Raw genomic sequence first — 72,089 nt, 5'->3', positions numbered from 1 at the left:
TATAATAATAGTTTTTATTTTTCAAAATACATGCAAAACTAGTTTTCAACATATGCCCTTGCAAAACCTTGTGTTCCAAAATTTTCTCTCTTTTCCCCTCCTTTCTAAACAGAAAATTAATCCAGTATGGGTTAAACATGTGCCAATTCTTCTAAACATATATTTCCACATTTATCACGCTGCACAAGAAAAATCAGATCAAAAGGAAAAAAAAATAAGAAAAAAATAAGCAAACAAAAGAATAAAAAAGGTAAAAATGCTCAAGTATTTTAAGTATTTTAAGGGACAGGGCCAAATTCTCACCCTAAATTGTTTCAATTCATTTCATGACTTAGTTTATCTAAATCACTTCAAACATGTTAAATATCACAGAACTTAGGACAGATCAGCAAGTAAATTCACCAGAGGCCTTCCAAGCTGGCTTTGGCCATTCAATGTATTTTGAATCTACCTAATTGTATTAGTGTTTACTTAACTTTTTCACAAGAGGAAGATAGGGAATCTATCTGCTTTGACTGTGACTAGTTTTCTTCCTCTCTGATGGGATTGAGAAGCTATGGAGGCCAAATCCTAAAACTGGCCAAGATTAACATGGCACATTGGTTGGGTTTTTTTTTTTTTTAATTGTTTTTGTTATGAAAAACCTGTGAAGAAATTGTTGTAGTGTAAAAAATAAAAAACAATTGTGTAGTACAAAGAACAAAAACATTCAAAAATCTTAAAAATATAATAAAGCCAAGTTAACTTCACATTTCTCTGGTCTGCCCATCTAGGAATCTTTCCTAATTGATGACACCTTACTGATTCTATGGGATCACTACTTTCCTTTATAGATATTCACTTACCATCCCTATAATACTATCTAGAATTTTCAAGTTTGTATTTATTTATCTGTCTGTAGTCCTATAAAACCATTTTTAAAATTAAATCCTTTTATTATTTATTTAATATTATAGCTTTTTATTTATAAGATATATGCATGGGTATTTTTTCAGCATTGACAATTGCAAAACCTGTTCAAACTTTTCTCCTCCCCCCACCCCTTCCCCCAGATGGCAGGTTGACCAATACTGTTGGAATCTTTACAAACTGTTAAGCCATTGGAGTTGATAGAGACAATAATTATCTAATTTGGCATGGTTCAATATGATTGATTTGAACTTAGAAGGAGATATTTTGGGCCAGAACTTGAAACAAGGTACTAAGTACAACTGATAGAAATGATGCTTATGTTCACACCTTTAGAGAGCTCATAAGTATCTAAGTACTCAATGGAGTTCACCCGTTTGGGAGATTTCAGGGTTTAGAAAGAGATATCTGAATTCACACCTCCCTTAGGGCCAGAGAGCATGCTGGGAGATATCCCACAATCCCACTCTCGGGAGAAGTAGCATAAATACAGCTCCAGTGAGCCACTGGAGAGAGTTTTCTTGGGAACATTGACTGGGGTCTGAGAGGAGCACTCTGGGAGGAAGCCCACAAGCCCTATCTTCGAGGCAAGAGAGATTTCATTGCCTCTTCCATCTTGGTGCTGGCTGGAAGCTGAAGAAAGCAGAGGCAGAAGCCGAGGACAAAGCTGTGCAAGAGCTTTGCAGAGAGATAGGTCTCTGAACTAACCGGGCTATACTGAAGGACACAATAAAAGATCTGAACTTTTATCACCTGGCTGTGTTTTGGAAAAAGAACACCAACACAATTCATGTTAAATATGTTGAAATATAAGTTAAATACAATATATGTATATATGTCCAAACAGTCATTTTGCTGTATAAAAAGAGTTGGACTTTGAAATAGTGTACAATTCGCCTGTGAAGGAAATCAAAAATGCAGGTGGATAAAAATAGAGGGATTGGGAATTCTATGTAGTGGTTCATAGTCATCTCCCAGAGTTCTTTCAAAAATAGAGGGATTGGGAATTCTGTGTAGTGGTTCACACTCATTTCCCTGAGTTTCCACCCCCCCCCGGGTGTAGCTGGTTCAGTTCATTACTGCTCTGTTGGAACTGATTTGGTTCATCTCATTGTTGAAGAGGGCCACGTCCATCAGAATTGATCATCATATAGTATTGTTGTTGAAGTATATAATGATCTCCTGGTCCTGCTCATTGTTGAAGAGGGCCACGTCCATCAGAATTGATCATCATATAGTATTGTTGTTGAAGTATATAATGATCTCCTGTAAAGCCTTTTATTTTCAAAACACATGCATAGATAATTTTCAATATTCACCTTTTGCAAAACCTTGTGTTCCAAATTTATTTTTTCCTCTCTTCTTCCTCACTCTCTCCCCTAGACAGCAAGTGATCCAATATAAGCCATTTCTCTTTTGGCACTTTGGGATGTGCGTCATCTGAGACATGTGATTTGAACTCAGCAAGGGGAACCAGCTGCTTCTTTAAAAAACACAGATCTACCTTCTGAATCCAATTCTCCCTGTGCAACAAGAAAACTGTTTGGATCTGCACACATACATTGTATCTAGGATATACTAGGACATATTCAACATATATAGGACTGCTTGCCATCTAGGGGAGGGGGTGGAGAGTGGGAGGGAAAAATCGGAACAGAAGTGAGTGCAAGGGATAATGTTGTAAAAAAATTACCCTGGCATGGATTCTGTCAATAAAAAGTTACTATAATAATAATAGAAAAAACACAGATCTATTTACTTAGGTTGGAGATCAAATCTCCCATCTTTTTCTTTTTTATTTACTTACTTTGAGTATTAAATTCCTATGCTCTCACCAGGAAACACCCTTCTCTCTTATGAGGTAGGGTTCAGCTGTTAATTGCAAGATACTCTTGTAACAAAGGGAACTAAAACAAATTCTCATATTTTTTATGTCTGAAAATGTATGTCTTATTCTGCATATTGAATCCATCATCTTTCTATCAAATGACTAGTGTGTTTATTATTCTAGAATTTCTTGATCAGATTTTTTCAAAGTTTTTCTTTGTTGTAGCTATTATTCTCATGGTTCTGTTCCTTTTGCATCAGTTCATACAAATCTTCCAGGTTTTTCTTTCCCTTTCATCATTTGCTACATTACAGTAATATTCCTTTGCATTCACTCACCTTAACTTGTTTAGCCATTCTTCAACTGGTTGATACCTCTTAAGTTTCCAGTTCTTTATTATAACAAAGAGAGCTACTCTAGGTATTTTTGTAAACATGAACCATATTTTTCTTAAAGGTCACTCTCTCCTCAAGTTATTTGGTATTTATTTTTCTTACTGTGTCTTGGTTCTGATCACTTCACTCAGCATCAGTTCATCTAAGTCTTTCTAGGCTTTTATGAAATCAAGCCTGTGATAAGTTGGCATTGTTACTAGAGCTCAGCAATGAATTCTTTGTCTCTGTCTCTGTTTCTATCCTTTTCTGTGTCTGTCTCCCTTTAAATGGCTCGTCTCATGTTAATGCTTTCAAAGCCTGCTAACTGCAAGGTTAATATTCCCATGAAAGATGCGAGTCAGGTTTTGATATTCCCAATGGAGATTTCGGAATAGTAGCAACAAATCACAGAGGTTCTCGTTAAGAGAGATTGAAAGACTGAATGTTAAAACCCTAAGACTGAAACCTTCCAATCTTCAGAAGAGAGAGGACTGGGGAATCCATGAAACATGGGATTGTTGTTGTTCATTTTCAAGCATTTCCCACTCTTCATAACTCCATTTGAGTTTTTCTTGGCAAAAATACTGAAATGGTTTGCCATTCCTTTCTCCAACTAATTTTACAGATGAAGAAATTTGAGTCAAATAGAGTTAAGGGACTTGCTTAGATCACATAGCTAGCAAGTGTCTGAGGTCTGATTTGAACTCAGAAAGATGAGTTGCTCTTGACTTCAGGCTTCGTTCTCTGTTCACTGCAGGACTCTAGCTATCATGAAATATGGGTTATAATGACTTAATGCTGATTGCGCTGAGCTTCAGAATACTACAGGGCCTCTTTGATAAAATCTATGACTACTCCGAAGAGACAATTCACACACAACACTTTGTTCCATCTCACCTCCATTTCCTGACAACTCAGGAAAAATGCAAAAGTACAAAAAAAGTGCAAGAAATGAAGATGTGTGGATGGGTTCAGAAGAGTACCCAAACTGATGAGCTCACAGATCTATTGATTTATTGGTGTATATTTGGATGCTTAACTCATCATTCTAACACTGCTTTTCTCAGAAGTCCCTGAGCCTAGATGAGATGTCCTCGGTTCACTGGCAAAATCCACATGGCGTATTGCAAGACTGGGGAGCTAATGTCTTCAGTGGAATGGAAGATATACAAAAGAAATAAGACCTTGAATAAGCATGGTGGCACTCTGGTAGAGATCTCCATCTAAACATGAGTGCGATGGATTGTAATCTACACTTCTGGAAATCATCGTCAAGAGGTCATGAATTCACTGAAGTAAACATAAGAACATATTTTCTCCTAGTACCAGCTCCATAAAAAGATTTATTTTTCAGGGACTAAATCATATAAATCTCTTTATATAGTTTATATATTTCTGTTATTGGTACTACCATCCCCCAGTTACCTAGAATTGAAACCTTAGAATCATTTTTGACTCTTCCTTGTCTCTCATTCTGCAGATACAAGATTTGTGGACTTTTTTTTTTCTCTTTTTCACCATCTTTTAATGGACTCCCTCTTTTTCTCACTCTAAACAGGCTCTTTTAATTTCTCACTTGGGTTATTGCAATATTGCAAGGCTATTGCAATAACCTAATAACAGGTCCTCTGATCTAATCTTTACTCAATATCACTTGGAATGTGTCTAGAGGAATCTTCCTAATGTGCTGCTGTGATGTTAATTGTTACTCTTCTACTCAAAAACCACCAACAGCTCAGCAGTGAGTGCGTAGGAGAGACCAGGCAGCGATGGATTACTGAAGGAAGTGTTTTACAAAGGTTTACAATCTTTCACCTTCTCCCAGCCAGTACATGTACTGCTCTTTGTAGACAATAGATAATTAAGTGAAGTTAAAACTGTTTCTTTAGCACAGTCATTCCATCTCTTGTCCATTTGAGGACTCAACTAATAAACACTTATAAAATAGCTACTATTTGACTCTTACAGTTGGCTGTGAGATACAAAGTTAATCCCTACTCTCAAGGAGCTTCTTATAGTCTTAGTGAGAGAGACAACATATATATTCACATATAGGATAAATGCAAAATGAATATAGTTTCCTCTTTTCCTCCTTTGTCAATTTTGTCTTCTAGCTATTGATGTGTGCCATTAGTCTTTTTAGGTTGTGGCCTCTTGAGGGAAGATGTCTGCAGCCTTAATGTTTCTCCAGGTCCTGTACATGGAAGGTGCTTAATAAACATTTGTTGAATGTATGTAAGCTGCACTTTGAAGACTGTCTTTTAGTTGCAAACATTCTAGTAACCCAGCTTAGCCACCATTTGAGGGTATCACAAATAGGCCAGCAGAAAGATTCTTGGGGGCATCAGGGGAGATTCCCAGTGGCAATTTTTGGCTTGCTTTCTTTCTTTAAAGAACAAATTGTCTGCAAGCTTTGTGATGAGATAATTGTGATGAGGAGGCTAAACTTCCTTATTTTTATTTAAAAAAAATTTTTTTTGATGTTGGGACCCTCTACAGAGGCAGTCTTGAGGCCTGACAAGCTTGGGTGACTGAATTACAGAGATTCACGAAATTTTTGGATTGTAGCTCATGCATTTCAACATATCCCTAAGCCACGAGTCTTTTTGTAAATATCCCTGACAAGGGACAAGTATCCCAGATAGACTTTGCTTGAAGACTTCCAGAAATTCACACACATAAGTACATAACAGTATAGTATTAACAAGCCAGGTAGTGTTGGGTGGGATGTCAGGACCCTGGCTCCATACCCCTCTATGAATGGTGTTACTTAACTTCTTTCCTCATCTGTCAAATGAGCATAATAAGGAAGTTGTTGTAAAGATCAAATGAGATAACATCTATTCGAAACTTTTTTGAACCTTAAAAGGCTACATAAATGCTAGCTTACTTGATACTAGTGTGCTTATGAGTGTTTGTTCCATCCCCTTACAGGGATTCAGGCCAAAATATCCAAAATTTCAGGATAAGAAAGGACCTCACAAACCACACCTTCTCTGAAGCAGCCTTTTTGGGACAACTGTTAATTTGGGGCGAAGTTTTTCCTTCCATTGAGACCAAATCCATTTCCTCTTGCTTCCCTTCAGTGCTCCAATCTTTCTGCATCCTAGTAGAACAAATTTCTTTCTTTCCCCTCAAGCCAATCCGCTGAATGAAGACAGTTGTTATGGATTATTAGAAATGGAAGAGGCTAAAGGGTCATTTTTACAGATAAGAAAGCTTAAGTCTGGAGACATCTATGGGTCTCAGCAAGGTCATAGAGATATTGATTGAGTGCTAAACCTCCTATTTAAGTCTGGCTTCTTTCTTTTCAGAAGAGAACAGTGTTATGAAAAAACCCATGGAAGAGCAGACACGTAGGAAGAAGAGGGGTGGGCAGGAATGTCAAATGTAGCAGAGAGATCAAGGAGCAAAAAGACCGAGAAAAGGCCATCGGATTTGGCAAGAAAGAGGTTACTGCTAATCTTGCAGAAAGCAATTTCAAGTGAGATAAAGCTAGAAACCAAATTACAAGAGTTTGAAAGGGAAAAGGAAGAAAAAAAGTGGAAGCAAGAAATGTAGATTTGGTTTTTGTAGTTTTTCTGCATAAGAGAGGAGAGATAGTAGCTTAAGAAGCAGGTAGAATAAAATGAATTGTGAACGTTTAAGGAGATTTGACCATGTTTGTAAGCAGGCAGGAAGGAGCTAGTAAATCAGAGGAAATGGATAATTAAGAGAGAATGGATGATGAAAGGGACAGGCTCCCAGGACAGAGGGAAGTAACAAAGAGTATTTGCAAGAATACCCTTTCTTTGTGATTCTAGAACAATGAGGGGCGAATGGGCAAGTGATTTGGTGTGGAGAGTGGTGCTGAGTTGAGAGATCTCATGATGGATTGCCTCTTTTTTTTTTTTTAAAGCATTTGGTGAAATCATCTGCTAAACGAGAGAGGGGGAAATGTGTCTGGGGCATGAGAAAATCAGAGATTTGGGACAATCATTGTGGGGAGCAGGATATGGAGTTGATTAGGTAAGAATAAGCATGGGCTGGCAGCATTGATTGCATTATAAAACACAGTTGTTTGCATTGATTGCATTTTAAAACACAGTTGTTTGGATCTCTTCCATCTATGGTCAACAGCACAGGTATAAAGTGCAAAAGGCAGATGATGGCAGGATAGTCCAGGACAAGGGTTTGGAAAGCAAAAGGACAAGGGGACAGGGTTCACAAAGTTAGAAGTCAGTGTAAACTTGGACTAGTTAATTACCCAGTCACTTAATGATTAGCATTTTAAAGGGAAGAAAGATCAGAGTAGGTGGAATAGCCTTGGAAAACAGGGAGTGATCAGAGGCTACCGTGATAAAGAAGATAAATTATATCCTGAAATGATTTGAAGTGAAATGAAGAAAACATGATTTCAAAGTCTACCCCTAATAATTACATGCCATGTGCTCATAGGTCCAGGACTTTCTGTGCATCAGCACTCCTCCAGTCTTCTACCAAGTTCTAGATGGATAATGATCTGAATGGATACTAAAAAAAAAAAAAAGACCAATCTCTGACAGTATGTTGGGCACAGCTGCATTAGTCCCATATTATTCCAAGCTTCTGACACTAGGCTCTTAGGGGTTACATTAACTAACTCACACACATATACATAATAAAGTTAGCATTTCTATCACTCTTTAGGATTTGAAAAGTACTTTATGGCTATTATTCATTTGATCCCCAGAACAAGCATATGAAGTAGATGCTATTATCCCCACTTTACAGATGAGGAAACTGAAGCAGATAGAGGTCAGTTCCAAGGGTGTCTGAGAAAGGATTTCAGCTCAGCTCTTTCTGATTTCAATTCAGCACATTCTACCATATCATCCTGCTGTCATATGAACATCCTGAAACCTGTAATAATTAATAATAATATATTTATGTAGCTCTATAAATATTTCAAAGTATTTCAAATATCATTAGTTCATATAATCAACTTAAAATTAAAAGGAATTTTCAACTATATTTTGAGCATTGGAGGACTTTATAGACCATCTGTTCCAATTGGTACCTGACCAAGAAAACAATTTCTAAGAACAAGTATCTAAAAGTCCCTAAAGTGGTCCTCCAGCTTTTCCTTGAAGATGTCCAATGACAGAGCTTCCCAACCCAGTTCATTGTAGTTTGGAATATAATTGATAGAACTGTTTACCTTACTACCTGCTTCTGACTCTGTAATGTCACCTTTGCTGGTTCTGTTTTATGGGGCCAATCTGAAAACAAATCTCTCCTTTCCTTCATATAACATGTAATTCCCATAAAAGCAGATAGGTGGTACAATGGATAGAACATTGCATCTAGAATGAGGAGGACCTGAGTTCAAATTCAACCTCAAGAACCAAGACTCTGGGCAAGTCATTTCACTTCTATCTCCTTCAGTTTCTTCTGTAAAAATGGGATAATAATAGCACCCACCCTCCAAAGCTTTTATAAGGAACTATGATGTTTGTAAAGCACTTTGCGAATTAATTTACAAATAAAATAAAACTAAGGAAGTCTATAAAGCCAATGTATATCCTCAAAACTTAATATAAATGTTTTATAAACATGTAATATATATGACAGTTTTGAGGGGTCTAACCTCTCAATAAGCTGCATTACAGCTTTTGACCACTAGGTAGAGCCAAAAGACTGATCGTTGAGGTTCATATTGGGTGCCCAAAGCCTTGTAAATGCCTTCTCAGAATACCATTTCTAGATTACTAATCTAGGAAATAAAGATCATAATGTTAAAAACGTGAGAATTACTGCAATTATCTTGACTCTGTTTCCTGCTCTTTGCAAGAATTTATTTCCTTATAGCCATTGCTTAAGCAGATAACATGAAGCTCACTGCTGATTTCACATTAACGAAATGCAGAAAAATTCTCTTCAGGGGATAAAGGCGGTCATTTTATTATTTATATTTTCCCCTTTCCCTTCACTCTTCAGTTTGGAGGAAGCTCTGTGAGGATGGGGGAAGGGAAAGGATTTTCACAACATCACCCAGGAGCAAAGGGATGAGAAGAACATGGAAAGCCTCTTTGGCTCACCAGTCTGATCATTAAATAGCATTCTGTTTCTGCAAATCTGTTCTGCAGATTTTGGGGTCTTGGCTTGGTGTGTGTGTATATGTATGTGTGTGTGTGTGTGTGTATGTGTGTGTATGCGCTCATGCACCTCCCTCTTACCTTCCTCACTGGCTTTTGTCTTTTCTTTTGTACATCATTTCATTCTGAGATCTTTTGATCCCTCTTGGGCTGAATGTATCTCGAAAATTTAAGATGACAGAATGATATTTATTCTTTTTATTATCCTTTCTATGTGTCTTTTCCCTCCCCCCATCATAGTTGTTTGTTGACCTATAATCAGATCCCTCCTCCATCACAAATTCTAAGATGCCATAGTCAATTCTCCAAGTGTCCTTTCATTTTCACCTGAGTCAGCAGTTTATTTTTGGTGAGAATGAGATCCAGAATTGACACACACATTTTTGAAACATGAAATCTTCACTTAGCTAAGTCAAGACATTATGACTTTTTTAGGGGGGAGTAGAGACAGAGACAGAGAAAAGAGAGAGAGAGTCAAGGATATAAAAAGAAGACAAAGGGAAGTATAAAGACAGAAAAAGATGTTAGAGAGAAAACAGAGAGACAGCAAAATACAATGACAGAGCAGAATGAGATAATCCTAACTTTTTTATAGTGCTTATTATGTAGTAGGCATTGTGCTTAGTATTTTATAATTATTATTTTATTTGAACTTCACAACAGCCCTAGGAGGTAGGTATTATTCCCATTTTACAGAAGAGAAAAGTGAGACAAATAGAAGTTAAATAAATTGGCCAGGGCCACAAGCTAGTAAGTGATTAAAGCTACATTTGGACACAGATCTGATTTTGAAGTCTCCAATCACTTTTATTTCATACCTCATCTTCCCAAATTCCTTGATTGTTTGTTTCCTCTTTCCTTCTAGGTAACTCAAGTGATAATATTATTTCTCTTTTCCCCTCTGTTGATCTTCCTTCCATTTTTCCCTTTCTGTAATTCCCCCTCACACTGCTGTTCTTCCCTTTCTCCCCCTTACCTGACTCTGTCTCTTTCCTTTTGAATATTGCATACTCATTCCTTTTGGATCTCACCCCACCTTGTTTCTCTATTACCAAAAACATCAAATTTCCTTCCTTGCAAGAGAATCTATAGTTCCTTTGCTTGACTTTCATGCTTTGTGAACAAGTCTTTAGAGCTCTGAGACCACAGGTTTTTATTTGGGGATTTTTCCATAGATAACAGCCTTATATCCATTTCTATTTCAAAGTATATTTTGCTACTACTCTTTGTAGCTACACTCTGTGATAAAGATATAGATTAAAAACTACATAGTTTTCTTTCCCCTTTTTCCTTTTTAAACTTAAAACCTTTTTAATGATAAGTTGAATGCTCTAGATAACCTAATTTTACTAGCCAAATCTGTAGATCTTGCCTTGGTCACTAACTTCTGGCTAGAAAAAAAATGACAATTTTAGTGTCCTCTTGGGTTTCTTCTTCACTACTTAATCTGACTATTGTTATAAAATTTTGTTACAGTATTTGTGGGAGATAATTTCGCTCTATGTCTTATTGCTCCTCCACCAAATTTAAATATGCCTATTTCTGAATTTTAAAAAAAATGATAATAGCTTACATTTCAAAATATTTGGATAGTTTTCAACAGTCATCCATGCAAAACCTTGTGTTCCAAACTCTTCTCTCTCCCTCCCCACAGACAGCAAGTAATCCAACATATATTAAATATGTGTAATTCTTCAAACATATTTCCACATTTGTCATAGGTGAGCAAGAAAAATCACATAAAAAGGGGAAAATGAGAAAGGGAAAAAAAAGCAAACAACAGCCAAAAAAGGTGAAAATACTATACTTTTATCTGCATTCAGTCACCATAGTTCTCCTTCTGGATGCATCTGCCATCTTCAGATGACTTTTTCCATTCAGAAGTATCCTGGAATTGCCTTGAATCACCTCATTGTTGAAAAGAGCCAAGTCCGTGACAGTTGATCATTTTGCAGTCTTCTGCTGTACAATATTCTTTTAGTTATACTTACTTCACTTAGCATCAGTTAATATAAGTCTTTCCAGGCTTCTTTGAAATCAGCCTGCTCATCATTTCTTATGGAACAATAATATTCCGTAACATACATATACCATAACTTATTCAGCCATTCCCCAACTTATGGGCATCCACTCAGTTTCCAGTTCCTTGCTACCACAAAAAGAACTGTTACAAACATTTTTGCATATGTGGGTTTTTCCTTTTTTTTATGATCTCTTTGGGATATAGATCCACAACTCTACCAGCAATGATTTGGTGTCTCAGTTTTCCCACATCCCCTCCAACATTTATCATTATCTTTACCTGCCTTCATAACCAATATGAGGAATGAGGTGCTATCTCAGAGTTGTCTTAATTTTCATTTCTCTGATCAACATTGATTTAGAATATTTTTTTGTATATATAGAAATAGTTTTAATTTCTTCACCTGAAAATTGTCTGTTTATATCCTTTGACCACTTATCAATTAGGAAATGTTTTGTATTCTTATAAAATTGAGTCAATTCTCTATCTATCTTAGAAATAGTCTGGTAGAACCAGAAACTGAATAGATGCCCATCAATTGGGGAGTGACTGAATAAATTATACACAACAACAACAAGATTATGTGACGATCAACTGACTTGGCTCTTTTCAAAATGAGGTGAGTTAAGCCAATTCCAATAGACTTGTGATGGAGAAAGCCATCTGCATCCTCAAAGAGGATTATGGGGACTGAATGTGTATCAACATAGTATTTTCACAATTTTGGTTGTTGTTTGCTTGCTTGTTTTTTATCTTTCTCATTTTTTTTTACCCTCTTTATATGATTTTTTTCTTGTGTGGCATGATGGTGGAAATATGTTTAGAAGAACTGCACACGTTTAACTTATATTGGATTACTTGTTGTCTAGAGAAGGGGGAAGAAAAGGAGAAGAAAAATTTGTTTTTTTTTATTTTTATTTTTTTATTTAATAGCTTTTTATTTACAGGTTATATGCATGGGTAACTTTACAGCGTTAACAATTGCCAAACCTCTTGTTCCAATTTTTCACCTCTTACCCCCTACTTCCTCCCCCCGATGGCAGGATGACCAGTAGATGTTAAATATATTAAAATATAAATTAGATACACAATAAGTATACATGACCAAACCGTTATTTTGCCATACAAAAAGAATCAGACTCTGGAATATTGTACAATTAGCTTGTGAAGGAAATAAAAAATGCAGGTGGGCCTAAATATAGGGATTGGGAGTTCAATGTAATGGTTTTTAGTCATCTCCCAGAGTTCTTTCTCTGGGCGTAGCTGGTTCAGTTCATTACTGCTCCATTGGAAATGATTTGGTTGATCTCCTTGCTGAGGATGGCCAGGTCCATCAGAACTGGTCATCATATAGGATTGTTGTTGAAGTATATAATGATCTCCTGGTCCTGCTCATTTCACTCAGCATCAGTTCGTGTAAGTCTCTCCAGGCCTGAGAAGAAAAATTTGGACACAAGGTTTTGAAAGGGTGAATGATGAAAATCAATTTTTGCCTGTATTTTGAAAAATAAAAAGCTAGAGGTATTAAAGAAATAAGGCTTTCATCCGAAACATTAGATGTCAAATTCCTGGCCCCATATTCTGCTTCTCTTTTAATCTTGGCTGCATTGGTTTTGTTTGCACAAAACTATTTTATATGATATAATAAAAATTGTCTTGTTTTGCATTTCATAATGTTGTCTAGTTTTTCTTTGGCCATGAATTTCTTCCTTCTCCATAGATCTGAATGATAGACAATCTCTTGTTCTCCTAATTTGTTTTTTTAAATCACTCTTTATGTCTAAATCATGAAGCCATTTTGAACTTATCTTATATAGTGTTAGGTACTGATCAATGCCTAGTTTCTGTCATACTGTTTTCAAATTTTTGTCATATAATGAGTTCTTATCCCAGAAACTGGAGTCTTTGAGTTTATCAAATATTAGATAACTGTAGTCATTGACTATTGTGTCTTGTGAACCTAACCTATAACACCTTTTGCTTTTCCAAATGAATTTTTTTTTTAGTTCGATAAAGTAGTTTCTTAGCAATTTGATATGACACTGAACAAGTAGACTAATTTAGGTAAAATTGCCATTTTTATTATATCAGCTCAGCCTACTCATTAGCACCTTATAGTCTTCCAATTATTTAGATCTAACTTTATTTGTGTGAAAAGGGCTTTGTAATTATGTACATATAGTTCCTGTCTTTGTCTTGGTAGGTAGACTCCCAAATATTTTATATTATCTACAGTTATTTTAAATGGAATTTCTCTTTCCATCTCTTGCTGCTGGACTTTGTTGGTATCATATAATAAGGCCAATGATTTATGGTTCATTTTATATCTGGCAACTTTGCTGAAGTTATTGTTTCTAGTATTTTTGTAGTTGATTCTCTAGGTTTCTTTAAGTATACCATCATATCGTATGCAAAGAGTGATAATTTTATTTCCTTATTACCTGCTCTACTCCCTTCAGTTCCTTTTACTTCTCTTATTGCTAAAGCTAATTTTCTAGTACATTATGAATAGTAGTGGTGATAGTAGGCAATCTTGTTTCACCCCTGAACTTAGTGGGAATACTTTGTTTATCTCCATTACATATAATGCTTGTTGATGGGTTTTGGATCTACTTATTATTTTAAGGAAAACTCCATTTGTTCATATGCTCTCTAGTGTTTTAATGGGCATTGTATTTTTTCAAATGCTTTTTTCTGCATCTATTGATATAATCACATGATTTCTATAAGGTTGGTTATTGACATAGTCAGTTATGCTAATAGTTTTTCTGATATTGAACCAGCCCTGCATTCCTGGTATAAATCCTACTTGTTCATAGTGTATTCTCCTAATAGTAAGTTGCTGTAATTTCTTTGCTAATGTTTTATTTAATATTTTTGCATCAATATTCATTAGGGAAATTGGCCTGTAATTTCCTTTCTCAGTTTGGCTCTTCCTGGTTTAGATATCAGCACCCTATCTGTGGTATAAAAACAATTGGGTGGACTCCTTCTTCCCGTAGTTTTAAAAATAGTTTCTATAGTATTGGAATTAATTGTTCTTTAAATGTTTGGTAGAATTCGCTTGTACATCCATCTGACCCTGGAAATTTTTTTTCTTAGGGGGTTCATTAATAGCTTGTTCATTATCTTTTTTTCTAAAATGGGACTATTTAAGTAATTCATTTTCTCATCTGTTAATCTGGGCAATATTTATTTTTATAAGAATTCATTCATTTCACTTAGATTATCAGATTTTTTTGTCGGATTATCAATTATTGGGCAAAATAACTCCTAATTATTACTTTAACTTCCTCTTCATTGGTGCTAAGTTTACCCTTTTCATTTTTAATGCTGGTAATTCAGTTTTCTTCTTTTTTTTTTTTAACTGATCAAATTAACCAAAGGTTTATCTATTTTGTTGTTTTTTTTTAACTCTTAGTTTTGCTTATCACATCAATAATTTTGTTACTTTCAGTTTTATTAATCTCTTTGTTAATTTTCAGAATTTCTAGTTTGACATTTAATTGGGGTTTTAAAATTTTTTCTTTTTATAGCTTTTTAATTGTAAGCCCAATTCATAGATTTCCTCTTTTTTATTTTATTCATGTAAGCATCTAGAGATATACAATTTCCTATTAAAACTGCTTTGGCTGCATCCCATACGTTTTCTATGTTGTCTCATTAGTGTCATTCTCTTGAATGAAATTATCAATTGTTTCTATAATTTGATGTCTGACCCACTATTCTTTAGAATTATGTTATTTAATTTCCAATTAGTTTTTGGTCTGTTTTTCCATGTCCCTTTATTACATGTAATTTTATTTGCATCATGATCTGAAATGGATGTATTTACTATTTCTGCATTTGATTGTGAGATTTGTATGCCCTAATACATAGTCAATTTTGTGTAGATGCCATGTACTACTGAACTATCCCCATTTAATTTTCTTCAAAGGTCAATCATATTTAACCTTTCTAAAATTCTACTCACTTCCTTACATTCTTTCTTGTTTATTTTGTGGTTAGATTTATCTAGTTTTGATAGAGGGAAGTTTAGCTCCCCTACTAATATAGTTTTGTTTTGTCTATTTCTTCTTGCAGCTCATTTACCTTCTTTTTTGGAAATTTGGATGCTATACCACTTGATACATATATGTTTAGCATTTATATTGCTTTATTATTTATGGTATCCTTTAGGAAGATGTAGTTTCCTTTCTTATCTCTTTTAATTACATTTATTTTTGCTTTTGCTTGATCTGAAATCAGGATTGCTACTCCTGCTTTTTTTTTTTTTTAAATTTCAGCTGAAGTATAATATATTCTGCTCCAGCTTTTTATTTTTATTCTCTATGTATCTCTCTGCTTCAAATGTGTTTCTTGTAAACAACATATTGTAGGATTCTGGCTTTTAATCCAGTCTGACATCTGCATCCATTTTTATGGGAGAGCTCATGTCATTCACATTCACAGTTGTAATTCACAATGTAATCAGTCATTTACATTTTCTGCCATTCTATTTTTCCCAAGTCACACTTTTCTTTCCTCTTTCACTTTTCACCTTCTCACCAGTGTTTTGTTTCTGACCACCACACCCCTCAATCTGCCCTCCCTTTTTTTCAGTATTACCCTTTCTTATCCCTTCTCTTTCTACTTCTGCCCTTCTTTCTATTAGCCTCTCCTTTCCCTTCCCCCCCCACCACTTCCCTATAAGGTGAGACAAATTTCTATACCAAACTATGTATTATATTCCCTTTTTCAGCCAAATCAGATGAGATTAAGTTTTGAACAGTGCTCATCCTCTTCCCTTCTTTCCCTCTACTCTAATAGATCTTCTGTACCTCTTTACATGCATGATTTACCACATTTACCTCTCCTTTCCTCTTATTCCAGCACTATACTTTTTCCACCTTTAATTTCTTTTTTTTTAATCATCCCATTAAAGTCAACTTATACCTACACCCTCTAATTATACCTCTTCTAACAGCCTGGAAAAAGGTACAGTTTTTTTTAAATAGCTTTTTATTTACATATGAAAAATATGTTGTATACAACATATACAGTTATATGTATGGGTAACTTTACAGCATTGACAATTGCCAAACCTCTTGTTCCAATTTTTCCCCTCCTTCCCCCCACCCACTCCCCCAGATGGCAGGATGACCACTAGATGTTAAATATATTAAAATATAAATTAGATACACAATAAGTATACATGACCAAACCATTATTTTGGTGTACAAAAAGAATCGGACTCTGAAATATTGTACAATTAGCCTGTGAAGGAAATAAAAAATGCAGGTGGGCAAAAATATAGGGATCAGGAATTCAATGTAATGATTTTTAGTCATCTCCCAGAGTTCTTTCGCTGGGCGTAGCTGGTTCAGTTCATTACTGCTCCATTGGAACTGATTTGGTTCATCTCATTGCTAAGGATGGCCAGGTCCATCAGAATTGGTCATCATACAGTATTGTTGAAGTATATAATGATTTCCTGGTCCTGCTCGTTTTACTCAGCATCAGTTTGTGTAAGGCTCTCTAGGCCTTTCTGAAATCATCCTGTTGGTCATTTCTTACCTAACAATAATATTCCATAATATTCATATACCACAATTTATTCAGCCATTCTCCAATTGATGGGCATCCACTCAGTTTCCAGTTTCTGGTCACTACAAAGAGGGCTGCCACAAACATTCTTGCCCATACAGGTCCTTTTCCCTTCTTTATGATGTCTTTGGATATAAGCCCAGTAGTAACACTGCTGGATCAAAGGGTATGCACAGTTTGATAACTTTTTGAGCATAGTTCCAAACTACTCTCCAGAATGGTTGGATGTATTCACAATTCCACCAACAATGTATTAGTGTCCCTGTTTCCCCACATCCCCTCCAAATCCCTCCAACATTCTACATTATCTTTTCCTGTCATTCTAGCCAGTCTGAGAGGTGTGTAGTGGTATCTCAGAGTTGTCTTAATTTGCATTTCTCTGACCAATAATGACTTGGAGCATCTTTTTATATGGCTAGAAATAGTTTCAACCTCTTCATCTGAGAATTGTCTGTTCATATCCTTTGACCATTTATCAATTGGAGAATGGCTTGATTTCTTATAAATTAGAGTCAGTTCTCTCTATATTTTAGAAATGAGTCAAAAGGTACAGTTCTTAAGTTACATGTATCATCTTTCCATGCAGTGATGTAAAATTTTAACTTTTTTAAAAGTTTTTACAGTTTTAACTGTAGTTTTTCTTCTCTTTTTACCTTTTTTATGCTTCTCTTGAGTCTTGTATTTTAAGATCAGCTCTGATCCTTTTATCAAAAATGATTGAAAATCTCCTATTTTATTGTATGTCCACCTTTTTCCCTGAAAGACAATGCTTAATTTTTATTGTTTGCTTTTTTACTTCCCATTTTTCCCTTGTTGATCTGATTTTTCTTGTGCAGCATGATAAATGTGGAAATACATAAATATAGAAGAATTACAAATGATATATATATATATATATATATATATATATATATATATATATATATATATATATATATTTTTTTTTTTTTTGTTGAAAACTTTATCTTTTCATCTATTTTGAAAATGAAGGGCTACTTTTAAAAAATTAATCTATATGACCCTGAAAAAAATAAAATTGGGCTCTGTTACCAGAGTAGAACAGGCACTGTAAAGCTTCAGGTTTTTATTACAGAACTAGTTCTAAGTGTCTGTTAGTGGTATGACTTAAGGAGACCTCTGGTCACTACTTTATTTGTCTTTATTCTGGTCTGTGAACAATTATAAGCACTATTTTCTTTCTGGAAATGTGACAGTCCCGGCTCCCCTATGTCTCTGAGTTCTAGTGTACTACTTCTTTTTCCTACCCTAGGATTGGGATATTTACATGGGCAATGCAATAGAGTTTTGTACCTAATGCCAAATAAGGGTCCCCCTAGAATCTTTTTTTGATCCAAAGTTATCCCCTGTGGCTGAGTGCTCCAGAAATCACTATTGCATTGTTCCAGGACTCCAGATCTCACTGCTGCCTTCTTGATTCCAGCCTCATTGTGGAGTCAGGGCTCCTCTGCTGGTTTATTCCAGGATGGTGGCTTGTTCTACAGCTTGGGACTTTGCTGCTAGCTTGCCTGATACAGTGTGTTGTGGACTGGAATCCTCTCTTACCCCAGTGAGACTGATCTTTTGGGTCTGTTACGTTTGAGTCTTTAGGACTCTGAAATTGTCTTGGGCTGGAATATTATATCACGTGGTCATTTTGTTTGTTTTATTGCCCTTGATTTCTCTTAATTTTTCTTAAGTTCTCAATAGATGGAAAAAATAACCTCTGACAAAGCAGTAGGATTTTATGCTAAAAGTTCTATAAACTTTAGGCATAGAGACTTTTTTTTTTCAACTTTAAAAGGAGCTATCTAAAACCAAAATCAATCATCATATACAATGAAAATATGATAGAATGATTCTTAATAAAAACACAAGTGAACCAAAAATGTCACTCTTCCCCACTATTGTTTGATATTGTTCTGAAAATGCTAGCAACAGCAGCAAGAGAAGAAATAAAAACAATATCTCCTTTCTTATGATATGATGGTATACTTAAAAAATTCTAAGATATTCTGCAAAGTTAATGATTCAGAGAACATTAGAAATAAGTCAGCTCTGAAAGTCAGGCAACAAAGAAATTTTATTGAGAAATAAAGCTCAGAGATAATTGGATGTTTCTGGCCAGAAGCAGGATTTGCCTGGGAAGAGGGAACATTAGGTATAGAAGCAGACAAGCTTTATGCTGTTAGTTTTGCGCAGTTCCCTCCCCCCAAGAATGGATTGGTTAGTTCTTAGGGTTACAAAATTTCTTACATCCTACCTCCCTCACCATATATCCTATGTTCTATTAATGAGATTCTAATTCCACGTGGGGTATGTCAGCTTAGATGCATGAGGCTTATTAAGCAAGCTCAATAAAGAAAAGCTTTTTCCAGGTCCTTGAACCTGATCAGTCCCTAGCTTAGATATCTTTATCAAAAATTTGGAGCCAAGTGCATCTCTTCTTCTGAAAGCTCATTGGTTAGAGATACATATTATCTTACATTACCTTGCATTTTACAATATTCTGTGGAAACTTAGCTTTTCAATATTTCTCATTGTCTGCACAAAGTTTCTGAGGAATTTAATTTGAACTATTCTTTTTTCCCCTTAAGGCAATTGTGGTTAAGTGAATTGCCCAGGGTCACATAGCTAGGGAATGTTAAGTGTCTAAGGTCAAATTTGAACTCAGATCTTCCTGACTTTCCGGGCTGGTGCTCTATCCACTGTGTCACCTAACTGCCCCGAATTTTAACTATTCTGTGGAAATTTAACCCCAGTTTGTCTCTCACAATAGTTAATAGCTTTAGCAAAATTGCAGATAACAAGACAAATGGTCAAAAATTAACTTCATTTCCATGTAATAACAATAAAACCTGAGAAGCAAAAATAGGGAAATCCCATTTTAAACAAATATAAAATGTATAAAATATCTAAGGATCAACCTATCAAACCACACAAAAATTTGAATAAATTTAATTATAAATAAGAACAATTTGAATAGCCAGATGAATGTTCAGTATACATGAATGAGCCATGCCTAAATGATAAAAAAAATCACATTTTCAAAGTTAATTTGAACTTTTAATGTTATAGGAAGTATATCACCAAGAGAATATTTTATAAAACCTGATACTATAACATCAAAATTCATTTGGAAAAAACAAATGATAAGGAATATCAAAGGAAATGATGAAAAATGGAGAGATGAAGGGAGAATAGCACCTCCAGATCTCAAACTGTATTATAAAGAAGCAATCATCAAAACCATCAGTATTAGTTTAAACAAGAGAGCCAGATCAAAGGAATAGACTAGAGGGGGGGAGAAACAGACATAATGAAGCTCAATTGCTCAGAGGCTGATAATATAGAAAAAATATAAAACAGGGAAAAAACCTCATTTGGTTTTTTAATTTTTTAAAATTAAATCTTTTTATTTGAAAAACTATGCATATATCATTTTCAACATTAATGTTTGCAAAACCTTGTGTTCCAATTTTTTTTCCTTTCCTTTCCCATACTCCTTTCCCTAGATGGCAAGTAATCCAATATGTTAAACATGTAAATCTTCTATATATATTTCCACAATTATCATGATGCACAAGAAAAATCAGATAAAAAAGAAGAAAAAACGAAAAAGAAAACAAAATACAAGTAAATAACAATAAAACAAGGTGAAAATGTTATGTTGTGATTCATACTCAGTCCCCATAATCCTGTCTCTGGATGCAAATGGCTCTCTCCATCACAAAACCATTGGGATTGGCCTGAATCACTTCACTGATGAAAAAGGCCACATCCATCAGAATTGATCATTATATAATTCTGCTGTTACTGTGTACAATGTTCTCATGGTTCTATTCACTTCACTTAGCATCAGTTCATGTAAGTCTCTCCAGGACTCTCTTAAATCATTCTACTGATCAAAACCTTTTTATTTGAAATAAGCTATTGGGAAAGCTATTCAGCAATCTAGTAGAAATTAAGCTTGCAACGACACTTTATACACTATTTCATAATGCATTCTTAATGGATATGTGACCTCAATAGATATAAGAATGGGAATAAAACCAGATCATATATCTCTCATAGATATGGGTAGGAGATGTCTTCTTAACCAAACAAGGGACAGAGGCAATTACTAAATATAAAATAGATCATTTTGATTAATTGAAATTGTAAGGCTTCTGCCCAGCCTCTAAAAATGTACATGTTTTCAGGATTTTTCTTTTTCTTTCCTTCTTCCATTCATCTGTTCCTCCCTTCCTTTCCTTCCTTCCTTTCCTTCTTTCCTTTCTTTCCTTCCTTCCTTCCTATTTCTTAATGGCATAACATGTTTATAAGTACAGCTTATATACATATCATAAACTGTACATAATAGTACAAAGTATTAATAACTAAATAAATGAGGAATGCAGAATCACTTTACCTCAGTTAATTCTGATAATTTCATCAAATGATTCAATTTCTGGAAAGAATCTGAATGGTGTTGTGTGACCCTGGGCAAGTCACTTAACCCCAATTGCCTCAGGGGGAAAAAATCTGAATGGTGGTCTTCAATGTTTTATTTTCCCCACAAAGTTAATGCTTTATTACAGCAAGCTAACTTGCTCCATTTTTCACTGTACAAATTTATGCATTTTTGTTCTTGATCCTGTTTACAAATATTTTAAGCCAGTTCTCATTAAACATAAGAAAAACGAAGCCTACTTTTATTTTCAAAATTGTAAACAGGCATAAAGATTTTAATTTTTCAAAGTAATGATCAATTGTGTTGATTTTTTTTCCTCTTCACAATTTTTTTATTTGTTATGTGGAATGATTCTTGAAACTAGGAAGGGGAAGCATACTGGGGACAATTATGATAAAGTAAGAAACAGAAGATATCAGTTGAAATATTAAAAATTGAATTCTCTTTCCAATGGCTCTCTATTAAATAGAAATCTTGTTCCATGGTGATTAGTAAAGGATGTGCTTAATATTTCTTCTTTTCTGCATTTCTCTTCACATATTATCAATTTTAGTACATTGATATGCAGTACTGAGAAATTACTATGCCATTTAGTGGATATTTGTTATTGATATTATTTCAATGTTCATGTTGTTTTCAGGAAAATATAGTTTTTCTATTTTAATTCTGTTTTTGCTTTTGACATTTCTAAGATCATGATTGCTACTTTTACTTTTTTGTTTTAATTGAGGCATAATAGATTTTGCTCTAGTTTCTTATTTTAATCCATGAATCCCTTGTTTTAGGTGGGTTTCTTGTAAACAACATAATATTGTATTCTGCTTTTTAATTTTTTCTGCTGTCCTCAGTTTTATGTATGAGTTTATTACATTTATGACTATTAATTGTGTGTAATTACCTCCTCCCATCCTCTTACACTTTTTTTGGTTTTGTCCCCTTCACTCTCCACGAATAAGAAAATGGTAAAAATTGAATGTGCTCAGCATTGGTGCTCCATGATTCATGAACTATGCTTCTATCCAGCCTGCCACAATCACAGATTTTTAAACCTTCTCCTTTTTATTTTATAAGCCTCACTTCAAATCCCGTCACTCAATTTAGAATATGTTTTACTTATAAATAATTGTTCACTGTCTCTAGTGTCCCTCTTGGTTGATACAAGTTGTGTGATCTCTGATTAATCTCTATCTCAGTTTCTTAATTTTAAAATGGGGATAATAGGAACACCTACCTCCCAATGTTGTTGTGAAGATCAAATGGGATAACATTTGTAAAGTACTTAGTATAGTATTGGAAACATGTTTGGATATTTAATAAATACTTGTTTGCTGCTTCATCTATTCTTCTGTGTTTCTATAGTGATTTCATCTTTCTTCTCCCTTTCTTCCAAAATATATCTTTTTCTCTTTCTTTTAGTTTTTCTCATGAAGTTACCAAAACAAAATAAAAAACCTGTAGCCAAACTCTATCTTATATCTTGACAACTAAGGACTTCAGTGGACACTTGCCTTTTCTCTTTTTCATATATAAACAATCCATTCTTGTATAGTCCCATCTGATTGTTCATTCATACTTGCCTCTGAGAGCAACAGGACAACTCAAGACACTTAAACACTATAATTCAAGTTAGAAGAATGAGAAAATGACTTCAACTCTGGAATACATAAAACAAAGCATGAATTAAATGAATTCACAGAGATTATCTCAAGATGGAAAAACCACTGTATAAGTCATAAACTTAAAGGAACATGGTAGTTAACATTTACAATTGCAATTATAAAAGCAACAAATTCTGCCAGTGACTAGAAATTCAAGTATAGATGAAAGGAAGTTGAAATAACATAAAACTATACTTTCCTCACCAGAAACTATAGAAGCAAGTAGAATAATATATTCTGAAAAGCAATAGAGCTCAAGATGCTACCCAAAATGACATATCCTATTAACCTGGGATTGATCAGTAATAAAAAACAATAAAAGAGAAAGGATTTCAGCCTCTCCAACAAAAAATTAAAATACAAATGCATAAAAATTCTTCAATTTTCAAACATCTTGGACAAGAGAAACACAAGTTATCAAGAAAAGCATAAATAATGAAGTACATTACCTGATCTGATCTCCAGAAAATATTAAAAAGAAGAAAAAAATTAGAGAATGAAGGATAATCCAGAGATTCCTTCCTAAAAATATACAAGGGGATGAGGGGAAGCATAATTTAGAGAAATAGAGCTCATAGTGGAGGAAAAGGCCTGAAATACCATGGGCTAACATACACCTTTGCCCTACAAATGAATAAATATTGGTAGGACAAAACAGCAGAGTAGATGTGTGCATAAAAAAGGCGGAGAGAAATTAAGAGATAGAGGAGTAGGTATGACATACCTTAATTAAGTCAATGGTAAATGAAGAGTAATAAATCCTGTCATATTTCAAGAATAAGCGGGACCTTGAGAGAAGTAGCAAGGTGGTGAAGAAAAGGATAGAGAAGGGAGTGGTCTCACGAAAAACACCAATGTGGGGAGAGATATGTTACAGGGATTTGGGGGAACCTTACAATGGGTGTAATCTCAAAAAGATTTGAGAGAGAAGTGGGATTCTGTGGATAGCATCTTTTTAAAAGACAAAGGGAACCAGAGTTCTTGGGGGGAAATAGAATCCAGAAAAAGTCCCAGAGAGGAGAATACATTAACAAGAAAGAAAATTATCATGGTGAAGGCATATGGTAGAACTGGACCATTAGACTGTGAGTTTCTTGAGAACAAGAATTGTTTTTTGTATTCCTATATCACTGAACACAGTATCTGGCACATAGTAGACTGACTGACATGATCAGGGACATAGGAAAACTAACATTGGATAATATTTTATCCTCTCATATAGAAGTTGATATATTTAGGAGCGAGTCACAATAGAAAAAGTAATTTGCAGGAAATCATTTTAGGGAATAAAATATAGAAATTCTTTAGAAAATGGAACTCAAAATTTTGATCTATTAGATGCTTTAATTCCAAGAATAATATAAAATTAAAGAAGGAATGAATAAATAACAGGATTATCAATCAAAGAATAAAATTTTAAGATACACAGAACTGAAAAAAAGATGTAGAAAATCAAAAAGACCAAAAAGTTGAAAGGGAAAAGAAAAAAGGGGATTTTAATTTTCTTTCGCAATGTGAGAAAAAAAGAGGAGAAGATTTAGATTAACAGATAAAATAAATATAGAAAAAAACAAGTAAAACTTTGAAATAGGAAAAGGAGTGACAAATGGGAAGGGCCAAGGGATTTGAGGACACGAAGAGAGACTGTGGGACTGGTGTTATCTCAAAAGATATCAAGCAAAAATAGCTAAAAAGATGTACTGCTTATAGAAAAGAACCAGTTCTCTTCCCCAAATGGAGAGAAAAAGCAATATTGTTAACCCCTGTTTATGCTTTTCTCCCTTCTTTCCCCCTAACTCCCATCCCCAATATTAATCTTGTGAGCACCACTTGCTTCTCACAGCCCTCCCTTTTTAGTATCCCTCCCCCCGCCTTAGAGTTTCTCCCCCTATCTTATTCCTTTTCCTCATAGTTTCCATATTCCCTTCCACTTAACTAATTCCTTCCTTTTTCACTTTTCCCTTCCCACTTTTCAATGAGGTGGGAGAAGTTTCACTATAAATTGAATTTGTCTAAAATTTTTCTCTTAAAGCCAGTTCTGATGGCAGTAAGATACCCACTATATTCATCCCTCTCCATTCTTTCTTGCAGATATAATAAGTTTCCTTTGCCTCTTTGTGAGATGTAGTATCCCCATTTTACCCTTTTCCAGGTACAAAGTCCTTTCCACCTCTAGTAGTATTCTTTATACATCTTTATAGCAGAAATGTAGTTCCCAAGATTTCTTTTTACCTTTTTAGGTTTCTCTTGAGTTCTATATTTGTAGATCAAACTCTTTGTTAAGTTCTGGTTTTTTCATCAAAAATAGGTGAAAATCGCTTATTTCGTTGAATGTCTATCTTCTTCCCTGGAAAAAAGATGCTCATTCTGGCTGGGTAAGTTATTTTTGGTTGCATACCAAGTTCCTTAGTCTTTTGGAATATCGTATTCCAGGCCCTTTGATCTTTTAATGTGGATGCTGTTAGATCCTGGGTGATCCTTATTGTGACTCCTCTATATCTGAATTCGGTTTTTCTAGCCACTTGCAGTATTTTTTCTTTCATCTGAGAGTTCTGGCATTTGGCCACTATATATTTCTTGGTGTTTTGATTTTAGGATCCCTTTCAGTAGGTGATCGATGAATTCTTTTAATGTCTTTTACCCTCTGTTTCTATGACTTCTGGGCAGTTCTCTTTGATAATTTCCTGGAAAATAGTGTCCAGGCTCTTTTTTTTAAATTATATTTTTCTGGGAGTCCAATAATTCTCAGTTTGTCTCTCCTGGATCTATTTTCCAAGTCTGTTATTTTCCCAAGAAGGTATTTCACATTTTTTCCATTGTTTGATTCTTTTGGGTCTTGCTTGACTGATTCTTGTTGTCTCCTCGAGTCATTCAATTCCATTTGTTTAATTCTGATTTTCAATGAAGTGTTTTATTCACTCACTTTTAAAATATCTTTTTCTAATTGTCCAATTGGGTTGTTTTGTTCTATGGACTTTTTTCCATTTCACCAATTTTATTTTTTAGAGAGCTATTTTCTGTTTCCAGTTCACTAATACTATTTTTCAAGGATTTGATTTCTTTGTCCATTCTGTCTTTAAGTGAGTGGGATGACTTCTCCAGACTCTCTTGCCAAGTCTCCCTCTCCTTTTCCCATTTTTCTTCTAGCTGTCTTGTGAGAGCCTTTTTAATTTCTTCTATGAGATTCATCTGTGCTGAGGAACAGGTGATCTCCTCCTTTGGGGATTCACCTGGAGACAGTCTGTTTTTAGTCTCCTCAGGATTTAGAGTCTGCTCTCTATCCGTGTAGAAGCTGTCAATGGTTAAGGTCCACTTAAATTTTTTGCTCATTTTGTCAGAGAAGAATCAAAGACAAATTAGCAAAGAAAAAAAAAAAAACAAAAGGAATCTGCTTTTTTTGGCCTGGGTGGTGTTACTGAGCTTCCTCTACAGACTGGGGGTGGGGGGGGAAGGGCAGTACCGAGGCACTAGCAGGACAGCAGTGGCTGTGCTGCACCTGCGCTCTGAGACTCTGAGAGCGTGCTGAGACACTATAGGGGAGGGGTGGCCAGGTCCCGAGAGACTCCAGCTGTTTGGGGTTGTATTCTTCATCCCCCCCTCCCCCGGTGTTTTTAGCTTCTCTGCTTGGCTGCTGTCTTGCTGCCAGGGCAAAGTATCCAATCCTGTAGCAAAGCTCTCCCCAAAGAGACAGCTGAGTTCACACCCCACCCCACTCCGGTCTGCTTGGTTGTGAGCTGCCTGCCTGCCACTGCCTGCCCTCAGCCTGTGCCCAATCTAAAACTATCCCCACCCTTGAACAAAAACAGACCTTTCCTGGCAAATGTCAAGGATGTCTTCTTTTGGTAACTATTTATGTGTTTTTTTTCAGTCAAGCATTAATTCAGAGGCTTGTCATGAAATGAACTCTGAGAGAAAATGTGGAGCTTACACAGCTGTATGCCTCCTCTCCGCCATCTTGGCCCAAAGTCAGAAAAAGCAATATTAAGGAGAAATAGAGGAAATACAAAACTAACTCTCAAAACTTTAAAAAAAATTATTTTTTTTCAAAATACACACAAAATTAGTTTTCATCATTCAACCTTGAATCTTATGTTCTAAATTTTTCTCCCTCCTTTCCCATTTCTCACCTCCACTGGACAGCAAGTAATCCAATATAGGTTAAACATGTGAAATTATTGTAAACATATTTCCACATTTATCATGTTGCACAAGGAAAATCAAATCAAAAGGGGGGAAATGAGAAAGAAAAAATAAGCAAACAAAACCAAAAAAGATAAAAATGCTGCGTTGTGATCCATATTCAGTCTTTATAGTCTTCTGCATCCCAATGGCTCTTTTCATCACAAGTCAATTGAATTGTCTTGAATCATTTCATTGTAGAAAAGAACCAAGTCCATCACTAACTCTCAAAATATAAACATGAATCGATCAAATAATCTGATAAAATGAAAGCACAAATTGACCAAGAAAATAAAATGTTACAATCTATTGCCATCAACAAAATAAAACTAAAGGGCTTCAACAATATCGCCTACATATTAATTAAAAATAACAGAAATTTCAATTGTTATCTGATAAAGCAAAAAGAAAATGTAAAAATGTAAATATAAATAAGGAGATGACATTATCTTCAGTGGACCATAGAAGATAAGTCAATATCAATATTTGACAGATATTTTGCAAAAATCATAGCATCTAAATAAAAGAAAATTAGCTGAATTATTAAGAAGAAATTGACTTCTCTGCAACTCTAACTCAGATGGAGTACTGGATCTCATAGTTATGACACTTTGATTTAAATCCATTCATTTAATTTCAATTCAGTACAACACTAGAACCTGGAAACTGTGGAAATACCAAGCTTACATGCCATCTCTGACCTGTGAGGTGCCATGTATATAAAAACATTCTGAAATTGCTCTTTTAGTTCTTTTCTCTTTCAAATATATAGTAGCCACATCCCATCATTATTGTCAGAGAACTGACACAAAACACTCAGGAGTAAGGAACTGATGCATTGGTCATGATTGGCAGGCTAATCCTGCCCAACAGGCTAACTAAGGCTATTCGTTCTTTCCTTCTCCTGCTATACTTCCAATCCCCTACTCCATTCCAGAGTAGATAAAGTGTCAGTACTGGAGTCAGGAAAAATTGGTTTCACCTAGTGACTGTGTAACTTTAGGCAAGACTGTGTAACTTTAGTGTCCTTGGAAAACTTCAGCAGAATTTTTCAGGGAAAGTGCCAATGAACATTAATACAGGATATGTATCAACAGGAGCATATGCCATAATGGAATCACATCTAATCTTTCAGACTGATATATTTGGCCTGATCACAGGAGGGTTTTGTAGTGGAAAAAGCTTTATATGGAGTTAAAATGCATGGATTCAAATCCTGCCTTGCTACTTTCTGATTGTACATATTTGTATAACTCACCAAACTACTCAAAATCTAGATTTTTGCATTTCAAAATTGAAGTAAGTTATGCTTGCTTAATCACACAACATAATTCTCATGAGAATTAAAGAAAATAATCTCTGTAATAAACTTTGTAAACCATAAAGTGCTAAAGAGAGTCTGAGGATCATAGATCTAGAGCTGGAGGGGAACTGGAAGTCATTGGGCCTAATGGCTTTATTTTATTTGTGAATAACTGAAACCTTAGTTGGGTCATATGTAGTCATCATAAGAGTTTGGGTTTGAAAGTGATCCCCTGACTCCAAGTCTATGGAATCCTTTCCCAGGATTCCAAGCCACCTAACTATGTGCACTGCTCCTTCACAGGAGACTTGTGATGGGAGCTGGTGCTCCCAAATTGCATTTTGCACTATGAAGTGCTATCATTATGGTTATGTGTGAGTTTAAAAGCTATACAAAGATATGATAATGATGTAGCTCTTTTCATTATTGCCTCCAAACCAGACCTCAACATAGAAAGTGGAATGAGTAGAATTCCATTTTTTGTCCAGTAGAGTCTACAAGGTTTGGGAGTGTAATAAACCCAGGGCCATTTTATTCTCACATGGGAACTTCTAGAATACCTCATCACCCAAATGGAATCCTTCTGGCTTCCTCTCATGACAGTACTAAAAACTGGTCACTGATAACAATGATCAGAAGGTTGATTCGAAGTGAGCTCTTTCTAGAATTCACATAACTTGTGTCCTTGCATCTTTCATCTGTGTGAGACCAATTAGCAGGAATTAAATAATAACGGTAAAGGGGTTAGGTACACAGATAAGTTTAAAGAAAATATAAACCTGAACAGAAGTTTATACTAAGCTCAAGAGTCCATGAATGGTCACCAGGGTCCATGTATTCCATAAACAAAAAAAGTTCATTTCAGCCCAATTTAGGCAGGATTCCAGCTGTGCCTACCACTCACTAGGTAGATGACCTTGTGTAAATCCCTTCAGATCTCTATATTCAAATTTCCAAATATTTAAATTGCATGGTTTCAGATAGGGAGAAGTAATTACAGGATCACAAGGTTTCATTGTTGGATAACTAGGTCTTCTAGTCTAACTATCAGTAATCAGAAAAGGACATTGAAATCTAGATATAGAAAGGGGCTTGACCAAAGTCAGCATGGTAACAGAGATAGAGCTAAGATGGTATTTCTATTATTCTCAACTCAGTTAACCACCATTTAGCTCAGTTTCCATGTCTGTAAAATGGAAATAATATGATCTATTCAGGAAGCTGTGACAATTAAATGAGAATACTTATAAAACTTGAAGAACAGTGTCTGGGACATAGAAAGAGTCATATAAATATTATTACATACATCAAGGGATATGTGATTGTATCAATGAAGCAATTCCATAACAGTGGAAAAGATGGTGGGGAGGGCCCCAAGAGCACTGGGCCACTACTCAAAGAGACAGAAAGAGACAGGTCATGTTAATGCCATCTTCTCTTTCAAGAAGAATGTTCCTCAAAGTGGAGAAAAACAATATTGTGAAGAAGTCAATTAAGCTTAATGTAACTTAGGAGATAAAAAGACAGCACCTCACCTCTTTAATGTGAAGTCAAGACTGCAGGATCTTAGGGAAAAGGCTATGTTGTAACCCACACTCAGTTCCCAAAGTCCTCTCTCTGCTTGTAAATGTCTCTCTTCATCACAAGACCTTTGGAACTGGCCTGAATCACCTCATTGTTGAAAAGAGCCAAGTCTATCACATTTGATCATCATACAGTTTTGTTGTTGCCATGTACAATGATCTTCTGGTTCTGCTCATTTCACTCAACATCAGTTCATGTAAGTCTTTCCAGGCCTCTCTGAAATCATTCTCCTGATTGTTTCTTATAGAATTTTCTAGTTCCTTGCCACTATAAAAAGGACTGCTACAAACATTTTTACACATGTGGGTCCTTTTCCCTTTTTTATGTTCTCTCTGGGACACAGACCCAGGAGAGATCAAAGGGTATGCACAGTTTAATAACTTTTTGAGCATAGTTCCAAACTGTTCTCCAGAATGGTTGGATCCATTCACAGTTCCACCAACAATGTATTAGTTTCCCAGTTTTCCCACATCCCCTCCAATATTCATCATTATCTTTTCCCTATCTCTTTGCCAATCTGAGAAGTGTGTAGTGGTATCTGAGTTGTCTTCATTTGCATTTCTTTGGTCAATAGTGATTTAGAGAAGGAAGAGAAAAATTGGAAACAATAAATGTAGATTTCTTTTTCTACTTTTGCTTCATAAGGTAGGAGAAATAATGGCATGCAGCTTGAGAAGCAGGTAGAATAAAGTGAAGACTTGTGAAGGTTAAGGTACATTTGGCCATGTCTGCAAGCAGTCAAAAGGGAGCTAATGGATCAGGGGAAATAGATAATTAGTTAGAATAGAAGATAAATGGGGCAAAATCCCAGAAGAAAGGAAGGGGTTGGAATCATGGGTACAAGTAAAAGAGTTAATATTTGCAGGAAAGGACACTTCTGATTATGGAATAGAAGGGACTAATGGGGAAGTGATTTGGAGGTAGAGTTGAGTTGAGTTGAGAGATCTCATGATGAATTGCCTCATTTTTTTAGGAAAGCATTTGGTGGTTATCTGTTGAACTGGAAAGAGAAATGTATGAGACTTGGGGAGAGCAGAGGTTTGGAATAATAGTATCCATCTCCCAGGACTTTAATGAGGATAGAATATGATAATGTTTGTAAAGCACTTGCTAAACAAATATATAAATAAAATATAAGTAAAATTTATAGAACCAATATATAAATTAATAACAATATATATTTTCATAAAAATATAATATATAAATGAATGATAGCTTTCATATGAGAAGTGCTAACTTCTCAATAAGCTGCATTATTCCCTTTAACTACTAGAGAGCACCAAAAGGCTGAATTTGAGATTAGTATTTCTCACTTTCATGTTTGGTGCCCAAAATATTATCAATCCCTTCTCAAGCTACCATTTCCAGAGTCCTAATCTGTGTAATAAAGATTATAAAATTAAGAATATAGAAATTGTTGCAATTATCTTGACTTTGGCTCCTATTCCTTTGGAAAATTCACTCTCTATATCCATTGTTTTCGTAGCTAATATGAAGATTACTGCTGTTTGTAATGAAATGCAGAAAAACTCTCTAAAAGTGGTAAAGCAGACATTTGAATATCTATCTTTCTCTCTTTTTTGCTTTTCTCTTTTTCTTCCCCTCTTCAAATTTGGGGAAGTTCTAGGAGAATTGAAGAAGGGAAAAGATTTTCACAATATCCCCCAGGAACAAAAAGATGAGAAGAATATGGAAAGCTCTTTGGCTCACATTCATTAAGAATGTCTGATCATTAAAAAGCATTCCAAACTGTTCTGCATTTTGGGGTCTTTGCATGATGTGTGTGTATGTGTGTGTGTGTGTGTTTCCCTCCTTCTTATCTTCCTTACTGACTCTGAATTTCTTAGCAAAATTTCATTCTGAGAGTTTTCTATCCCTTGTGGACTGAATGCACCTGTAAAATCCAAGTTGACAGAACGTTACCACTTTATTCTTTCTTCAAACTCCATGGAATGTGTTCTCCCCTTATCCCAGCTGTTTGTTAGCTTATAACCAGCTCTCTTCTCCTCTGTCACAAATTCTAAGATGTCAACTCTCCATGGTCCTTTCATTTCCAACCGAGTAATCAGTTTATTTGGTGAGCATGAGGTCCAGACCATTGTAGCTTCTTTTTCACAACTCAATTTGTTGTATGAATGTTTTTAAATCTTTGCTAAAATGACAGTTTGCTTGTATGACTTCTTACTACTCAACTACTTATGGCTATCGCTAATGTTTTTGTTTCTCTAAACAGAAATGTACTTGGATTGCAATAATTCTTAATTAATACGATTGTTTCTGGCAAGCTCACATCTAAAATGCAGAGTAATAACATTTTCTTCCACAGTAATATTGTATGATATCCCATGAAACCTATTATAATAGAAATTAGTTTTTTAAAATTTAACAATCATAATGATAATAAAAATATAAATATGGTACATTAAGGTGTACAAAGCATCTTAAAAAATTATTTTTTTTGATACTTAACCTGTGGAGCTACATAAGCTGAAAATGAGTAAAAGAGGGACATTCTGAAAAGATATTTCTGGAAAATGTCCTTGCTTTACTTGATAAGTAAATAAACTTTCTAAAAACTAAATAAAGCTATTGGCTGATAATCTTTGCCAAGAATATCAGTGGGGAGCTCATAAGTAACAATATAATTGGACCCCAACCACTTAGATTATGCCCTTAGAATAATGAGAAGAAAAATATTCAGCTGCCTTTTGGAGAATTAACCTACCAGCATTTGTGGGATTTGGAAAGGCAAGCCCTAGAGATGGTTGAATATTATTTTATATAAGCCTAACGTCAACTAACTAAATTTGTAATAAAGTTAAATAATACCTTATCCAGGAATTCTTGTAAGAGCTCAAGTCTTGATGCAACTTCAAAATAGTTAAATAGTTGGATAACGCACAAACAGGAGGGATTCCTTCTGGCTCTCTTCCATGAAAAGTTTAAGTAGTTTTGATGAGCATGGATCTCTCCTAAAGGTTATCTCAGTTGTTATGGATTTGAAAGAATCTGACATAATTTGGAAGATGTATGCATGGGGTACACTATGTTGGGAATGAGCTTTTTTGGCAATATTTTGTGGCACTCCTTCAAAAGATTTCTTTTCCTCAGCAAATAAACATTTATTAAATGCCAACAATGTGTAGGGAATTGTGGGAAGCATCAAGGATACAAAATAAAAACATGATCAGTGCCTCTAAGAGCTTTCCATTATGATGGGTAATACTACCCTTAGACATGGACAGGAAATTCCAATCAACTGGTTGTCCTGGATCATGTGGTTTGAGGATGATACCAAGATAGAGGAAGTATGGTAGGACCACTCATAATGGAATACAGGAAGATGGAAAAATCTTGTGAAAGAAACTCAGTGAGCAGAGGTGGGTTTCTATTCCCACTTCTGTCAAGAGAAGCTGTTGGATTTTAAACTATCAAGTTTAATTTGCTTCCTCCTGCAGTCTCTATCTTGCATCACACAAGCTAATATAAGGGTATGTGGGAAGAAAAGTCTTCACATTACTCCAGATCCTCACACAGAACTTATAGCATTGAGTGGTACTAGGACAAAGGACTGAGCCTGGGCATGAGAACACACACTGGAGCTTGGTCATGGGCCTACTGCCTAGCATGATTTTCTGGTTGTCTCAGGAGCCCTCTATATAGTTCAAGGGTGATTGCAATACCACTCCCTTCTGAGTAATCACTCTTAACATAGAGACTGAATCTGTGAGTTCATCGGTATAAGGAACTCCAAGGGAAGGAAATGTCCTTTATCAATGTAATCCAGACTCTCTGCAATTTATAGATTTAGGGAGTTAGCTGAGGAGTTCTGAGAGCCTTTGATTCTGTCTGGAATCATATGACCTGAATATTTGAGAGACAGGAGCTAAATCCTTCTGATTCCAACCCTGCCTCTTGTAATTTTTGCTGCTTTTAATTTTGTTTCTTTGATGGTGTTATTTCATTGTATACTTTATTTAAAACTATGTCACTAATCTTACATTTTGTTTCAATGTTTACTTTTGTACAATTATATTTCAGTTGTACAGAACTAGGATCTCTTTCCCAAACTCTTTCTGTAATCTCCACCCTATGGGTATTTGGGTCACCTGCCCCCCAGACCTGGAATGCCCTCCCTTTTTATCTCAAGCTTGTCAAAAGCTTCCCCCCCCCTCCCATCAAGGTTTGATGCAGGTTACATCTATCTCTGATTCTCCCAGCTATAAGTTCTTTTCTGCCTAATTTTTTTCTAGAGCTTTTTGCATCTCAAGCTTATACTCATAAACTACTCAGCATTATACATATTGGCATTGTAATACCAGAGAAACTGTGGCAAGACAGAGATTGGTTTTTAATCTTTTAATGCAGAGAGTTTTAGGCTAGCAGACTGGATGGGACTCATGTCCAAATCATTCTGGCCCCAAAGTATTGAGGCAGAGAACTTATATAGGGTTTTAGCTAACTAGGGTTTGCAAACAGAATACATAACCCGAGTATACAATCTTATCGGGGAAACAAAAGCAGATAAGGGGGAGTGAGGGCACTGGGTGGGAGAACAAGCCATAATTCTGGGAAAGGATCATACATTAATCTTGACAGAATAGGGGTCAAGATAAGAAGGTCGAGGTCAGGAGACAGTGAGAGGGAGGTCAATATTCAAACAATACCAAACAGAGGGGGAATTATCCTAGCAAGGATCAAGATAATGCACCTGGATTTTATGACACAATGGTATGTAAAGGTGATCCAAGCTCCAAGGTTTTTCCTGACTCAATTCTCCCAGTCCTAATGGCAAGGAAGGGTGTGTGTGGCCATAATAATTTTTTTTAAAATTCAGGACATAACAGTGTCTATGTCAAAACTTGTAAGCAATGTGAGGGCAGTGATTTTATCTTCATCTTTGTAGTTAATAAGCCTATATAAAGAGTCTTTTATGTGTCAGGTGCTGTCCTTGGTGCTGGAGATACTGATAACAAAAGTGAGACTTCCCTATACTCAAGCAGCTCATAAATTCACTGGCAGAGTTAATGTATTCACAGATGAGTTATATTATGTTGTATATGCAATAAATACATAATGACTTGGAGTGGGACTATCAATTACAGGAATCAAGAAAGATCACTTGAATGACGATATTCTCTAACTGAAACTTGAAGGATCATATGCACTCAAGATATAAATATGGAGCAGCTAAATGATATAGTGGATAAAACACTGGCCCTGGAGGATCTGAATCAAAATCCACCCTCAGACACTGTGTGTTCCTGGCTGTGTGACCCTGGGCAAGTCACTTAATCCCAATTGTTTTACATACCCCCTCCCCAAGAAAACAAATTAAATCAAGATATAAATAAAGGTAAGGAAGGAGATCATTCCAGACATGGAGGGCAATCTTTGCAAAGAACCACAGAAAAGAGATGGGATCTTATAAATGACATTGCAGTCTGAGAATATTGGTCTTTAGATATTGATATTGGTAGTACCCTCTCTATATTCTGAGCAATTAACTGATTTTTATGTATTTGCTTCTTAGAATTTCTAATATATCCCATATTGGGTGCTCAAAAATTCTAGGTGCTTTACCTAATTTTTTAGTAATTCACAAAAAACTGCTATTTCTTCAAACATGTTTTTAAAATGTCCTAATCATTAATATTATGATTACAATCATAATACACTTAAATTTTAAAAAATTCTCCCACCTAAAAGGACAGATTGATAGTTGGCCATCAAAATGTGTGCACATATGATTGTTCATCATATTATTTAGGACTGAGTCTTCTGATATATAACATTACATTAGAGGCTGAATGGTTTGTGTGCAATTTGTATTTTAATTTTGTTTTTTCTATTTTTGTGTAAATTTAAACTGTTGTAAAAAAATAGTGACAGTTCTGGTAATAATAGCTAACATCTGAATATTATTATATGTCACACACTATGCTAAGTGCTTTACAATTGTTATCTATTTTGATCCATAGGACAACTCTGGGAGGTAGGTGTATTGTTATTCTAATTTTGTGGAAGAGAAAACTGAGGCAAATTGAAGGTAAGTGATTTGCTCAGGATTACTGATCTAATAAATGTCTGAGGTGAAATTTGAACTGAGATCTTCTTGACTCCAGGCTCAATGCTCTATCCATTCATTACTCCACAGCAGAAAAAACAAAGTACACTGTAATTTTTAATTTGACAACATTTTTCCAAATTTGTGCCACAATTGAAATGTAAGTTCCAATTCATCTCATTTGCTTAAATTATAATTTGATGTGTATTGTATAGTTAACACAAAATGACTTCAACAAAAAGTAATTACACCTCAAGATTTAAAAAAAAAACATGACACTTTGAAATGTAAAGGCAGTATCAACATTCCATCCCTTGTTTTGTTTATATTGTCAACACAACAAATAATATTCAATAGTTACAATTAAAGCATGAGTGCAAGATATAAAAATTTATCCATGAAATTACTTCTTTGAAAGAAAACATTATTGAGACTGCACATTAAGGGATTCACACACACACACACACACACACACACGCACAGTGCATGATCCAATTCCAATATATGATAAAGTTTTTATTCACCATGTTTTATTCTTGGAGACATGCTATGGCAAAAGGCACAACATATTTGATTTTTTTCCTTAAAATATATATTGAGGAGTGATGGCTGGATGATCAGTGTATTCTAACTTCAGGATCAGATGGTTTGGAAAACATTTTCTAAAAATGAAGCTATTGACCTTCATGGCATGTTGAAGGACCACATAAGATCAAGGGGTTCATCAGAGTGTAACCATTTTCCCTAAAATATCTGAGAAATGGTGAGAGCTGCGAATAATATGGAGGATAAATGGAAGGATTCACTCTTTTTCTGTCAATGGGTCATGTACCCTGAACAGAATTGCAATTCAGATGATAGCATGGACTAAAACAGGAATCTAAATGCAGAAAATTATTTCAGCTCCATGCTCTTTGGTGTTTTAAATCACAATGCTTCTTATGAAAAGGTTAATGTGATAAGCTTAGTATTTTGTAGTTTCACTGATAAATCAGAGTATTTCACATGAGTCCATTAAATTTATAATACATTTTTGATGATTTTTTTCTGGTTATACATGTACATTCTTTTAAAAAACACATTTTTTTATGAATCATGTTGGGAAAGAAAAATCAGAACAAAAGGGAAAACTATGAAGAAAAAAATAGAAGAAAGAAAAATTAAACAGAGCATGTATTGATTTACATTCAATTTCCATTTGTACCACATTTTTAACCAAATTGTGTACACAAACAGGATATATGTGTATATATATTGGTAGTAGCTTTAGATATGTGTGTATATTTTCATAACTTAGGAGTGGTTTTGGTAATGGGGAAGCAAAAAGGAAAAAAAAATTACAAAATCTAAGAGGTAAGGTACTAGTGAAAGGATAGGAAAGGGGGTGTAGAGAGGGTACAGAGAAAGCTCCTGCAGAAAAAATTTGACCTGAGTCTTGAAGAAAGCCAGAAAAATCTAGAGCAAAGGCAAGTTTGGAGAATATTCCAGGCATGGGGTGAAGTTCATAAAAATATGTGAAATCTTGATGTCTCTGGATTATGGAGTTTAAAAAGAAAGATGAAAAGTAAGAAGTTGGGAAAGGTAGGAAGGGACTAGGTTGTGAAGGTCCTTCAAATCCAAATAGAAAATTTTATTTTTGATCCTGAAGGTCATAGGCTGTCCCAGGGGAAATGAATAGAAAGAAAATTAACTGAATTATAGGAAAATATAAACTTCCCTGCAACTCTAACTCAGATGGGCTACTGGACTTCATAGTTTTGGTACTTTGATTTCAACCCATCAATTCATTTCAATTCAATCCAACACTAGCAAGTGGGAGCTATGGAAATACCAAGCTTACAGACTGTCTATGATTTATAGAGTGTAGTGTATATAAAAATCATCCTCAAACTGATTAGTACTTTTCTCTTTCAGATTCATAATAGCCATTTCTTATTATTTGCCATCAGAAAACTGCCATAAAATACTCAGCAGTAAGGAGCTGATGCATGGTCATGATTGGCAGGATGCCAGGTATGCTAGCTAAAGTTGTCTATTCTTTTTTTCTTTTATGCTTCCAATTCCAATTCCATACTCCATTCCTATGTGGGAATACAGTAAGTAGAGTCAGGAAGACCTGATTTCCTAACTGTCTGTAGGAGAAGTTATTTACCATTTTAGTGTCCCCAGAAAAGTCTCCAGTGAAATGTTTCAGGAAAAGTGCCAATGTACATTAGGAGAGGACGTGTGTATCAGTGGGAGTGTGGGCCATGGTGGAATCACAATTAATCTTTCAGACTGTCATTGCACAAAATTGGCATGAAGCTTTATGTGGAGTTAAAAGGCATGGGTACAAATCCTGTTTTGCCATGTCCTGTTTATACATTTGTCTAAGTCACCGAATCATTCAGGACCTGGGTTTTTGCACCTGGACAATGAAGTGAGTGATGATTGCCCTAAATCATCTCAGAATTCTCATGAGAATTAAAAAAAAAACAAAGTCTGGTAAACTTTGGTTTTACCATAAAGAGCTTGGTAAACCATAAAGTACAAAAGAGAGTCAGAGGATTATAGATCTAGAGCTGCAGGGAAGCTTGGAAGTTAGAGTCTAATGGCTTCATTTGACATGTGAGAAACTGAAGTCATAGATGGGCCAACGTCACATAAATAGTATCAGCAAAGCTTGGATTTGAAATCAGATCTCCTGACTCTAAGTCTAGGTCCATTCTAGGATTCCAAGCTACCTCATTTATGCTCGCTGCTGCCCTCACAGGAGACTTGTGATGATCAAAGGAGCTGGTGCACCCAAATTGCATTTTATACTATCAAGTGCTATCGTTACGGCGAGGAGTGACTTTAAAAGTCATACAAAGATCTTATAATGATGTAGCTTTTCTCATTATTGCTTCCAAACTGAACCTCAGCATAGAAATTGGAATGAAATAAAATTGTCCAGAATGCTTTGCAAGATTTGGGTGTATAATGCCCCTAGTGCCATTTTATCCACAAATGGGAACCCCTGGAAGATCTCATCACCCAAATGGAAACCTTTCCTACCATCCACTATGACAGTGCTAAAAACTATTCATGAACATGTGTCTCTTTGATAATAATGATTAGATTGAATCAAAGTGTGTTCTCTCCAGAATTCACATGACTTTTGTCTTGCACCATACATCTTCCATCTGTATGAAACCTATTAGCAGTAATTAAATAATAGCTGTGCTGTATTAGGTACACAGATAAGTTTTAAAGAAATTGAAATTTATACTTTCTCAGAAGTTCAGGTCAAGTTCAAAAGAGTTCAGGAACAGTCACCAGAGTCCATGTCTCTTATAAACAAAGAAAGAAATTTGTTTCCGTTCATAGTTCAGTTAGGATTCCAGCTTTGCCTGCCGCTCATTGAGTAATTGGCTTTCAGATCTTTGTGCCCAAATTTCCAAATCTTTAAACTAGTGGGAGGAGTATGTGTTAGGATGAAGGACACAAAGGTTTAGGGATGGTAACAGTGGATAGAGCCAGGATGATATTTCTGCTATTATTCTCAAGTCACGTAATCACTATTTAGTTCAGTTTCCACATTTGTAAAGAGGTAATATTAGCATCTAATTATTCAAGTTGTTGTGAATATTAAAGTAGATAATACTTATTAAGCTTTTAGCCCAGAGTCTGGGACCTAGAAAGTGTCATGTAAATGTTACTGTTATTAAGAGTTCTGTGATTGTATCAATGATAGAACTCTCACCTACAGTGGAAAAGATAAATAAGTCATACCTTTGCAGGATAGGCACTTGTCTCCCTGATCACAATGATAATGACCATCTGAAGGGTGATTCAAAGTGAGCTCCCTCCCTTCCATCTGTGTGAAACCAATTAGTAGGAATTAAATAACAGCACTGTCAGATTGGATACACAAATTTAAAGCTGATCAGAAGTTTGTGCCAAGTTCAGAAAAGTCCATGAGACATCACCAGGTCCACGTCTCCTATAAACATGGAAAGAAGTTCATCTTGGTTTGAGTCCATAGTTCAGGTAGGATTTCAACTCAGCTTGCTGGTCATTGGGTATGTGACCTTGTATCAGTACCTTCAGATCTTTGAATTTTCAAATCTTTGGAATGGTAGGAGGGAGGATTTGTTAAGGACGGAGGTGGGGAATCACAGGGTCAGTAGGGTTTATCATTTGAGAACAAGGTCTTTTAGTACTACACTCCCAAGTAATCAGGGAAGGAAACCAAGATTTAGGGATAGGAAGATATTTGACCAAGATCAGAATGGTAACAGGAGGTAGAGCCAGGATGACATTTCTGCTATTATTCTTAAGTCTCTTAATCACCATTTAGCTCAGTTTCCACATCTATAAAATGGGAGTAATAACAGCACCTACTTATTTGGGTGGTTGTGAGAATTAAGTGAGATAATGTCTATAAAGCTTTTAGCACAGTGCCTGAACATTGTGTCTGTCATATAAATGTTATCATAATTATTATTTGTCTGTTTTTGCATTTTGCTGAGGTAATTAGGGTTAAATGACTTACCGAGGGTCACACAGCTAAGAACCTGAGGCTAGATTTGTATTCAGGTTCTCTTGACTTCAGGACGGGTGCTCTATCTACTGCACCATCTAGCTGCCTCAAAACTTTGTTCATTTCTTGTGAGGGTATTGGGGCTAAGGGACTTATCTAAGATCACCTAACTGGGAAGTGTTAAGTATCTGAGATCAGATTTGAACTCAGGTCCTCCTAACTCAAGCACAATATACTATCCATTGTGCCATCTAACTGCGCTGGCTATCATCATTTTTAACACATGCATCAAGGATTCTGTGATTATATCAATGAGGGGATTCTCTCCATCAATGAAAAAGGTAAACCAGTTATATTTTTACAGGATAGACAGCTGTTGTGTAATTACTCGTAAAAATCCTCCACAAGAACATAATACAGGATTATACTGTTAAATGTTTAACAGTAAACTTTCCAGAAAAAATATACCTATCACTCTTTTCGATTGAATCCATACTATTAAAATTTTCTCCCTCACCTTTTAAAGCCTAAAGATAAAAGGATAAATCAAGCAGTGATTTGTGGAATTTGTCAGATGTACAAGGTGTCAATGGTTACATTTAGAATTAGAACAATTAGTTCTCTTGAGATGAATTGAGTTGACTTTAGAATACTCCGAGCAGGAATCTTATTTCTTTATCTTTTTATTTTTCTGAAATTCTCAAAATTTCCTGTTTCAACAGAGCAAGAGGCTCTAGTAGAATAGTACCTTTAGACAAACTTCGCAGATGATAGGCTTTCTATGAGGAAGAGAAGGTGATAAATGAATAGTGACTAGCTGAGATCCTACACAAATGCATACGGCCCTTTTTGATGTGTTCTCCATGTGCTGATCATTGATGGCACATTATGTTACCTTTGGAACTTTAATGATCACAAGTTAAACGTGGGGCAATGTTGTGATACAGGGACCACTTGCCAGTGGCTGCTGGAGGTCTAACTCAGACCCGTAGAATGGATCTCTTCACGTGAGAGGAGGGTGATGATTCAAGGAGACTAAGAGGCAGTTGCGTTGTCTGACCTCTCCCCTTTTCCCTCTTGCCTCCAGTTTATTTCATTCCCAATCCACAAGAACACTTGTGTCAAAGGCTGCTTTGCAAGTCCTTCAAGTGTTATGATCTACAGCTGTGGAGACTCTCAGAGAATTGACCTGCCCCTTAGGCATGGTCCTTAACAGGGCAATGCATACATTCTAAGGAGATGCTCAGAGTCTTGTACCCAATATGAAAGCAGGGGTCATTAGAAACAGAGAAATATGTTTCATATCAATCCAAGGGGGAAGACTGTAAAGAATGCTAATATCTATCATCACAGTCTCAATCTAAGATTTGTAGTTATTCCAAAGAGATCACTGGGAGAAGTGGGCTCATGCTCCGCTTGAAGTGTCATTAATAGATGAGTAGCAAGGATGATTGGATGGTGAGTATTATCAGGGACCAATATTAGCTTAGAAAAGGCAAAATATGAAAAACCATGGGATGGAAGACTAAAGCTCAGAAGACATTTGGCAATGCAGAAATGTTGGGGACACCAAAGGTGATCAAGAAGAATATGAAAGAGCTTTGTTCTTTTGTGTAGAACATTCTTCAAGGTGGAGAAGAAAGAACAATCATGGTTAAGAAGTCACTTAAACTCCATGTAGCTTAGGAGATAAGAAGACAGCCCCTTTGATGTGAGGTCAAGTCTGCAGCATCTTGGTATCTGGACTCCATAACCAAGCTGAATTTGGATAGTTGCTCTCTCCTCAGCTCAAAATAGGCCAACTGAGATTTTATTGTTAACAGTTCATGACTCTTCCCTTCCCCAACTTTCCCTATTCAATTTAGGGTCAGGAACAGATTCCAAAGCAACAAATCTGCCTATATTTCTTTAATCACTTCTTGTTTGCTGGGTTAATAGAAAACTAATTCTGTTTGTCTAAAAGAACTATCAAATTATTGGCTGGGCATCCCCACCCCTTGGTTTTTTTTTAACCAATGGTTATAAAAGACTGACATCTGCTGCAGTACCTCTGAGAGTTGTAGATGACTATCTTTCAGCACAATGGATCTTTGGGGACTCAACACTACTGCCCTCCTGACTTGTGTCCTTTTCCTGATCTTTTTTTTCCTATGGAACCAAGGATTCAAAAGGGAAAAGCTCCCACCAGGTCCTATTCCTCTTCCCTTTCTTGGCAATATCATGCAATTGAATTTAAAGAACATCACTGAATCATTCTCACAGGTAAAGGGACTGGATTTGGGGTTTGGATCCTAGATGATTGGGTTGTGAGGGGAGATACAAAAGCTTCAAATGAATAATTGAATCAGGGCTCATGATGATTCACAGAGGGTGTGAATTAAGGGTTCTATGAATTATATCTCAATTGACAATGATGTTAGACATGCATTGATTGTAGCAGAAGAAGAAATTCAACAAGACTAAATGTTTAGCATGTGTAACACACCATAATAGGCTTTGGGGATACAAAGGCAAAAATAAATCATTCAATTAATGAGAAATTCTTTAATACCTACTATGTTCTGGGCACAGGAGAAAAACCTATAGTGAATAAAACAATCTCTCCTTGAAAGGAAATTGTTCTTGTCCTTCAAGAGCTTATGTTCTACTAGAGGGATTCAACAACTTCATAGATAAGGTAGTGGAAGATAATTAGAGGATAGAGAAAACACTTGTAATTGGGGAATCCCAAACAAGTTTCAAATAGATGAGAACACCTGAGCTGGACATAAGAGGAAATAACAGATTTGGACTGGAAGAGAGAGTGGGAATAAATTTGAGGCATGGGAGACAGTCAAGGGCATGTGTAGTTGGACAAGAAGGTGAAGGTTGTGATGTAATACAAACTAAATCTGCAGTTAGGTTGGATTTAGCTATAGAGACATTTTAGTACCAAGTGAGGGAGACAGTAGGAAGCCCCTGCAGACTTTTGAGTAGAGGAATGAAGTGGTCACAGCTGTGTCACAGGGATATTGAGTTGTTAGATGTGCCGATTTTTCATTGCAAAGAAGAAATACTAGAAGCAGGGGATTGGACTTGGAGGTCATTGAAAGAATGGATAAAAATAGAATTTATTACATACCTACTATATGCTCAGTATTTTGGAGATAACACAGAGGAAGAGCTTTCAGCAACATGTCAGTTGGAAATGCATTTGTGGTTTTGAGGGCAAATTAGCAAAACAGATGTTAATGGAGCACATTTAATGTCAATTCCACTGATAAAAATCATCTTTTCTGATATTGAACCATAGAACAGTGCCCTGGACTTTGATAAGTTAACTTTTCTTTTTTACTGTTCAGTAACTAAGGCTTCAGAACCTAACAAAGAAGTTGGCAAGAGGCTCCTGATAGGGTTGATGTTGAGGGAGACTGGCACTGAAGTAGGAGCAATGGTCTGAAGGGCTGGGTTGCCAATCCCAGGAATCTTGAGCTTATTTACCTGCTAGAGTCAATTGTTTAGTATTTATTAATGGTGGTGGTGTAGAAGGTGGGTCCTTTCTCCACAATGATTGCTACTCATTTTAAAGATAACTATTTGAACTGGACTGAAAGTAGATTCAATGGTCTTGGGAGAGGAGTCATTGCCATGAAAGGATCTTGAATAACAGTTCTGTACCGTTTCTTTTATTTTCCAAGGGAAATTGGTGGCAGTTTGATTTGCCTGTCACATTTCATCATTTTCTCCCCTTAGGATGACTTATTAAGTTAACTAGTTTGGGTGCCTTTCTCATAAGTCTATTACACTATTCTATTACACTAGTCTAAGTAAAGAGAGAGGGTGAAGATCTTAATTGGGTCAATAATCATCTGAGGAGGTAAGATGGAATAGAAGTGAGAGACATGAAGATATAATCTACTAGGCCTGACCACAGCTAATTATTAGTACATATAACATATAAGTAATAATGAAAAGTAAAATATGCATTCATGGCTATAAATCAGTGTTGATGGAGGTGTGTTCAAGAAATCCATGCGAGGAAGCAAAAATGGCAGAGTAAAGGCAGGGTTTCACCCAAGTTCTCTCCTGAACTCATCCAAATATCTTTAAATAATGACTAAACAAATTCTAGACATCAGAACATGCAAAAATATAGTGTGAAGTAAATTTCCATTTGAAGAGAACTTAAAAGGTCAGGAGGAAAGGTCTCTTTCTCCAGGGTGGGAGTGGAGTGCTGCCCAGTACAGGATGGGTCAGCACAGCCCTGTATCCAGAAAATCATCAATAGCCCTCAGGGTGATTAGTGGCAGCAGAGGTGGTTTCCAGCTCTCTCAGCCCACAGGCACCAAAGATGACTTAGGTCGTCAGGAAATATTTGTTGCACTTGGATGAGAGAGTAGTACAGTCTTGTGCAGGAAGAATCAGCACACTACTGCTCCCAACAAACTTGGAGAAGGTCTTGGAGCCTCTGAATCAGTAATGGATTTACAGCCCACAGATGAGAAGGGAATTGAATAACTGATCAGGAGATTACAAGAATTTCTTTACTAGCACTGAGGTAAGACTCTGTTGCTTAGCCCATACTTACACCCAGGATCCAGTACTGGTTCACAATGCCAAGGCAAAGAGCAACACTAATAAACTAGAGTTTGCAATCACAGTGGATTAGGGACACTCCTCACAGTTCCAGGGCAGAAAAGAATAATTTTGGTTGCTCACAGATGAGAGCACAGGCAGAAGAATAATAAAAAAAACAATTCTTCTTAGGCCATACCACTTTGGAAGAACTTAAAGCTTACAGGTCCTTAGAAGGATTTCTGAAAATGGGTGCACAAAACCTGATGAAGCTTGGGATGTTGAACCCTCCAACAAAGTCAAGTGGTAGGCTGGGAAAATGAGCAAACAACAGAAAAAGATCCTGTCCATAAAAAGTTACTATGATGACATGGGAGATCAATACTCACCTTCAGAAGGAACAAAGTCAAAGAATCTATTTACAAAATCTCCAAGAAAAGTAAGAATCTGTCTCGGGCCATAGAAAAGCTCAAAAAGAATTTTGTAAATCAAATAAGAGAGGTAGGGGAAAAATTGGGAAGAAAAACAAGAATGATGCAAAACAAAGTTTAAAGAGCCAATAAAGAGAAAGATGTCTTAAAAGGCAAAATTGACCAAATGAAAAAGAAGGTATAAAAATGGACTGAGGAAAATAATTCCTTAAAAATTAGAATTGAGCAAATGAAAACTAATGGCTTTATGGAAAATCAAAAAGAATAAAACAAAACTAAAAGAAAGAAAAAAGAGAACAATGTGAAATATCTCACTGGAAAAACAATTGACCTCGAAAAAAAGATTCAGGAGATATAATTTAAAAATTATTGGACTACCTGAAAGCCATGATTAAAAAAAGCCTAGACATCATCTTTCAAAAAATTTATCCAAGAAAGCTGTCCTGATATTCTAGAACCAGAGGGTAAAATAGAAGTTGAAAGAATCCACTAATCACCTCCTGAAAAAGATCCCAAAATGAAAACTCCCAGGAATATTATAGCCAAATTCTGGAATTCCCAGTTTAAAGAGAAAATATTGGAGCATCCAGAAAGTTCCAGTTCAAGTATGGAGGAGTCACAGACAGGACAATATGAGATATAGCAATTTCTATTTGTGTTGAAAGTGTTTTGTAATTGTATTCATATAGTTTCTGACTTTACCTCAGCAGGTAGACTCCCAAATATTTTATATTGTCTACAGTTATTTTAAATTGGATTTCTCTTTCTATCTCTTCCTGGTGGGCTTTGTTGGTAATATATAGAAATGTGTATGTTTTATATAGGTTTATTTTATATCCTGCAACTTTGCTAAAGTTTTTAATTACTTCAAGTAATTTTATAGTTGATCTTCTAGGATTCTTTAAATATACCATCTTATCATTTGCAAAGAATTATAGTTTTGTTTCCTTATTGTCTACTCTAATTGCTTCAATTTCTTTTCCCCCCCTTATTGGTAAAGCTAACATTTCTAGTACAATGTATTAATGGTGATAATAGGCATCCTTGTTTCACCCCTGATCTTATTGGGAATGCTTCTAGCTTCTCCCCATTACATATACTTCCTAATGGTTTTAGATAGATGCTACTTATCATTTTAAGGAAAACTTCATTTATTCCTATGCTCTCTAGTGTTTTTATGAAGAATGAGTGTTGTATTTTGTCAAATAATTTTTTGCATCTATTGAGATAATCATGTGATTTCTGTTAATTTTTTTTCTTGATATGATGACAATCATACTAATTATTTTCCTGATATTGAACCATCTCTGAATTCTTGGTGTAAATCCCACTTAATCATAGCATAATAGACTGGCAATAAATTGCTATAATCTCATTGCTAATATTTTATTTAAGATTTTTGCATCAATATTCATTAGGGAACTGCTCTGTATTTTTCTTTATCTATTTTGGCTTTTCCTCGTTTAGGTATCAGCTCCATATCTGTGTCATTAAAAAAAAAATTGACAGGACTTTTCCAGCTGTTTTTTTTTCCCCAAATAGTTTACATAGTATTGGAAGTGATTGTTTTTTTAAATTTTTAGTAGAATTCACTTGTAAATCCATCTGGCATTGGAGATTTTTTCTTAGAGAGTTCATTGATAGCTTGTTCAATTTCTTTTTTCCAAAATGGGGTTATTTAAGTATTTTATTTATTATTCTTTTAATTTGGACCATTCATGTTTTTGTAAATATTCATCCATTTCATTTAGACTGTCAGATTTATTAACACTAACTTGGGCAAAATAGCTCCTGATTATTGCTTTAATTTCTTCCTTCTTGGTGATAAGTTCACCCTTTTCATTTTTGATATAGGCAATTTGTTTTTTTCTTTTCTTTTTAAAAAATCAAATTAGCCAAAGGTCCATCTATTTTGTTTTTATTTTTCATAAAACAAACTCTTAATTTTATTTATTCAATAAAATCTCTCCTTTGATTTTCAGAATTTCTAATTTGATATTTAATTAGGGGTTTTAATTTGTTCCTTTTCTAGCTTTTTAAAGTTGCATTCCCAATTCATTGATCTCCTCTTTCTCTACTTCATTCATATAAGCATCTAAAGACGTAAAAATTTCTCTAAGAATTGTTTTGGCTTCATTCTATAAGTTTTGGTACTTTGTCTTTTTATTGCCATTCTCTTGCATGAAATTATCAATTGTTTCTATGATTTGTTATTTGATTCACCCATTCTTTAGGATTAGATTTAGTCTCCAATGAATTTTTGGTCTATTTTTCCATGGCCCTTTATTACAAGTAATTTTTTATTGCATCATTATCTGAAAAGGAAGCATTTAATATTTCTGCCTGTCAGCATTTGATTGTAAGGTTTTTATGCTCTAACATATGGTCAGTTTTTTCCTTGAATCATCTACCAATATCAATCTCAGGCCCTTTTTACAATCTCTTTACATTAGATAGGTATTCATCAAGCACAATTTACCTGAGAAAATACTGTGCCATATAATTACAGAAGTTCTCAAGGAGCAAACTAAATAAGAGTATTCCTTTCTTATTCAATGGCTTATGCCTTTGAATATTTAGAATTCATTAACTACATATGGTGTCATGCACACATAGGTACACATATGTACATATGCATCTGACATATTATGAAGCAGTTGTGGGGATAAATTCCAACTTTCTAAAGTTTCATCCTGAACTTCATTCTATTTTTAACATTCTTTTCACAGCTGGCTGAAAAATATGGCCCTATCTATACTGTTTATATTGGAACTCTTCGTGTTGTAGTGCTACATGGATATAGCATTACTAAGGAAGCTCTACTTGATCAAGGAGAGATTTTTATGGAGAGAGGAAATGTACCAATATTTGAAGAGATATCCAGAGGAGATGGTAATTTTTATTTATTCAAGAGTCACAGAAAAGAAAGATGTATGACAGATCATATCTGGTAGAATATACATCTCTGGAGTAAAGTTAATGGTCTTATTTCTATTGTTCTATTCCCAGTATGTAGGACAAGGTTTTCATATGGGTGGTCTCTGATACCTCCCATTCTGCATTGCATTTTAGTTTGAATTGAATAGAATTAAGCCTGATCAATGAACAGCATCTTACACACAATGGAGGTGACCTCTACCACCTCCATTCTTAGAATGACCACTGTCATGTTCTTTTTCTTTGTCTAGGAGTTGTTTTCAGTCATGGAGAGAAGTGGAAACAAATCCGGAGATTTTCCCTTATGACACTAAGGAACTTTGGGATGGGGAAAAGAAGCATTGAAGAGAGAGTTCAAGAAGAAGCTCACTGCCTGGTGGAGGAGCTCAGGAAAACAAAGGGTTGGTTTTCAGTTCTTTCATCCTGGTCATGTGGGAGCCAAGTGCTCATCCATTCCTAGTGCTAAATGCTTCTTGCTTTGGGTACCATTCTAAAAATCTCTGCCTTCATCTACTCAAAGGTTATCACTCTGCAAGACCAAAGAGCTCCCTTCTTTTTTCTTATATTCAGGTTTATAAGCTTCTCTAGTCTCCTCTTAAACAATAAAAGAAATTGTCCAGGAGAATAATAATCACTAGCCTGAAAGGAAATAAGAACCATATTCAAGTATGAATGGAAAAGACACCCAGATGCTACTTGATTGGAAACATTTCTATTCAAGGTGCTCTTTTCCTCCTTTGGTAACTTTTTTTCTTTTTTGCTATCTTTTTTTCCATGTTAGGTCAGCCTACTGATCCCACATTCATCCTTGGCTGTGCCCCCTGCAATGTGATCTGTTCTATCCTCTTCCGTGATCGATTCAAGTACAATGATGAGAAATTTCTGTATCTGATGAACTTATTAAATGAAAATTTTCATCTGTTTAACAAACCATGGGCACAGGTAAGAACAGAGCCATCTTCTTATTCAATTGTTGTCTGCTGAGTTTTAACAACATAACCGGTATACCATAGGCTCTCATCTCTTAGCAAGGTCGCCATCATCCATGAGCATACATATACACTCACATTCATATACCATGCACTCAAGGACGTTAACATCATGTGATATCTTTGGTTCTCAAGGAAGATTGTAGGTAGATATTCTGTTCCTAGTAGACATCTGAACTAGTTCTAGGTCATACAAAAGTTCACGTTAAAGTGAGAAAAATCTGTTTGGACCCTGGGATATCCCAAATTAGATAATGTTCATAGATATGATCAAGTAAAAGAGTTTAACAGCAAAGAACTTTCCCAGGTCATTCTGGAGAGAATAGGAAGGACATCTGGTCAAGGGTAAGGGGGAAAGTCATTTAGGCCACCAGCCTTCACTGATTCCAAGGGTGCTCTGGCCTAGTTTCTACAACGGAGGGACATGTGTCTTTTCTTATGATCAAAGCTCTCATTCATTGAAATCAGAACTAAGGATCCTTATCCAGTCAAAAAATACTTACAGCCTAGAATACATACTTTAATCGAATCCTTCTCTGGTAGGATTTAAGCATTTTTGAGGACAAGGACTGCTTTATTGTTGTCTATATCACCATAACCTAGCACAGAACTTGGTTTCTAGAGAACATTGAATATATGCTTAATGTATTTCATTAACTTAATGTGAATTGAATTGAATTAGATACTTTGTCTTGTTTGACTATTCTAAGTATATTTTCCCCTTACATCGAATATCAGTTTCTTTTGAACAAGAACATAATATTCTGCTTGTAGTATAATATTCTGTAGCATAGCACTGGACACATTAGTTTTGAGATATTTGCCAATTTAGGGGCAATTTGAAAGGATTCATGAAACTCTTGGGATTTGTGCAAAATAGTTCCTTATTCCTAAGTGCCTAGGAGGGCTATCCCTTTGACTGCTCCTTGTATTAAAGGATCACAAGATAATAGGATTTAGAGACAGAAAGGGATTTATTGAATAGAGGACTAGAATTGAAGTCAGGAAGAATGAGTTTAAAATCTACAGTGAACACTTAAGCATTATATGGTCCTTGGGAAGTCTTTTTACCTCTTTCATCCTCAGTTTCTTATCTGTAAAATGGGGATAATAGTAGCACCTACCTTCTGAAGTTGTTGACTCTAATGGGCTAATATATGTAAACACTTTGGGCTTATACAAATATATATTAATACTAATTTTTATTGTTGTTCTGGTTATTACTGTAGAGAGGAAGAAACTGAGGTACAAAACGATGCCATGATTTACCTGAGTTGACCTTAATATGTCCCAAGGCATGCATATTGACCCAGATCTCTGACTCCAAATCCATTGATCTTTCCACTTAATCATTTCAGTAAAAGACACATTAATTAATCTTAGGAAGATGAATTTTTAACATCTCTAAGTCCTTTTCAGCACCAAGATTAGGGAAAGCCTTCTCAGACTTGGCAAGGGGAATGAGTGGTTACAGTTTCATGAAGTGATTATCTTAGTTTTCTTCTTCAATTTTTATAGGAACCAGAGACTATCCTTCTCTTCACTCAGCATCCCTTTCCTTTTTATCTGATAACTATCATTGCTAAATGAGGTTAGAAATATCTTGGTTGGGGTATAGAGATAAACAAACTTGGCTTTCACAAGTAGTAGAAAACAATATCCAACATTTCTGTCATTCCAAACCCTCCAAATATTGCATCATTTTAACTTTCCTGCTTGATCCACATACTACTCTTTTTCATGTGCTTTGTGACCAATTTAAGCTGAACTATTCTCTGTCCCATAGTCAAACCCTGTTCTTCTTTGGCATTGTGGTTTTGTTTACCCTTTCCCCTATTCCTTGAGTATTTTTCAGGTTCCCTCTATCTGTTGAATTTCTACCTACCCATTAAAGTCCAACTCAAATGTCACCTACTTCATTAAGCCTGCAATTCTTGTTGCCTGCAATCAGCAATAATCTTGTGCTCCAAGATCTCCCATTGGATTTTATATGCATCATTCTGTTGCTCCAATCATGTATTGTTTGTTTAAGTGCTCTCTATGTTTATCTTATTCCTTTTCTAAAATATGAACTTCATGTCACAAGGATTGTATCTTTTAGAAACTTTGTCAATACCTAATATTCTGATCTACATTATTACTACTCTATAGTATTCATTGAATTGTACTTGATGAATTAGTAATTGATCAGCACAACTTATTTAGTTTAACTTATGGTGAGAAAGCTCATTTTACTGATTCCTTTCCCCTCTCATACACACAAAATACTAAGAATATGCCCTAGCTTCTCTTGCAAGTCTTTCCACAGTGTTAAAGCTTCTAGATCCTTTGACAATTCAGAATCATGTCCATGCTAGAACTAGGCACAACAGGAAAACTTCAGGAGAGAAATTTATCAATTACTGTTTAACCCCAAACTGGCTTTTCAGTTAGTAACTTCAGCAAAGTTACTAGATGTAAAATAAATTCATATAACTCATCAGTATTTCTGTATGTTCATGACAAAACTAAACAGGAAAATATAGAAAAAGAAATTTCATTAAAAGGTATGAAACATAAAAAATACTTGGGAATCAATTTACCAACATGCACATAGGAACATTTTCAATAAAACAAAATTTTCTTATATGGAAATAAAGACTGACATAAATAATAGAAGGAATCGTAATTATTTATAGGTTGGTTGAACTAATACAAAAATTGCAATACTACATCAATTTATTTACTTATGTGATATCATACAACTTCAAGGTTTACCTAATAGTTCTAGAAAAAATAATATCTGTAGGACAAAATGTCAAGAACCTTTTTAAAAGGAAAAATCATGGGAAAGATGGAGGAAGAAGTGAACCTAACAGTACCAGATCTCAAAATAATCTGTTTTAAATTTAAGAATAGAGAAATATATCAGTGAAGTTGATGAGGTATGTTGTGAATAGAAACAAGTAATCTGGCCTCATGGTTGCTAAACCAAAAAAAAAAACAAAACCCACAGCTTTTTTGGTTTGGGAATCTCTGTTTGACAAAAAGTCCTATAGAAACTAGGAAATATTCTGGGAAAAAGTGGTCAAGACCCACAGCTCCCACCTCATATATAAAAATTAATTTCAAGTTATACATGACATAAAAGTAAATATTGTAAATGAAGTAAATAGTAAAAATACTATTTCACACACACATTTGAATTACAAGGAAGAAATTATCTTCTGGATATATGAATATGAAGAGTTTATGACAAAACAATGGATTTAGAGAACCGCAGAAGATAAAAAGAACAATTTTGAAAGGCAAAATTGAAAATTATTGGCATAAAGAAAATGAATGCTGCTACAATAAGAAGGGAAAGTTACTTGGTGAAAAAATTTTCAATAATTTGCTCTGAAAAAAATAATGACAAGATTTATTAGGAATTCAAATTTATTGTATCCATTTTCCAACTGATAAATGGAAAACTGATATGAACAAGTATTTCTCAAAGGAAGACATCCAAGTAACAAACAGCCATATGAACAATGGTTACAAATCATGAATAATTAGAGAAAGTAAAACAAATATTACTTTCATTTAGCAAAGATGATAAAAGGATGAAATGATAAATATTGGTGGCTGCAGAAAAAGGTGGTACATTAATATGGAGTCATTCTAGAAAGTCATTTGGAAGTATGCCTTAAAAGTCATTAAATTGTATGCTCTTGGTATTAAACCTTAAACGTATCAGAAAAAATAAAAGATTCATATTTACAAAAAATATTTATAGTAATTTTTTTGTCATAGTAACTGGAAAATGAAGGGATGCAAATCAATTTGGAAATGATTGCAAAATTGTTATATTAATTTAATGGAATTCTATTTTATGAAAGAAATGGATTCAGAGAAGCCTAGGAAGAAATGTATAAACTTATGCAGGGTGAAATGAGCAAAAAAAAAAGAGCAAAAAAAGATCATTTTATTCTATGGCAACAATGTTGTAAAACAAGCAAACAAAAAACCTTTAAAAGACTTAATGACTCTTATCAATGTTGTAACCAACACTGATTACAGAGGACCCATGATGAAATATGCTCTCCTTTTCCTGATAAAGAAGTGACAAATTGAATATGCAGAATGAGACATATATTTATGGATAAAGACAATGTGGGAATTTTATTTTCCTGGAGTATTCATATTTGTTATAACAGTTTTTAAAAATTTTAAATTCAAAGGCCATAGAGAGATGATATTTATTAACTGAAAAACAAAAGCAAAGAAGTAAATTTTATACTTTCTGCTCTAAAGAGAATCTTTCTCTTCCTCTTACTTCAAGTACTGAGCTTTCCCTGATGGGCAGATCTTTTCTTTTTCTGAAGTCTCTGATTAACTGTTCCTCTCCCCCCCACCCTAATCCTTATCACCATCTATAGTAGAACTTGGCAGTACTTACTATGCCAACATCCCATCTCTGAAGGAGAAAGAAGCATTGTCTTCTAGTCAGGTTTCTTTTTCTGCTCCATGCTCATTTCAGGCAGAGAAATGAGATTGTTGCTCTCTGGATTTTAATGAGACTAATGGATTCTGACTTACTTACTTTTCTTGTGTAAAACCCTGAAACTTTCTCTAACTAGGATAAGATATTATGTTTCTTGATGGCAGCTAGAAAGTCCCCATCTTTCATAACTTAACACCCAGTCTTTCCTGAATGGATACCTTTAAAAATATTTTGTTAGTTTATGGCACTTTAGAAGTTGTCACAAAATTGGCCCCTTATGACTTTCTTAAATAATGTGGACAATTCCCGACTTCTCCTTCCAAATGTCTCAAAATGCATTTAAACAAAGGTAAACAATACAATTTGCAGGCACTGTGGGAAAACCAGCAAAATGACATACTCTTGGTGTATCTGTGAATAGGTTCAGGTAATCTGGAAAGCAATTTGTATCTATCCCTCCCAAATAAATAATATAAATCCTCTGAATCATCAGTATTTGTACTTGACCTCTACTTAAAAAAGACTCTTTAAAGAAGAAAATATTTACAATTGAAAATGATGTTAAAATACTGAAAGCAGGTTTATTTTGTGGTTGTAAATAATTAGAAACTAAGGGACTATTCAGCGGTTGGGGGGGGGGTAGTTAAGCAAATTATGGTATGTGAATGTAATGAAATTTTACTATGTGGTAAAAAATCAGACCTAGAAAGACTATATAAATAGATGCCAAGCAAAGCAAGCAGCTAAGTGGCAAAGTAGTGAGAGTGCTATCTACTCTAAAGTGGATAGGCTGTAACAGCCTAAAGTCCTGAGTTTAAATTTGGCTTCAGACACTTACTAGCTATGTGACCATGGACAAGTCACTTAATTCTGACTCTGTAAAATGGGCTGGAGCAGTAAATAACAAACCCATTCCAGTATCTTTGCCTAGAAAATACCAAATGAATCACAAAAAGTCAGACATGATTGAAATAACTGAAGAACGACAACAAAGTGAGCAGAATCAATTCCTAAAATAACAAAAACACTGGAAGGATAAACACTATGCAAGGCTAGAGAAATCTGTCATTGCAAGGACCCACAATGATTCCAGAGGAAGCACAATCATCCTTCCTGACTCAGGATAGAGAAGGGAAATATTCAAGATGTAGAATGTGATAAGCATTCCTGGCTGTTGCCAAGGAGGGGATTTGTTTTGCTTGATTATTTATATTTGTTTCAAGGATTTTGTCCTTTTTCCATCCCCAATGTATAGCGAAGATGAGAGTGAAAATACATTTTGTTAATGGAAAGTTTAGTTAAATTTAAAAATAAATCCAATGCTTTTGAATAAAATATAAGAGCTTAAAATCAAAAATTTAGTTGTTTCTTCATGGCAGTATATTCATAAGTATTTGTTTGGTTTGGGATTTGGGTATGTAGCTCTACAACTTTTTACCAGCATTTAGAAGATACCTTCCTGGAGAACATAAAAAAATTTTAAAAAATATTGATGAAATAAAACGTTTCATTTTGGAAAGAATAAAGGAACATCAAAAGACACTGGACCTCAATAACCCTCAAGACTACATTGACTGCTACCTTTCTAAAATGCACCAGGTAAGATTCATGGGGTAAGCACTTTGTATATTGAATAAAGCTGATATTCCAGGGATTCTTAGAGTCTACTTTTTTGGTGACATCAGAGAGAGTCTGTGAAGTCCGGGTTAGCACCCTGAATGCCTTAGAATCAGCTGGAGTCAGGATAAGCAAAAGTCCTTGGTCTTTATTCTTGGTTTTTAGGGGGAGAAGTGAAAGGGATGGACATTCTACCCCAAAGTGACTCTGGCTTGTCTTACTCCACTCCCTAATCCCTCCTACAATTATCTGTATACACCAAAAGATGGAGCCAGCACAGAATAGTGGGAAGGGCCATTTTCAAAGCATATGCTAATAGAGTATTGTCCAATAGGTAGTTAGCCTTAAGTGCTCGGTTGTTTGATTCCAGTGCACCTATTCAGAGTTTCAGCCCTTTACAAGAGTTTAAGTTATCCACATCCCCTAAGGATGCCATTGGCTTTCTAGTACCCGGGTTTTGTTTGATCTGGACCTTGTCCCCTACTTTAACTCTGTATGGGAAATGAGATGGGACTAGTTCTGCTTTGCAGGGTGATGAGCTGCTGATCTGGGCTTTCCTGTTTACAGAAGTATAGTGTATTTGAGAATTATAATAGTAATCAATTACTAAATATTTGCAAAGCTTTTACTATGTTCTAGGCACTTTGCTAAGTGTCAAAAAAACAAGAAAAAAGAAACAATAAATATCCCTTTTCTTCAAGGAGCTTACAATCTAATGAGAGAGATAATATGCAAACATTCATACAATGTAAGTTCTAATGCAGAGCAAGACATGGAGTCAAAAAATCAACTTCAGACACTTCCTATCTGTGTAATCCTGGGCAAATTATGGCACATTATTTGCCTCAATTTTCTCATTTGTAAAATGAGCATAATATAGTTTATCTCCCAGGATAGTTATATAAATAAAATATTATGTTTCTAAAGTAAGGTGTTAACCTTAAAACATTTTATACATACTAGTTATCACCATACTTGTAACTCACTAGCTCCCATAAAAGCACTTCAAATTTAATTAATTTCAGTAAAAGGGAAGGCTCATGTTTTTCTGGTTTGAAATTTTCCAATTCAAATACTTGTCTCAAGTTCATAAAAAAAATCCTTGTTAACACACAAGCATAATCAATTTTATATTGACTATGTTCAAAAATATGTATTATTTTGCCTATTGGTTCATCAATTCTCTCTTTTAGAAGGCAGATAGCATTCTTCATTAGTCCTTTTAGATATGATTAATAATTGTAGTTATATGAGTTCATACATCTTTTAAAATTGTTCATTTTTCAATATTGATGGCTGTAAGTTCATCATATTTTGTGCAGGATTAAACTCATATTTGAAGGATTACTTATTTAGTACTATAACCCAATTTGCTTTTTATTTTGATTTTATTTTCCAATTTCTTCTTGGATTTCTTAGAGAGAAAGCAAGTCTTAGAAAGAAATAGTAGTCCTGACTTATTCAAATTTCTTTCCCTTAGTAGGTAAAGAGCTGAGTTTTCACTGCCCAGAATACTTGTTTAGTATTGAAGATATGTTTGATGCTGTTGATCTTGATGCTTCCTTCCTTCTTTCTTTCCTTCCTTCCTTCCTTCCTTCCTTCCTTCCTTCCTTCCTTCCTTCCTTCTTTCTTTCTTTCTTTCTTTCTTTCTTTCTTTCTTTCTTTCTTTCTTTCTTTCTTTCTTTCTTTCTTTCTTTCTTTCTTTCTTTCTTTCCTCTCTCTTTTTTCTTTCTGTTTTTAATAGTTGTGTATTTTTTTCTTTATTGATGATATTCAGGTTTTAAAATTAATTCTATATTTCTAATATAGATATGTATTATAAATATGTATTCCTTAATTTATTTCTTCATTTCTAGCTTCAAGATCACTTTAACTTGTAGAGAGTCAATGTGTTGCCACTACATTTTGTGTCAAAATTTCTCTATTTTCCATGATCAAATATGGTGGTTTCAGATTAAAATAATCTATTCATTATATGTTCAGAAATTATCTTTTACTTTTTGTGACCTGTTATTTCAGCACACTCTTTATCCTTTTTCTTCTTTTAATTATTTTCTATTTGTGAATGATTTTAATAATAATGACTATAGCATTTATATCATGCTTCAGAAATTTCAAAGAACTTTAAGAATATTATCTCACTTGGGGCAGCTAGGTGGTGCAGTTGCTGAGCATCAGCCCTGAATTCAGGAGTACCTGAGTTCAAATCTGATTTCAGACACTTAATACTTCCTAACTGTATGACTCTGGGAAAGTCATATAACCTTAATTGCCTCAGAAAAAAAAGAATATTATCTCACTTGACCTTCACAGTAACCACAGGAAGGTTTAATCACTTTAGAGATGAGAAAATGGAGTTGGACAAAGGCAAAATAACTTGCTCAGGATCATAAAGCTAGAAATGTTTGAAGCTGGGTTTTTATTTAGGTTGTTCTGATTCGACGTCCACTATTCCATGCATTGTGCCACTTAGATCCCTCTAGAATTTTATTCTTTTATTTCTGAGGGTCTTATGAAACTTACTACATTATTTTCTCATTTATTGGAGATACTTGAATAGTGTTCTTAATTATATAGTCTATATTCATTTTTATATCTTGGTCTAGATTGTTTATTCATTTTCCCTCTTTATTAATTTCACTGCCAGTTGAGTTGAATGGAAAATCAATTCAAACTTTGTCTCAGCCTTTTACTTTTCTTTCTTGATGTTTTCACTCCTCCTTTTTTTTCTAAATTATTATTATTGTCATCATTCATTTATTTATTTTTCACAATAGTTTAATTTCTGTTCCCAGTAACACGGTATAAAATCTTCTCCCATTTGGATCATTCCACCACCTACCCATTTCCATTTTCTCTTGTATGGCTTTAAAAAAATCATTTATTTCTTTAGGCCTCAATTTCCTTGTCTGCAAAATGAATGTGTTGGGCCAAGTGATCTCCAAGACTCTTCTTAGCCCTAAATCCTAAGAACTTGTATATTTCATAGGATTTCATAAAATTTGTGACTTGGAAGAAATATATTTAATTTTAAGTACTGACATAAAAGCATTAAAATTCTTTTGCCTCCTCAATCCCAGAAGACAGAAATCATAACATTTGAAATTGCAGAGATACATTTCATTTCCACATAAAGGGATAATGTGCATGATTGAAATGCAATTATTCATTAAATATTAAGTAAGTATTCCCATCTGTGGGGATCTTCAAGCTCAGGATGGATGACCACTTAAGGGAGATTGTGAAAAGAAAATTTCTGATCAGTCACATGTTGACTTGATGAAATTGATTTTGCCTCTACAAAATTTGAAATTCTGTATTCTCCACCACAATTTTTTTCTCTAAGCTTTCCATTCTGAAAATCTGAAATTTCCTCTTCTTCCTGTTGCTCTTCTTCTTATAAAAAATGTTGCTTTGTTTTTTGGTGAAAATATCAGCACGAGGGATCACTTTTCAGGTTAATATAGTATTAAGTGAAGAACTTGATCAGGATCTCTCCATACCATATTTATCATAGATCATAGAGAGCTGAATGTTATCCAATTCTTTCATGTTACATATGAGGAAACTGAGGCCCAAGGAAAGTCAGTGTCTTTCCTTTGGACACACACTTTTAACTGATACTTAAATTTAATACAGGTCTTCCTGATTCAAAGGCTAGCACTCTATCCCTTATGCCAAATTGTTGGATGGAAGAAGGTCATCTGGAAAGGGCAAGCCTATGATTAGCCAGTATGGAGACCCTAGAACATTAGGAACGTTCTAGTGTTTTGAGGTGGGGAGAGTTCCTAGGGCAAACATTTTGTACTTCATATGATTACCCAAAGTTTCCCTGCTGCTCATTATTTCATCTATTTTGCACCTCTTCTTTAGGAAAAAGATAATCCTCAGTCTCAATTTGATTTGGAGAATCTAACAATGACTGCAGCTGACTTATTTGCTGCAGGAACAGAGACAACCAGCAGTACTCTAAGATATGGCCTGCTGCTCATTCTGAAGCATCCTGAGGTCAAAGGTAAAGTACGAAAATTGCCATTTTTGCAGACCAGGCTTATTTTCTCAGCTCTGTACCTTGCTCAGGAGCTGGCCTTATATTTCTACCTTTTAGATTTGCATGACTCTCACACATAGCAGCAATAGATCAGACGTAGCATATTTAAGAAAAAAGAACATTTGGGCAAGACTTGATTGTTATTTAACCATGTGAAGGTCTTTCATGAGGAATTTAATTCAATTTAATAGACATGTATAAAGCTCCTACTGTGTACCCTCAGTTCTATGCTTAGGACACAAAGACTCAAATGAAAGACCCAATTTCTTCCAATGACTTAAATTTTATCAGTGCTGGTTTTGCTGGATCCAAAGAGACAGAAGCATGAACCATAGATAAAAGTAACAAATAAATGGAGTTTTCATGTGAGAAAAGACTTGCCAACTATAAAAGTTCTCCCAAAGCCCATTCACCTGCCCTAGAAGAAGTGAGTTTTCCCTTCTAGAGGTTCTCAAGCAAAGTCAGGATGACTCTTTGTTCATTTTATTAGAAACAGGATTCCTATTCAAGTATGGATGATCCTAGGCGAAAACATATTATTTCTAAAGTAGAGATTCTTTGCCTCAGCAACTTAGGCTATTGAGACAGGAGCGCAGGTCCATACCTGGTGAATGGTCTAAATCGAAATCATCACTTTCAAATTCAAATGAAGACATTTACTTTTCTTTGAGAATAATAACTGGCATTGATATAAATAAAGGTTGCAAGGTTTACAAATTACTTGACATGTTCTGTCATAGCATGCCCTCTAAGGGAGATGAAGTTATTATCTCCATTTTACAAATTACAACCTAATAGATTTTGAGGTATGGGAAACCCTAGACGATACATACTTTTTGATCTTCATTTTCAAATGAGGAAAATGAGACTTTACACTAATGGTGTCTCAAGAGGAATGTACAAAATGTAAAAGGAATGTAAACAAATTCTTCCTATCTCCTATCAATTAAAACACTGAGAATTATCTCATTATTGCTGCAAAAGCCTTCACATTTTTGATTGAGTAGAAGGAAGACATTATTATATCCGAGAATCGTCTTAGGGCATATGATCAGTCAGATAATCCATGCAGGCTGTGTTAGACATTCTCAGGAAACCAGGAAGTTCAGTGATTATTCCTATTTTTGTCCCTGTAGCAAAAATTCATGAGGAAATTGATCGTGTGATTGGACATAATCGAGTTCCTTCCATAAAGGACAGACAAGATATGCCCTATATGGATGCTGTAGTACATGAAGTGCAAAGATTCATTGACCTCATACCTCTGAACCTGCCCCATGAAGTGACCCGGGACATACAGTTCCAACAGTATGTCCTTCCCAAGGTAAGCTGTCTATGGGGGAATAGATTCTCAGGTTTGAAGAGATCCTAAATAGCATATGGTCTAGTGATCTCATTTTAGACATAAAAAAAATCAAGTCCTATTGTTGTGATTTCACAGGGATTTCCCAGTAAGGAAGTCTTTTTTTTTTCTCACATACTACCTTAGATGTAGTGCTGAAGGGAGAATGAGGGGAAAGTGTATACTTATCTTGGTACTCCTTGAATCTTATTCACCACAGAAATTCTCCAGGAAGAAAATGTACAGAGAAAATTATAGAATCAGATTGCTGAAGCTTAATTTTTGTTTGTTTCATTTTCTTTTACTAGACAGTGAAGTGAACATGAATACTATTTACATGGTGTCCCATTATGCAGGTGGAGATGGGGAGTTTCAGAGCAAATGACTTGTCCAAGGTCATTAAGAGATTAGAACTAAGATTTTAGATTCCAAAATACTTAAGTATGTGAGTCATGGTTCATAGTTTGAAGGAATTCAAAGAGATTCTCCTATAGTCACAAAAGACTTTATTAATGCCATACTTAGGGGCTAGTCCCTAAGAGAGTCTAGCTATTAGAAAGTGTTTAGAAGAGCATCATATACAAAAATTGGGTTTTTCAGCTATCAGGCCAACAGTCTGTAAGATTGTAAAATGTAAAAGAGAGAAAGAAAGTCCAGGAAGGAGCTAAAAGAAGCAAGGTGTTATTATTTAGGGAAGGAGAGAGAGAAGAAGCCAGGATGTAACTTTTACAAATAAGAAATCAGGTTGAGGTTTTATAGGAGACGAATAAGGAATAAGAATTAAGAGGTTTTATTGTTCCATATTCTTTAGCTAGATATGTAGTTTTGAGTAGACTCTGGGCTCTGACTCATCAATACTGCTTTCTAGCATTACTAAATAAGTGTTGATTCAATTAACTTGAATTAGAATGAAGTTTCCTACCACTGGCTCAGCATAACCATTATCCCTCAAGGAAAAAAGAAAAACTTGTTCCTTCAAATTTCACATTTAATATACCCCCATTGAATGCATTGTTAAGTACAAATCATCATGGCCTCAGTAAAAACCTATTATGTTAGAAATATTGGGCCAAATACTGTTGACACTAGACAAGAATAGAAGAGTGTTGGACTTTTGAGGACCTTAACTTCTCCTGGAGGGAGCACAATTTGGCCCAGAAAAGTTCATGCAAAGTATTATTTCTTTCCTTCAAAGCAAACTGTGATTTGATAGGCAGAGTGACTTTCTACTGAAGAAGTTTTCTTAGCAAAAAAATCTGGTCTGATCCTAGAGGCTTTAAGCATTTGGTGGACAATTCCCATGTCCTGCCCAGAGTCATATAGGCAGCAGGTGTAGACATGAAGGAAAGACCAGGACTTCTTAAACTTTTCCCACTCATGACTCCTTTTTGCCCAAGAAATCTGGAAAGGTGACAGAATGGGTCAGAAAATTGGAAGCTCTTCAGATTTCTCCCACAAACAAAACTAAATTGTATTCTAGCACAAATTTAGGCTAGTAAAAAAACAAATAAAATTTGGGGCAGAACAGAAGCAACCTATGAAGATCCAATGAAAGGCTTACCTAGTGTAAAGTGTAAAAATGTCCAGGATAACTCCAAAGAAATAGCAAGTGGGGAACACAGTGGCTATCTGGGTTTGGTGATAACTTCAGATAGAGACAAAGAAACTTTCACCTCCCAGACAGTAAGCGGGATTCCAGGGTCTGAGTCCAGGAAGACTGAGGGGCTCTCTCCTGATAAGAGATGCCAGCCCCAGCTGTGCTTCTGGGATGCAGCACTGGGCAAGAAGGAACCAGAACATTGGATAAATGCAGAAATAACAGGACAGGAATGCTGCTGATTGCTTGCACTTGCAGGAGAGAAGGAGCTTTTAGTTTGGGTTCCAGGTTCAGAGGAAAGAAGCAAAAGGAAGTCAGAGGCATCCCCACTTCAGGATTAGAGGTGCTTACACTAACAAATTTTCATTTAAAAAAATGAGCAGGTAAAGAGAAATCACTCAACTATAGAAACTTACTATGGGAATATGGAAGATCCAGATTCACCTTCAGAGGAGGACAAGGAAATAAAAAAGCTTCTCTTACCTTGAAGATTAAGGTTAAAGGTTAACTTCTCAGCAATAATTTATAGAAAAACTCAAAAAAGACTAGAAATCAAATGGGGTCAATCGAGGAAAACAAGATGATTATTTTTAAAAATCAACCAACTAGAGAAGGAAATCCAGAGCTTTAAAGAAGAATTTTTTTTTGAAAATTAGAATTGGGCAAGGGGAAATCAATGAAGCTATGAGTCCCCCCCAATAAAACAAAACACAAAGAATGAAAAAAAATAGAAGAGGTGAAATATCTTATAAGAAAAACAACAAATTTTGAAAACAGATCAAGAAGAGAAAAAACAAGAATAATTGGACTACCTGAAAACTGTAGGTTTGAAATTTGAAGGGATACATTTTTCTTCTTTCCTTGAGGGAAAATTATTATGCTGAGCCAGTGGTAGGAAACTTCATTCTAATTCACATTAATTCAATCAATGTGTATTTAATAACACTAGAAAGCTGTATTGATGGGTCAGAGCCCAGAGCCTACTCAAAACTGCACATCTAGCTAAGGAATATGAAACAATAAAATGTCTTATCTGTTACTTCTTATCTTGACACAATATAAAAAAAATAATGAAATAAAATTGTCCTGAAATGATAGAACAAGAGGGAAAAGTAGAAATAGAAAAAAAAATCCATTGATTACTACCTCAAAGAGATCCTGTAAGAAAATACAGAAACATTATTGCTAAATTCCAAAACCCCCAAATAAAAAAGAAAATGTTACAAGAAACAAAGAAAAAATAATACAGATATCTTGGAGCTACAATTAGAACTGTATAGGATTTATCAGCAGGTCCTGGAAGATTATATGTTGACAATCAAAAGAAGAGGGTCTACAGTCAAAAATAATATTTCCAGCAAAACTAAGCATAGTATGGAACTTAAAAAAAACTAGACATTCAATGAACACATAGATTGTCAAGATTTTATCTTAAACAAATCTGAACTTAACAGAAAATTTAACATACAAGAGTCAACATCAAAGACTTAATTTCAAGGGACTTCATAATGACAAACTATTTATATTTTATATATGGACATATAAGCCCCATGTCTAAAATTAACATTTGTAATTTTGTGGCTAAAAAGAAGGAATGGGACAGAGCTGAGCATGAACTGACTCTAAAAAGAAAAATGTCTAGGAAAAGGTAAAAATATTAATTATGCTATATGAATAAAAAAGTGCAGAGGAAGTAGAGGCATTAGATGGCAGAGGAAACCTGTTAGTTTTGAAAAGCTTCTCACATTGGGAATGGATTAAATAGAGAACAAATCATATATTTACCATGAAGGGTATAACCCTCTCCAAAATCTATAAAAAAAATAAGGGCATAGGATAAGAGGAAGGGTATGTAGTAGGACAAAGTGTGTAGATTAATGGGGAAGGAATACAAAGGGAAGGAAAGGATGTCATAGGATAAGATAGGGCACAGAAGAGTGTTTATATTAGTGGAAATGGGATAAAGAGGGGGAGAAAAGGTATCAGAAGAAGACAAGGGAGGGATCAATGGGTGGGGAAAAGTTAAGTTGCAAGGCAAGTTAAGGATTAGAACTAAAGTAGAAGAGTTAGCAAGGGTAGGAAATAAGAGATATACACAAATGCAATAGCAAGGTTCAGGAATAGAATTGATTGAAAAAAAAAAGTAGGGCTAGTAATTACTGATCTCAGACAAAGTCAAACTTAAGGATTCAATCAAGAGAGAAATCTATATTGTATGTCAGCCATATTCATATTGTTTTAGATGCATATCTATGTATGTGTAAATGTGTATATGTATGTAAGTGGGTATATGCATGTATATATGTGTGTATATGTGTAAATATATATATATATATATACAAACACATAAATATATAAATATATTTGTGTTCAACTGTTACTTCCTTGGGAAAGATGAGGGAGATGAAAGGGGGAACAAGTATAAAATAAAAAGTCCACAGCAGAGAACAAAAGAATATATCTACAAGGAGCAAAGATGGACAGTCAGAAATGTAATATCTTATATATTAAATAAATAAAAATTAAAAAATAAAGGTATATAAAATAGATATGCAAGTCAAATATTTCCTGATAATAAATCATAATTCTGTGACCCATCACATTCAGTTATGAGACCTCATATGGGTGAACCACAGTTTAAGAAGCTAGGGTATAGATCAAGGAACTGAGAAGAGAGAGAGCACAAAGAACTTAGGGCCTTAGCCAAGGCTTCCTGTAGGAGGGGGTATCCAAGCCAATCCCTGAAGAAAGCAAGGGATTCTGAAAGGATGAAATGGGCAAAAAGTGCCTTCTAAGTATGGGGCCTAGCCATTATAAAAACATGAAGACCAGAGAGGGAGCCTTGTGGAGAGGGAATAACAACTGGATCAATTTAGCTGGAATTCCAAGAAAGGCATGATGGGAATAATAATGGAAACATCAATCTGAAAAGCTACAGTGGAATCATGCAGTTTTTCAATGCCTAGATATCCTAGTCTATACAATACACAAAGGAGTGTGCATTTTTTTAAACAGAAATATTGGGGAACTATACAAGATTCTTGGATTTGGCATAGTAAGGATATTCATAATAACAACTGACTTTCCCCTGGAATTTTTCCCCTCTAGGGCACAACAATCTTCCCAATACTCAGCCCAATCTTGTATGACAACAAAGCATTTCCCAACTCTGACCAGTTTGATCCCCAGCACTTTCTGGATAAGAATGGAAAATTCAAAAAAAGTGACTACTTCCTGCCTTTTTCCATTGGTAAAAAGAAATCTTTCCCATTTGTACTTCTCACTCTAAGGGGAGAATCCTGTTCCCCTTTTCACCCTCCTCTGTCTGAGCTATCTCCTTATAGTTCTTCTAAGGATACATCACTGTGGCCTAAGACACATTTTCTTTTCCTATGGCCTGGCTTTTGCTAACATCTCCCAACAGATGAGCTTAGCCTTGTGGCTGATCCTTTATTTAGTGAAACTATCACTAGATTACATGATCTACTGCATAAAGACTCATTGTGGGAAAAAATGGTGTGAAGATGGAATTTCTTCTTGCCCCTAATAATCATTAATGATTGAACTGTGATTCATAATAATAGTTCTCACCATTTCTGCTCATCTGCATCATTCTCTTTCTCCTTTTTACCCACTGTTGTCCTGGTACAATGGGTCTGTTGAACTTCAGCTGACACTGTGATATTCCATGTCAAATTTTAAGTAGAATTTTTTCTTTCCAGGAAAACGGTCTTGTCTTGGAGAAGGCCTGGCAAGAATGGAATTGTTTTTGTTCTTTACCACCATTCTACAGAATTTCACTCTCAAATCAATTGGAGATCCAAACGAAATAAATATCAAAACAAATCATGTTGGGTTCACCAATGTTCCACCGCATTACCAACTATGCTTTCTTCCTCACTAAGGAAGAAGACAAAGTTGAATGAGAAAAATTAATCAGCTGGTTTCATCTTCTGGACTCAATATTCTCATGTTTTTGACTGGAATCTTTCTTGGGGAAAGAAAATTTCCCAACCATTGATTAAAATTACTCTTAATTTTCAGAGACGAGATAGACTCTCATAGTACTGTGTATGTCATGTAAGAGGGGCTGCATTATAGATACTCAAGTACAAGTCTCACTAATATCTGCCCTCAATTCTAGTTTTACAGTGTAGAAGAAAATCAGTAAAATGTATCCCCCTAAATGCATATTAGCTTGTATTTTCTTTTTAAAATTTCCTCAAGGATGATCTTATTTTGTATTGTAAACCTCTTGTTTGTGAATTTAAGGTGCAATAAAAAAGCTTTCTTGTAAATAACTCTTTACATGCAAATGTGGGCTTATAATAACTTCCATACACTGAGGATTCATGACTTCAGAGGCAACATGGAACATGACATGGAAGGGTTTGTCTCCCTGGTTTGGAGGACAGGGGACCTGAGATAAACCCTGACTCTAATGTTAACATCTTGTGTGCCTGTCACCATTTATTCTCACATCAGATTCTCCCTCATTCAAGGAAAGATTTGAACTACATGGGCTCAGAATTCCCTAATGAATTTCTATCTGTGATCCTTTGATCAGTGGGGTTAGTCCATCTATCCATGCCTTAGGTCCTCATTCTATATCACATCACACTTTCCTCCTTCCAGCATCTTGATTCAATAGTGAATGGGTTCCATCTTAAGCTGATCTCCATTTTTGAATCCTATGTCCCTTTGTCCAATGGGGACATGTATTTCCTTACTAAATTATAAGGAAATACTGCTACCATTTCCCTCTTTGTTCCTATAACCTTGTTACTCAACACAGGTCTTTTCCATAACTATCCAGTCCCTTCAGTGTCTATTCTAAGATTTTTCTTCTGTTTTGAAATCTTTCCCATCATTTCACCCCTTTCCTTTCATTTAAAGACTGAACCCAATATATCTCTGAAACAAATTGAAAACATATATTGATAATTTATTCTTTTTTCTACAAATCTTTATTCTAAATCACTTTTCTGTCATCACACACATTTTCTTTCTTTTGTTCCAGTATACCTGAGGGTATGGAGGGAGTGGAGTAGGGGGAAAGGTAACTGTAATGTCCATGCTAGCACCCAGGACACCCCAGAATCAGCTGTAGTCAAGATAAGCAACAGTCTATCTTTATTCTTGGCTTCAGGGGTAGAAGTGAAGGGGATGGAAGAGAATCTCTGCAAATGCCTTCTCCCTCGTCTACCACCGAGAGTGTGTGTCCCTGGCTAGCTTTACTCCACCCCTCCTACAATCCTCTATACATCAATCATTGAGCCAGTATGGATGATGGAAAGGACCATTTTCCAAGCATATCCCCATAGAGTATTGTCCAATCAGAAGTTAGCCTCAAGTGCTCAGCAGTCCCAACCTCAGTGCATAGTTTCAGCCCTCTACAGGTAACATTTCTCCTTCCAACCGTTTCAACTTGGGCTTTTGATCTCCTCTCCTCTCCCTTCTGAGAGGTTGTATCTCTTCCGTCTTTTCCTAATTTTTTATTTCTCTATAGCTACTGATTTCCCTTCCTATTTTTTGCTTGCAATAAAATGTGCTTCTCCCTCATCCTTAAAACAAAACAAAAACCATCCATCTCATTCCCCAAAATTCCCTAGTTGGCTTACTGTCTTTTACTCAGTACTCCTGTCACTTTTAAAGGCCAAAGTATGCTTTTTTGAAAAAATGCTGATTTAACAATCCTTTTTTCAGCTCACTGGGCAAGGAGGAGTTGCTTCAACTTCTGAAAGGTGCAGGACATCTGAGTCCTGCAAAACTGCCTTTTCATCTCAAAGGTGCAAGGGTGCCAAGTCACAAGTGACCAGCAGGAAAACCACCTGGGAACTCCTCTACATTCTTTGTCCAACCCCAATTATAAGGCCCCTTTCCCTCTTTCTTTTCATTGTCAAATTACTAAAATAAATTATGTAGCCATTGTTTTCTTCTCACTTCTTTTTGATCCCATTTGGGCTCTTCTTGGGAAAGATATTGCAGTGGTCTGACATGTCCACTGAATCACTTAGGTAGAAAGATAAATAACACGGAGAAATCAGAAGGGAATGTACAAAGACACAGTAGTTATAGCTCTCACCTGTATGTCCAAGAAGCTATAGCAGGTACAATGGCCAAATCCTATTAAAACCATCTTGACAATCTGCTGGTTAGCAATATCCAAGTTCCAGAGACAATAGTGAATAGATCACTCCTCAGATCTACCTCTGCACCATAAAATTAGCATATCAGTGACATGAAGAATTAGATCTCTCTGTCTTTCCTTATAAATTTGTCTTATTGCTTCTGGTTCTTGGCCAAATCCTTTTGGAACTTAATTCACTTCAATTGGCGTTACAATTACAATAAACTTTGCCACTTGACTTGGAGATGGATTTAAGACTATAAATTCTTTTATTTTTTCTTAATAACATTTTATTGACAGAGCCCATGCCTGGGTAGTTTTTTTTTTATAACGTTATCCCTTGCACTCACTTCTTTTCCGACTTCTCCCCTCCCTCCCTTCACCCCCTCCCCCAGATGGCAAGCAGTCCTATACAAGTTAAATATATCACAGTGTATCCTAGATACAATATATGTGTGCAGAACCAAACAGTTCACTTGTTGCACAGGAAGAATTGGATTCAGAAGGTAGAAATAACCTGGGAAGAAAAACAAAAATGCAAGCAGTTTATATTCATTTCCCAGTGTTTTTTCTTTGGGTGTAGCTACTTCTGTCCATCCTTGATCTATTGAAACTGAGTTAGATCTTCTCTTTGTCGAAGAAATCCACTTCCATATGAATACATCCTCATACAGTATCGTTGTTGAAGTATATAATGATCTCCTAGTTCTGCTCATTTCACTCAGCATCAGTTCATGTAAGTCTCTCCAAGCCTCTCTGTATTCACCTGCTGGTCATTTCTTACAGAACAATAATATTACATAACATTCATATACCACAGTTTACCCAACCATTCTCCAATTGATGGGCATCCATTCATTTTCCAGCTTCTGGCCACTACAAACAGGGCTGCCACAAACATTTGGCACATATGGGTCCCTTTCCCTTCTTTAGTATCTCTTTGGAATATAAGCCCAGTAGTAGCACTGCTGGATCAAAGGGTATGCACAGTTTGATAACTTTTTGAACATAATTCCAAATCGCTCTCCTGAATGGCTGGATGTGTTCACAATTTCACCAACAATGTATCAGTGTCCCTGTTTTCCCACATCCCCTCCAACACTCTGCATTATCTTTCCCTGTCATTCTAGCCAATCTGACAGGTGTGTAGTGGTATCTCCATGTTGTCTTAATTTGCATTTCTCTGATTAATAATGACTTGGAGCATATTTTCATATGGCTAGAAATAGTTTCAATTTCTTCATCTGAGAATTGTCTGTTTATATCCTTTGACCATTTATCAATTGGAGAATGGCTTGATTTCTTATAAATTAGAGTCAATTCTCTATATATTTTGGAAATGAGGCCTTTATCAGAACCTTTGAGTGCAAAAAATGTTTTCCCAGTTTATCTATTGCTTCCCTTCTAATCTTGCCTGCATTAGTTTTGTGTGTACAAAAACTTTACAATTTGATATAATGAAAATTTTCTATTTTGTAGTCAAAAGTGATCTCTAGTTCTTCTTTGGTCATAAATTCCTTCCTCTTCCACAGGTCTGAGATGTAAACTATCCTATGCTCTTCCAATTTATTTATAATCTCATTCTTTATGCCTAGGTCATGAACCCATTTTGACCTTATCTTGTATAAGTGTCAAGTGTGTTAAGTGTGGATCAATGTCTAATTTCTGCCACACTAATTTCCAATTTTCCCATCAATTTTTGTCAAATAATGCGTTCTTATCCCCAAAACTGGGGTCTTTGGGTTTGTCAAACACTAGATTATTGAAGTTATTGACTGTTTTGTCCTTTGAACCTAACCTATTCCACTGACCAACTAGTCTATTTCTTAGCCAACACCAGATGGTTTTAGTAACCGCTGCCTTATAATATAATTTTAGATCTGGTACAGCTAGGCCACCTTCATTTGTTTTTTTTTTTCATTAATTCCCTTGAAATTCTTGACCTTTGTTTTCCATATGAACTTTGTTGTTATTTTTTCTAGGTCATCAAAATAGTTTTTGGGAAGTCTGATTGGTATAGCACTAAATAAATTAATTTAGGTAGTATTGTCATCTTTATTATATTTGCTTGCCCAATCCAAGAACATTTAATATTTTTCCAGTTGGTTAGATCAGACTTAATTTGTGTGGAAAGTGTTTTGTAGTTTTGTTCATAAAGTTTCTGATTTTCCCTTGGCAGATAGATTCCTAAATACTTTATACAATCAATAGTTACTTTGAATGTAATTTCTCTTTGTAACTCTGTTGGATTTTGTTAGTGATATATAAGAATGCTGATGACTTTTGTGGGTTTATTTTGTACCCTGCAACTTTGCTAAAGGTGTGTTGTTTCTAAAACTTTTTAGTAGCATCTCTGGGGTTCTCTAAATATCCATCATATCTCAAAAAAAGGAATAATTGGTTTCCTTTTGCCTATTCTTATTCCTTTAATCTCTTTTCCTCTTTTGGGTTTCCCCTTGCTCTTCCCCTCTCCCCTCCCCCTTCCCCCTCTTCCCTCCTTCTTCCCCACTTCCTTTTCCCCCTTGTCCCTCCCTTTTCCCCCTCTTCCCTCGCAGTTTTTTCCCCCCCCAAAAGTTTTGCTCAGCATGTTATAGGGTCCTGGTGGCTTTGGTTTTTTTGGTTTCCCCCCTTTCCCCCCCCTTTTTTTTTCCTCGGGTTTTTTTTCCCTCCTTTTCTTTCTCCTTTTCTTCCTTTCCCCCCTCCTCCCTCCCTCTTTCTCTTCCTCACTCTCTTCCTTGTTCCCTCCCCTTCCCTCTTCTCCTCCCTTCCCCTCATTTCCCTCTTCCCCCCTTTTTTCCCCCTCCTTCCCTTCCCTTGTTCTCCCCTCCCCTCCTCCCTCCCCCCCCCCCTCCTCTCCCTTGTCCCTCCCCCTTTTCCTCCTCTCCTTCCCCCTCCCCCCTCTTTTTTCTTTTCCCCCCCCCCTCTTCTTTTCCCTTCCCCTCTTTCCTTTCCTCCTTCCCCCCCCTTCCTCCCTCCCTTCTTTTCCCCCCGTCCCTCCCCTTCCTTGTTCTCCCTTCCCTCCCTCCTTTCCCCTTCCCTGCTCCCCCCCCCTCCCCTCCCCCTTTCCTTTTCCCTTCTCCCTCCCTCCTCCCCCTCTCCCCCACTTCCCTCTCTCCTTTCCTTCCTCTCTTCTTTCCCTCCCTCCTTTCCTTTTCCTTCCTCCTCTTCCCTTTTCCCTCTCCTTCCTTCCTTCCTCCCTTCCTATTCTTCCTTGGCCCTCCTCTCTTTCCCCCTCTCTCCCCCCCCTCCCTCCCCTCTCCCTTCCCTCCCTCCTCTTTCCTCCCTCTCCTTCACTCCCCTTCCCCTGTTCCTCTTCTCTTCCCCTCCCTCCCTCTTCCTCTTCCTTCCTCCCTTCCTTTCCCTCCTCCCTCCTACTCCCCTTCCTTTCCCTCTTT

At 35.5% G+C, this 72,089-nt stretch overlaps 1 protein-coding gene across 1 annotated transcript; it reads left to right on the top strand.

Annotated features, from left to right (window-relative positions):
• Positions 1-42,634: 42,634 nt before the first annotated feature.
• On the top strand, positions 42,635-66,614 carry LOC100927632 (cytochrome P450 2C23-like). Its single transcript, XM_003754910.4, has 9 exons — positions 42,635-42,843; positions 48,296-48,458; positions 48,755-48,904; positions 49,285-49,445; positions 55,380-55,556; positions 59,448-59,589; positions 60,762-60,949; positions 65,673-65,814; positions 66,287-66,614. The coding sequence occupies exons 1-9, from the start codon at positions 42,664-42,666 to the stop codon at positions 66,466-66,468; spliced, it is 1,485 nt and encodes a 494-aa protein (XP_003754958.1). The 5' UTR covers positions 42,635-42,663; the 3' UTR covers positions 66,469-66,614.
• The last annotated feature ends 5,475 nt before the right edge of the window (positions 66,615-72,089 follow it).

Source organism: Sarcophilus harrisii, chromosome 2 (genome assembly GCF_902635505.1).
Source record: "Sarcophilus harrisii chromosome 2, mSarHar1.11, whole genome shotgun sequence".
In the NCBI taxonomy this organism is placed as follows: Eukaryota; Metazoa; Chordata; class Mammalia; order Dasyuromorphia; family Dasyuridae; genus Sarcophilus; species Sarcophilus harrisii.
Note: the sequence above shows the minus strand (reverse complement) of the source record. Positions and strands in the feature narration are given on the sequence as shown.

Bases quoted from the DNA above. Each gene is read 5' to 3' on its own strand.
- LOC100927632 (XM_003754910.4), top strand. From the start codon at position 42,664: ATGGATCTTTGGGGACTCAACACTACTGCCCTCCTGACTTGTGTCCTT. The intron at 42,844-48,295 runs GTAAAGGGACTG...TTCTTTTCACAG, and splicing joins TCACTGAATCATTCTCACAG to CTGGCTGAAAAATATGGCCC. The intron at 60,950-65,672 runs GTAAGCTGTCTA...TTTCCCCTCTAG, and splicing joins AACAGTATGTCCTTCCCAAG to GGCACAACAATCTTCCCAAT.